The 72,089-nt window shown below is 38.9% G+C and overlaps 1 pseudogene; it reads left to right on the plus strand.

Moving 5' to 3' along the window:
- Window positions 1–15,537: 15,537 nt before the first annotated feature.
- Window positions 15,538–41,237, plus strand: LOC125164756 (keratin, type II cytoskeletal 8-like; annotated as a pseudogene).
- Window positions 41,238–72,089: the final 30,852 nt, after the last annotated feature.

Here is a 72,089-nt window from a genome sequence, read left to right on the forward strand (position 1 = left end):
GAAACATGGCAGCCAACAGCCCTAAGCTTTACATGACACAGTACAGGAATCTAAAGAGTTTGAATTCCAATAACAAAATTTCCAAGCATGAACCCTGTGATATAATAAAGAATATATCTGGGCTTTGTCCTTGGTTCCTTGCAGAGTTTCAAAAACCATTGGAATTTCCTGAATGATAAATGTCTTTGTTATGTTAATGGAGTGATTTTTGGTGAGCTCCCGAAGATCAAAGATGGCTTCTGGGACAACCTTCACTGTCTGGCTGTCATCAGAAAGACTTGGCATGTGACTAGACAATTGGAACTTCTCGGGAGGAAATGGATGCTGGAGACTGAGTCTGATCACATGGCCAAAGATTTCATCAATCGTGCCTCTTAATGAAACCCCAACAAAAACTCAACACCAAGGCTCTTTCTGGTTGGTGAAGATAGAGATGTGCCAGGGAGTGAGATGCCCTGACTCCATGGGGAAGAAGCATGGAAGGTCTATGCTTGAAACCCTCCCAGACCTTGCCCTGTGCAGCTTTTTCATCTGGCTATTTCTGAGTTGTGTCCTTTATAATAAAATTATAATTGTGAATATAGCACTTCCTTCAGTTCTGTGAGATCTATTAAATTATTGAAACTGAGGGGTGCCTGGGTGGCTCAGTCGGTTAAGCATCCAACTCCTGACTTAGGCTCAGGTCATGATCTCGCGGTTAGTGGGTTGGGGCCCCGTATCGGGATCTACGCTCACTGCACGGAGCCTGCTTCGGAACTTCTGTCTCCCCTTTCTGGCCTTCTCTCACTCGTGCACTCTCTATCTCTCTCTCTCTCTCAAAAATAAATAAACGTTAAAAAAAAAATACGGAAACTGAAAGAGCCATAGAAACCCCCAAATTCAGAGCAGGTCAATCAGAAGTGTGGCTGACCTGGGGACCCCACTTGCATCTGGTTTCTAAGGTGAGGGCAGTTTTGCAGAGAACTGAGCTCTTAACCTGTGGCGTCTGGTGCTAATTCCAGGAAGTTAATGCCAGAATTGAATTGTAGTTAACCCATTTGGGAAGGGAAAAACGGACTCTGACTAGCCAAGCCTAATTAATGAGGCCAAAATAGTGGGGTAATTTGATTAGCCCAGCTTGGATCTTCTTCCCACCGCAAACCAATGAATAGTCACATCTATAAACACGGCGACATCTATGGCAATCACATGAATTTAGAGGAGAGGGACACTTCCTAGAAAAGAGGTGTTTGGCAATTTCCTCGGGCCCTACTCCCACCGCACAGAGCTTCACCAACTGACCAAGTATGTCATGCATTTCATTCTCAAGCCTACTCAGATATACAGACGGCTCTCCGAGGCTAGAAATTCATGCAATCGTGCCACGTAGCTAGTACATGTAATCCTGAACTTCTAAAATGAAAAAAAAAAAACAGACACTTTTCAGCGGCTAAAACATCTTATATTAAAATTGAGAGTTTATAAATAGTAACCGGATCTTCTAAACAATCAGCTGTAAATTCCATGTGTCTAGGAAATTATTCGGTGTTTTTCTCAAGTATGTATTTTCTTTGGCAAAATAGATGAGTAGTCTCCTCCACGCAGCCCCGAAAATAAATGTAAGGCCTATTCTGGCATTACATATGCGAGAGAGTAGTTTCCCATGTGGTATTGTGGTAAGCTATAATATGACTGCAAAGAACTAAAGCCTTGTAGATCTAAAAGAATAAAGACGGGGGTGCGTGAGTGGCTCAGTCCGTTAAGCGCCCAGCTTCAGCTCAGGTCATGATCTCACGGTCCGTGAGTTCAAGCCCCACATTGGGCTCTGTGCTGACAGCTGGGAGCCTGGAGCCTGCTTCGGATTCTGTGTGTGTGTCTCTCTCTCTGCCCTTCCCCCACTTGTTCTCTCCCCCCCCCCAAAAAAAATAAATAAGCACTAAAATTTTTTTTTTTAAATAAAAGAATAAAAGTGAACATGATCTATGTTCGGTCACCAGGTACACACAAGAAAGAGGATGCTTTTACCCTGCTCTGCTACTGTCTGCCTACACAAGTCTGCCCTCACACCCTGAGAATGTGTTCTGTATCTCATAGCACCCCAACACAGTACTTCATACATTAGCTCTTAGCTCTCTCTGTTGTAGTTGTCTGGAAATTCATCTGTTCCCCCAGAACACTCTACAGGAATTGAGAACACAGGCTGCCTTCTATTCTGTTTAGTCCTCAAGACAAGCGTAGTGCCTAGGACACAGAAGGAGCACAATAAATATCAGTTATATTTGCATTGTTTGTCTCTGGCAATGACCTAAATTCTCTGAGTGTTGGTTTGCTTACGAGCAAAATGAAGGTAATTATAATCCTTACTTCACTGGGTTGTTATGAGGACTAAATGCTCCATAAATGCTGCTGTTGTTGCTGTTGATAACGGGGGCCCAGTCAGTAATCATTATTCACTGATTAGAAGCCAACAGGCCCAAAAGCAAGCTATTTATAGGTGGAGAAATCATAAGAGAATATTTCACAAGAGGTCCAAGTGACTGTTCTCAAAATAAGCAGCAAATGAAATCGCACTATTCAGACAGACGTCCCCTTTCCTGGCATCTCCATAGTCATTACACCCTGGGTATTATTAGAGCTTGTAAAATACATGTCAACCTATATTTACTACCTGTTATTCATTTGTTTGTAACAAATCACCAATGTAACTTATTAGAAGTCAGATAATATAATTTTAGTTTACTTTCTGCTGCATGTTTAAAAACTTTATTAGATTTTGTGGCATCGCAATACAGAAAACAAAAATTCTGGTGCTTTTTCTCTTTGTTTCATTAAACGACTTTGCTCCAGAGTACTTGACATTTGTCATTAACTTTTTTAGCAGTCCAGCTCCGTTCCTTACTAATTCATGTCCTCTACCCTGCAATGTTAGTCAATAAAATAAACATATTATGGAAGCAATTTATAATAGACACAAATTATGTCATTAAGAAATCATTCTTCTGCTTAGGCTCTACGAAAATCAAGAATCATAACATCCCCTTTGTGCCATAAATTTTTAAGAAATTTCAAGACACACACACACACACTTTGAAAAGAGCAAATACACACGAAGTTCCAGCAGGCAAAGAAAATCTCTTTTTAACCCAAAATAACAATAATTCTTCAGAAGGAACCTCTGAGATGTCATCTAGAAAACAATGCTACTAAAAATAATGACAGGTGCAAGCTGAGAATTAGAACTATAGTTACACATGATACCCAGGCAACCCCTGAAAAAAGAAAACGATCTGTTTTCAAAAGTCGTATTTACTGGGGCACCTGGGTAGCTAGTCAGTTAAGCGTCTGACTCTTGGTTTCAGCCTAGGTCATGATTTCCTGGTTTGTGGGTTCGAGGCCCGTGCTTGGCTCTGAGCTGACAGCTGTGGAGTCTGCTTGGGATTCTCTCTCCGTCCCTCTCTGCTCCTCCCCCACTGACTCTCTGTCTCTCTCTCAAAATAAATAAACATTTTTCTTTAAAAAGTCACACTTGTCAAAGATATATTTTTTAATTAGTAACGACAATGCCATTAAAAAAATTTTTTTGTGGGGCGCCTGGGTAGCTCGGTCGGTTAAGTGTCTGACTTCGGCTCAGGTCACAATCTCGCAGTCTATGAGTTCGAGCCCCGCGTCAGGCTCTGTGCTGACTGCTCAGAGCCTGGAGCCTGTTTCAGATTCTGTGTCTCCCTCTCTCTCTGCCCCTCCCCTGTTCATGCTCTGTCTCTCTCTGTCTCAAAAATAAATAAACGTTAAAAAAAAATTAAAAAAAATTTTTTTTGATGGAGAAAGAGAAGAAAGCTCACCAGCTAGAATTCAAATGTATTACCTTAAATAAAGGTACTTGACACTTGCCAACCACTGAATTAATCTGACAGAAAAACTGAAGTTATTTGAATATTAATTGCATGATGAGAATTTATGTTGGCTGGAAGCCATTTTTAAGAGCTTATTACTTTAAGGTGCTTTCTAAAACTCTTCCATTAAGAACACTATTCCAAAACTCCCGGGGTGTATTTAAACGTGGAGTAAGCTGTCTACTGCCCAGAAGACCCTACAAGCAGTTTCGTTGAAAACACGCTGATAATTCCTCTGTCCTTTCAAATATACAAAGGTGATTTTGTTACTGAAATCACACATTCTGTCCTTAATTGAGATTATAAGCGTCAGTCTTTGCCCCAAACAAGTTCTTAGGGAATTATACACCAGGTCGTCTACTTGATTTTGACCCACGGTAAAATGTCACAATTTGCCGTCCGTGATCACAACTTTGGCATCTCGACAGTGGCATGCGAGGCATGTCGCTTCCTGAATTGTTGCCAGCTAACGTTCATTTTGATATATGACTATCACCAGGGAAATTCAGACCCGTTCAGCCACTTATGTCTCACGTTAATACTCCCAAGAGGTTTTATGAAAGGCGCCAGCATTGCTACCCATTAGGAGTTGTCATGCAGTGTTTTATTTTGATATTTTACTTCACTGATTTTCATCATAGTTTCCTACCTAGGTTCCAGACACTATGACTGCATTCATAAACTTGCATATAATATGCGTGTGAAATCATATTTCCTTCTTGGACGTGTTAGCAAAATTCCATCTGTCTGTTCCTTTTTAAACTGCTGAGTTTTCCACATTGAAAAGAGAATTGGGTTACAATTACCTACTGTGGCTTTTCATCAAAATAACGTTTTAAGTTGTATGTAATATTGTTCCATGTTATCCCTTGCCTGGGGAGTTTCAAAGATTTCACACACCCAGATTTTTCTACAATGAACCCAAAGACAGATTAAAGCATTTTCAAGTCGACAGGAATTTTTAGAGATTTTTCTAGCCTAACCCCGTCATTTTTCAGATAAGAAAGTTCAGCTCAAAAAGATTAGAGAAGCAGGAGTGCATGTGGGTGAGAATGTGAATTCTGGGGCCAGACTGCCTGGGTTCAAGAATGTCTCCACCACAGCCTTGTGGTGGGACGTTGCCAACTCACTTCACTTTTCTGTGCCTTCATTTCTGTGTCTGCAAAATTTTGACACTAATATCTGTTATATAGGGTTTATGTAAGAATTTACATGAGCTAATAGATTCATTACCAGGAAAAACAGTTCTTCTCCATGCCCATAACTTCAGTGAAGAGGGAATTTCCTTAAGTAGCCCTTAGTATGACCTTGGAAGAAGGGGTAGAATGGGGGAGCCCAGATCCTTGCCCTCCCTTTATCCTGGGATTAGCTACCCACAGAAGACTCAACTTTTGTTCTCTTCAATACGGGATGCCCTTAGGATGCCCTTCCGTGGAAAACCTATCAGTCAACCAGCAAAGCCCAAGACTGAATGTAGAAATCTATCGTATCCCAGGGCTCAGCATTTGGGAGCCTGTCGTTTGTTGCCAGGCTGTCTGATAATAGCTTCCTTTAAAGGTGATATTTGGTTCTCCATCTGACCAGTTGTTCTCTCTCTCATTTGGTTCAGAACTCTGGCAAGAAAACACCAACATAAAGTGCGTAGTTCACAGAGTGCTTCACACAGAATGAGCACTCAAGTAGCATTAGCTGTTACCGTCATTATTGTATCTTGCTCTAAGTCACCCGTTGCTTCAACATCAAAATTAACATTACAAACCAGATCCCTTAATTACAGTGCTAAGAGCTGATCTATGAACAGAAAAAAAGGACCTTTGATTATTTAATACCATAGGGTCATATAATAATGTTTCGATTTCACAGTTCTTCAGATCCACTTAACAATCAATCCCTGTGCCCTTATTTGAAGCAAACATATGCTATAAATATTGACCAAATATTCTTTGGGACCTACAATTCAAATAACAGTTATTTATATTCTTGCATAAAATATTTAAGTCAGGGGTGCCTGAGTGGTGCGGTTGGTTTCACTCTTGATTTCACCTCAGGTCATGATCTCACAGTCCTGAGACTGATCCTTGCGTAGGGCTCTGTGTTGGGCATGGAGGCTGCTTGAGATTATCTCTCTCCCACACCCTCTGCCTTTTCCCCATTTGTGTGCATGTGCTGACTCTCTCTTTTAAACAAATGAAGTTGTATCTTGATATTTTGAGATACAAAAATATGGAAGTAAAAAAAAAAAAAAAACCAACCACACAGTGTTCGTTTCTCACATGAAGAACCCACATTTCTTGGATTTGAGTTTTCAGTTTAAAAATGCTTCATTCCTCATTTTTATAACTTGAGGTTATATTTTCCTCTTAAATTTGCTATTTGGCCCTCCCCACAATTACATATTCATAGACACACACACATACACACACTCCGTATAGACCATACACATAGGGGGAATATTTTACTTGTTAGTAAATTTATTTTTTTTAATTTTGTAGTCTAATAAGAATGTTTATGAATGTTTGTACAGTAGAACTTTGAATAAGAGATTTTAAGTTTCTTTAGAGAAGTTCCAAGATCTTTTTCAATTGTGTCATTCATCATAAATCAGACCATATCAATTCCCTAATTAAAACCTCCGACATCTTCTCACCCCATGTAGAATCAAATCCTCTAGAGCCCTTTATGATCTGGCCTGCCTCCTCTCTGACTTCACCTTCGGGGAACCCTCCCTGTCATTCAGGGCCTTCCAGCCAGTTTACCTCCTCGCTGTGCCAGGACATGCCAAGAGTATCTCCATCTTGGACATTTGAACTTGTTCTTCCCTTTGCAAAGAACTGTCTCCTGTCAGACATTTGCTTAGCTCACCCCCTCACTTCACTCAAATGCTGTCTCTCAGACCGTTCCTCGCCATCTTTGTTCAAATATCCCCACTCTCACACTCTATCACTCTGTATCACTTTATCTTGTCTCATTATCTTCATAGCCCTTATCACTACTTCATAACATATAGAGGTCACTTATTTCTTTATTTTTTTGTCCCCCCCTACTAAGATGGGAGTTACAAAAAATTAGAGATTAACTTACTTTACACCTGTATCTCAAGAACCTGGCAAATATTAGGCGCTCAAAAATGTGTTGAATTGATAAATAGCAAATGAATCCTTGGTGTGCCAGTACTTAGCAAAGTCCCCGGCTCATCGTGAGCACTGGATAAGTGATGGCTGAATCAATGAATAAAATGTTTTGTTCAATCAAAAAATATTGCACCCGGAACAAAAGGCGTGACCCACGTGTCTTCAGACGTCTTAGAAACTTACCGGAGACAGAATAATTTTTAAATGATACGTAATACTGCACTAAGCTGTATGCAATCAGTTCTACAGTAATTGTGTCTCAATCAATGATATAGCTAATAAGTTCATGACTGCTCACAAAGCAGAGTCTGATAAAGGCCGGAATTCTCAAGTCAGAATTCACTGGGTAACCATTTGAGATAAATCTTAAAGGACTTATCAAATTTGGATAGATAAAGAGGAGTTGTTGGGGGGGAGAATATCACAAGTAGGAAGAAAAAAAGCCAGTCGTGATGGAATTGTATTTTCTTTTTTTGTTTTGTTTTGGTTTTGGGTTTGGGTTTTGGGTTTTGGGAACTGTATTTTCTTAATATTTTTTCAAGTAAAAGTTTTCTGTTGGAAGTACAGTTGACTCTTGAACAATAAGGGTTTGAACTGCACAAGTGCAATTACACACAGATTTTATTTTTAATGTTTTTATTTATTTTTGAGACACAGAGAGACAGAGCATGAGCAGGGGAGAGGGCAGAGACAGAGGGAGACACAGAATCGGAAGCAGGCTCCAGGCTCTGAGCTGTCAGCACAGAGCCTGATGCGGGGCTTGAACTCACGGACTGTGAGATCATGACCTGAGCCGAAGTCGGACGCTTAACCGACTGAACCACCCAGGCGCCTCCTACACACAGATTTTTTTTAAATAACACAATACTGTAAATGTATTTTCTCTTCCTTTAATTTTATTAATAACATTTTCTTTAGCTTACTTTATTGTAAGAATACAGTATATAATTCATATACAAAATATGGGTTAGTCAACTGTGTTGACATTGGTAAGGCTTCCAACCAACCGCAGGCTATTAGGGGTTAAGTTCTGAGGGAGTCCAAAGTTATATGCACATTTTCACCTGGGGGGGGGGGGAGTAGGGAGGAGGTGCCCCTAACCCTTGTGCTGTTCAAGAGTCAACTGTACATAATATAACAGATTGTATCTCTTGGGCAATGTTGAGATTCTCATGATATGAAGTTTAGAATTAGGAAATAAAAATTAGAAGTTAATTATAATCACCCACATCTTTCTTCGTGTGCTAATATGCCCAATTATTTTTGCCTAAAGTAATTTAAGTAGAAGTAACTTAGTATCAGTATTAGTAAATTCTGCCTATTTAGAAAACTAAAATGCTTGTAGAAGAAAGGTTTTTAATATATTGAAGATATGGGAAGGGTACTGGGATATCTTCACATGGCCATATCCATAAACCTCATGCTTTTTATGATTGCGAAATAAGTTATTGAAGATATTTTTAGAAATACTCATTATCTCCGACGTGCTCACTGTCTTAGCCTGTAGTTGACTAATAAGTAGCTTAAAAGGTATTCTCAGTTGCTTGTAACTCAATGTGATAAAGCTGCTTATCAAAGTGTGATACCTCCATGTCCTGAAAAAATTAGCGTGGGCTCCAAAATTTCAATAGGTTACACTTAGTGAAGGATCAGGACAGCATATAATTTGTAATAATTCGTGCTTCATTGCTATATCCTCATATTGAACTTCTGATGCTATTTGACATTAGTCACCAAGTCAAAGCCAACATCCTGTTAGTAGAATGCACCACTGCGTCCCAGGGGAGTGAGTCAAATTCTGAGCAGAGATACCGCTGCGACCGAGGTATATGACTCTCCACTGGTTCAAAAAAAAAACAAACCAAAAAAAAAAAAAAACTCAAAAGAAATAGGTTTGAAGTGCACCATATTTCTTAAAAAACTGAAAAATTCGGGGCACCTGGGTGGCTCAGGCGGTTAAGCGTCCAGCTTCAGCTCAGGTCAAGATCTCACGGCTTGTGAGTTCGAGCCCCGCATCGGGCTCTGTGTGGACATCTCGGAGCCTGGAGCCTGCTTCTGATTCTGTCTCCCTATCTTCTGCTCCTCCCCTGTTCTCTCTCTCTCTCTCTCTCTCTCTCTCTCAAAAATTAATAAACATTGGGGCGCCTGGGTGGCGCAGTCGGTTAAGCGTCCGACTTCAGCCAGGTCACGATCTCGCGGTCCGTGAGTTCGAGCCCCGCGTAGGGCTCTGGGCTGATGGCTCAGAGCCTGGAGCCTGTTTCTGATTCTGTGTCTCCCTCTCTCTCTGCCCCTCCCCCGTTCATGCTCTGTCTCTCTCTGTCTCAAAAATAAATAAACGTTGAAAAAAAAAATTTTTTTTTTAAATTAATAAACATTAAAAAAATTTTTAAACAAAAAAACCTGAAAAATTAAAACAGCTGAAAAATTGGTGTCTTACTGAACTGCAAGAATAAGTTAGTAAAATAATGCCCTCATTCAAAAAATAGTAAAGAATACCTGTTTCCAATTTCCTTCTTCCTCTTTCCAGTGAATATGTTGAAGCTAGAAAAGTGAAATAAACTATATTAAATAGAAATCCAATGGGTCTGCCTTCATTTGACATTATAAATGAACACGTGGGGCATATGAAAGGTATTTGTGAGGAGACCTTTCTTAATGAAATGGTCATCTTAAGGTCCCTCTACCCTCATTTTCCTGGAGAGAAACTTTTAATTTATATCACCATGCATGTTAACTGTTTTCCAGTCAGTCTGTGATCAAGCATGTGGCATGGGAAAGAGTGTCTGCATTTTTGAGGCTACCTGTATTCCCTGATCTTAGTAGATAGTAAGAGAGTGGAACCAATAATGGCTAAGGATTGAGTCAGAACTAAAAACTATATTCTTTCACTACTCAACAGCTAAATTCCAATTACATCAATCAGTTCCTTTTCATTTTCAAACATATAAGCAGATATTATACAGACGAATGTTAAAAGAATTCACTGAATTTGCTTGAAAGATAAAGGCAGTGTACAAAATGATAGTAAGACACATCTAACAACATCCAAATACAGTGACTGAGTGTAGACTCAGGATTTCAACTCAACAATTTGGAAAACATTGCTACACATGAAGTTTAGGCTGACGCTCCAAATTCTAATAATACTACCCGTGAGCAATGTGACATTTATTTAATCTTCCTCGATATCTGTCCTTACTGGAAAATGAGGGTAAAAGTTCTACTTCCCAGAATCACTGTGAGAATCAAATAAGATATTTCAAATGTGTATTGAGACAAAGTATGGGTGTGAAAATATTTCATAAATTGTAAAGTGCTAAACACATGGTAATTATAAATACATTTGATTTTTTTTATTTGTGCAAAAGGACACAAAATGAGATTAATCATCATTTTTAATTACTATAGAAGGACATTCTATGCTCTTATCTAAAGCTGACCCATCCATTTATGTATTTGATTTTCAGTCTTCTGCCTATGCAAGGCCACACCGGCATTTCTCACCTCTCTATGCCACATTATTAATGTTTTTCCTTTCAAACTAACCATTTCCTTCAACATACAAACATGCTGTCGTTTACCCCATCTTTAACCACACTTTTATTCCTATCTTTGACTTCACTTTTCTTTGCACAAGCTACCATCATTTCACAACTCCCCTTAAGACAAGTCTCAAAGCATGGTCTAGAGTGACTATTTCAAATTCGTCTCCTCACATTCTGTCTTATGTCACTTTTGACGGACTTGCTGTCTCTCCTCTCTATAAAAAAAACATTCTCATCAAAGTCACTGAAGACCCCCATGTTGCTAAATCTAAAGATCAGTTCTTTTTGTTCATGTTACTTGATCGAGCAGCAGCATTTGATACAATTGATTCAATTGATATTGGTATGGGATATCCTTTTTTAAAACTCCTCTTCTGGAATACCACGTTCTTGGATTTCTTGCCACCTGGCTGATACCGCTTCTCAGTTTCCTTTTCGTAGTTTCTTCTCTTTTGCCAGATCTCTTAACATGAACATTGCCTGGAGCCCGGTCTTTGAGCCTCTTCTCTTCAATATCTAGAGTCACTTGTAGTGAGCTCAGCCTCCCAGCTTTAAGTACTATCTGTACCACAATGACTCCCAAATTTTCTCTCCTGAAATCTAAATGTGAGTATCCAAACTTCTATTCAACATTTTCTCTTGGATATTGCGATAGGCAGAGTTCTAAGGTGGTCCCTCAAGATTCCTGGCCCCTGGTATACATGCCCCTGAAAAATCCCTGGGACTGTAAACATGATGAATCTTCCTCCTGTGGTGATGTTATGTTACATGGCACAGTTAAATTTTAAAAGGCAGGGTGGGGGTGATAAAATTAAGAGAAATTTTAAAAGCAATCCCTTTTACGATTACATCAAAGGAATAAAATACCTAAGAATAAACTTAACCAATGAGGTGAAAAAACCTACATACTGAAAACAATAAGACACTGATGAAAGCAGTTGAAGACAACACAAATAAATGGTAAGGTATTCCATGCTCATGGATTGGAAGAATGAAGATTGTTAAAATGTACAAAGCAATCTACAGATTCAGTGAAATCCCTATCAAAATTCCAAAGGCATTCTTCACAGAAATAGAACAAATAATCCTAACATTTATATGGAACCACAAAATACCCCACATAGCCAAAGAAATCTTGAGAAAGAAGGACAAGCTAAGAGATCACCCTCCCTGGTTTCAAACTAATACTACAAACACAGGAATTAAAATAGTATAGTGTTGGCACAAAAACAGACACATAGATCAATGGAACAGAATAGAAAGCCAAGGAATAAATCTCCATATATATGGTCAATTAGTTTACAGCAAAGAAGGCAAGAATATACGAGGGCAAAGACAGCCTCTTTAATAAAGATGGGGAAACTAGTCAGCTACATGCAAAAGAATGAAACTGGATCACTCTCTCACACTATACACAAAAATTAACTCAAAGACTTGAGTTTAATTAACTTAAAGACTTGAATATGATACCTGAAACCACAAAACTCCTAGGAAAAAAAACCTACGCATCGACATTATTCTTGGAAATAATTTTTTGAACCTGACTCCAAAAGCAAAAATAAACATGGGACTACATCACCCTGAAAAGCTTTGCACAGTGAAGGAAACCACCTACAAAGTGAAAAGGCATCCTACTGAATGGGAGAAGATATTTGCAAACCATATATCTGATAGGGGATTAATATCCAAAATACATATAAATTACGGAACTCCTACAACTCTATAGCAAAAAAATATATTTTTTTCAATTAAAATATGGGGAGAGGATTTGAATAGACATTTTTCCAAAGAAGATGTACAGATGAGCAACAGGCACACGAAAAAATGCTCAACATTACTAATCATCACTAATCAAGAAAACGCAAATCAAAACCACAATGAGACATTATTACCTTACACCTGTTAGAATGGCTATGATCAAAACAACTAGAAATAGTAACTATTGGCCAAAATGTGGAGAAAAGAGAACCTTCATTTACTGTTGGTGGAAATGCAAATTGGTGCAACCACTATGGAAAACAGTACGGAGTTTCCTCAAAAAATTAAAAATAGAACAATCATATGATCCAGCATTTCCACTTCTGGGTATTTACCTGGAAAAAAAAACAAAACACCAATTTGAAAAGACAGGTGCACCACTACGTTTATTGCACCATTATTTACAATAACCAGGATATGGAAACAACCTAAGTGTTCACTGATGGGTGAATGGATAAACAGGATGTGGTATATAGGTACAATGGAATACTACTTGGCCATAAAAAAGAATGAAATCGTGTCATTTGCAATGACATGGATGGACATGGAGGGTATTATGCTGAGTGAAATTAGTAAGACAGGGAAAGACAAATACCATATGATTTCACTTATATGCAGAATCTAAAAAAACAAAACAAAACAAAACAAGCACTCATAGATAACAGACAGCCGACTGGTGGTTTGCCAGAGGGGAAGAGAATAAGGAGGTGGGCGAAATGGGTGAAGGGGAACAAGAGTTACAAACTCCCAGTTGTAAGATAAATAAATCACGGTGGGGGGGAGGGCGGAGGGGGGCGGGGGGGGGGGGTATAATGTACAACATGCTGACTACAGTCAGTAACATTGTATTGCATATTTGAAAGTTGCTAAGAGAGTAGATCTTGCAAATCCTTATCCTAAAGTTAAAAAAAAAAACTAACCAGATTTACTGCCTTAATCATTTTCGGTGTATACAAATATCAAATCATTATGTTGAATATCTTAAACTAATATGCTATTATATGTTATATTAAATAAAATAATATTTCCAGAAAAAGGCAGAAATAATATAGGATGGTTAAGCATTTGCTGTTACCTATACTTTAATCTAATCATCTACTCTTTTTGAAACAGTTACTTATGTTTTCTAGGAATAGTTTGTTATACGTAGCTCCTTTTCCGGTTGCTTGATACTTAAAGTTCAGGCAAATTGTGAATAATTTTTTTTTTTAAAGATGGGGGTGGGAGATATCCAGGTGGGCCTGACCTAATCACATGAGCCCTTTAAAAGCAGAGAGCTTAAAAATAAATAAATAAATAAATAAATAAAAGCAGAGAGCTTTACACAATACAGAAGTATATCAAAATGTCAAATCATTTACCTTAAATATTTAAAAATATTATGTTAGCTATACTTCAATAAAATTGCAAGAGGCGAATGTCAAGCCCAGTAAGAAAATGTGAAAAATAATAATAAATAAATAAAAGCAGAGAGCTTTAAAAAAAAAAAAAAAAACAAGCAGAGAGCTTTCTCCAGCTGGTCTCAGAAAAGGAAGTGAGAAAATTGAAGCATGAGAGGAATTCAACAGGAGGGAAATTTTCCTTTGCTGAGGGAGGAGAAGGCCATAGAGCAAAGACCTCAGGGTGGCCTCTAGTTGCTGAGAGCAGCTCCCACCTGACAGACAGCAGGAGAACGGGGACCTGAGTCCTAGCACCACAAGAAACCGAGTTCTGCCAACAACGTAAATGGGCCTAGAAGTGGATTTTTCCCCAGAGCTTTCAGACAAGAATTCAGCCTTCCCGACACCTTGATTGTAGCCTTATGAAACCCTGAACCGAGAATCCAGCCATGCACAGCCTGACTTCTGACCTACAGAGAACTCTAAGTGGGTGTTATTTGAATCCACTCCACTTCTGGTAATTTGTTACACAGGGAAAGGGCAGGGCAAAAGAAAGAAAAAGAGGGAGAGGAAGAGAGAGAGGAGGGGAGGGAGGGAGAGAGAGAGGGAGAGAAACAGAGAGGAAGGAAGGAAGGGAGGGAGGGAGAGAGGGAGGGAGGGAGGGAGGGAGGGAGGAGTAACTAAGAAGATACAAATGTGTAACAGGCACCCGGAGCTCATCATTTCCGAAACTGACCTGTTGATCTTCCTTCAGAGGCTTCACCTCATTCTTCCCCATCTTCATTGATGGCACCTCCTTCCTTCAGTGGCTTGGGCCAAACACTTGTATTGATCCTTGACTCCTCTCTTTCTTTCACCAGCCACATCTACATTGTCAGGAAATCCTGTAGGCTCTGCTGTCAAAATCTATCCGGGTCACAATACTTGTTAGTACCTCCTCTGCTGCTTTTGTCCAAAACCCCACCATCGCCTCTCCCGCAGTGACGGCACCGGCCTTTCAGCCGGACTCTCCTGCTTCCCCCTTACCCAATGTCTGCTCTCAGCACAGTGGCCAGGGGAGTCTTTGTAGTTCTGCGAACAGTAAAAGGGCTAGACAAGTCTCTGCTTTGAACGCTTCCATTGGAAACTGTTGTGATTTAAAATTTAAAAAAAAAAAAAATGGAAATTGGAATTCGTTTCCAGCACCTCTGTTATTTCCCAGCCACAGGACCCTGGCAGGCCCTATGGCCTGTGAGGCTCAATTTCTCATCTGAAATGGAAGTTTGCGAGGCCTGCCCTGCCCCATTCACGGGGCCACTGTAACAATTAACTGAGATTCTCATGTTTGGGGGAAATGCTCTAACGAAAGAGCTCTGTGCATATGTATATCCTTATTTATCACAAAACTGCTTAGCAGTTCCCTGGTGAATGAGTGGCTTCTCAGCACCTCATCACTCCTCCTGGAGCCAATGAACCTCCCTATAAAGTTACAAAGATTTCCAGACCTGCAGGTGACCCTTAGGCTTGGGTGCTGGTTGCTTAGCCTGTGACCAAGTAATGAAGAGCACGTTATGGCTCGTAAATTTTCAGAGCTGTCTTTTTTCCTGCAGAATTTGAAACGAAGGCGGAAAGGGGGATTGGCGCTATTTGGTAAATACATCCATTCCTTCCTCTTACACAGCGATCCCAGCGTTCAGATGTCAGCTAGTATTACAACAAATTTCAACTTCTGCCTTTCTTCATTTCCACATCCCCAGCCTTGCTGAGGAAAAAGAAAATGACAGAACAACCCCAGGAAAGAGCAGAGCAATGGTCCCAAGGAGAAGTGGCATTGTAGGAATGTGCTGTAGGTGCCTGCGTGAGTAATTCTGGTAGCATGGTGCTCAGCCGTGAGAGGTTTCTGGCCCGTTGCACTTCCCGTGGCATTGCCATCACATGTGGTGTGCCTTCCCAGTGTGATTCGGGTATTATGACAGAGGCTACAGAAAAAAATACAGCCACTAGAAGAGAAGCCTGAAAACCAAGTAGGAAAAACCTTGGAAGAAAGAGCGATTATCACAGTCTCTAGAAGCCATAGTTTGGATTCCGATGGACCACACCACACCCACCACAGATGAACTCAAACCAGAGCAGATCTTCGTAAGTCGTTTTACGAGGCCTGCGTTCTTTCACACCTCTGAGCTGTGTCTACGGTAAGAGCTTCATGTAGCCTTGCCGTACGAGGTATCTTCTGTCTCTCTCCAAAGTCCATGTTCTACCTTCTGGGCGTTGATCTCTAACTGGGAGGCCAGCCTGTGTGAAATTCATCATCTGATGATGTCTAGTTGGGTCCAGCCAAAGGGGATCATTACCAGGAGAGCAGAAGGAAAAGGAGAGCGAGATCTCAGGTTGTATCGTGCCCCCCAAACCTGCATTCTCACACCGGGGGCACCTCGGGCCGCTGTGTCCCTCAACCAAGGTCACTGTTCATCTCAAAGCATTACTGCCCCTCCTCCTGGTACTCAGGTCTCCATGCCCTCCAGCTTGTCCCTTTGGGTCTAGGGATTGTGACAGCTCTGTTATTAATGGCCCTGAAAATACTTTCCGTACACCGTCACCGCTGCTTTATAAATCTATTCAACCCTCCTCAAGTTCTCCATCTTGCAGGTAGCATCTGTTTCTTGGTGAGCCCCTGCCTGATACAGTTGCCAATTGAACGAGCATGTCCTAAATATTTCTTTACCTCATTTGTCAGACACATGGCATAAAAGAGCCCCTAGGTAGAAATTCTATCTAATTTTAACACATCCTATATAAGAAGCGTCTTTATATTTTAATAACTATATCCTTCGAGGGGTGCCTGGGTGGATCAGTCAGTTAAGCGTCTGACTTCGGCTCCAGTTCTGATCTCACGGTTCGTGGGTTTGAGCCCCGCGCGGGGCTCAGCCCCACATCAAGTTCTGTCTGGAGCCTGACAGCTCAGGATCTGATGCCTGCTTCGGATTCTGGGTCTCCCTCTCTGTCTGCCCATCTCCTGCTCGTGCTCTCTCTCTGTCTCTCAAAAATAAATAAACGTGAAAAAAAATTTAAGTAAAAAAAAAAAAAAGTATATCCTTCGAATCTCACCTTAGATGTCTCTTCTTCCAACCTGTATTCCCCAAACCACGATCTCTTTTGTAGCATCTTGCTTTTCTCTACTATTGCCTGGCACGGTTTCTTGTTATATACGTTTGTTTGTTTTTGTGTTCAATGCCTATTGCCCACCAGATCTTAAACTTCATGAAGGCAGTAGCTATGCTCCTTGTCTTCAGCACTGTGTTCCTCACCAAGGCACCCTGGACCATGATTGATGTGCAATAAGCATGTGCTGAGTAGGTGAGTGAGTTAAAATAGTTAAGGGGGAGAAGAGCCATCTAATTCCTCATGCCAGACACATTTCAACCTCAACACCTATGTAGCTTGCCCCACCCCCCAATACAGGTCAGGGTTATCATCCTCCTTGTTCCTTGCCTGCCCAAATACAAGCATTCCATAGCACCTTAAAGCCCTCATTGGTCTTCTTCCTCTCTCTACTCCTGTACGTGAGTGTTGCTTCCCTAAAATAGACTGTAAGCCTCTAGAATATAGAATCCATGACTTAGATTTATTTTGTATCCCCTATCAAGCACTTTAAATAGGAAAATCTATTGTATGGAAACCAATTTGACAATAAATTTCATATTAAAAAAAAAAAAAAAAGAAAAGAAAATCTAGGACTGAGTCCGCCCTAGGCCAAGGGTTCTCCACAATGGCACCAGAGCTATACGGCTGACAAAAGGGACTCAAAATAACCTATCGGAAATATTTTACGTAACTGCGGGATGGATAGACAGGTCTAAGACTCAGACCTCATTTCAATTACTAGGCCTCTGTAGCGCATAATCAAATATCTTTCAGGCCCTGACTCCCATTCTGCATCACTCAGCCACATAATTCTTTGCCGAAACAGAAACATCCCTCATCAAAAAATGTTTATATCCCAACACAGAAAAAAAAAAAAAACACATTAAAAACTCCTTAGCACTATTTTAAACCTACTCCAGCATGCCAGAATTTTTGCTGTACGTGCATCTGCCACCACTGGACTTCTACTGCCAAGGGGATCATTTCTTTGTCTATATTCTCCAGTGAGGAACTTATAGATGCAGTTTTCAGATCAATCCAGTTTCCGGTAAAACAGAGAGGAAAGACAGCACACAACCCTGACGGCATTACCTGCCAGGCAACAACTTTTGATTCAGCGTAATTTAAATCATGTGTCTAATTACCTAGTTATTTCAATATAACTGTGTTTTGTATTGAATTTTTTTTTTAATTTTTTTTTTCAACGTTTATTTATTTTTGGGACAGAGAGAGACAGAGCATGAACGGGGGAGGGGCAGAGAGAGAGGGAGACACAGAACCAGAAACAGGCTCCAGGCTCCGATTCATCAGCCCAGAGCCTGACGCGGGGCTCGAACTCCTGGACCGCGAGATCGTGACCTGGCTGAAGTCGGACGCCTAACCGACTGCGCCACCCAGGCACCCCTGTGTTGACTTTTGAGGAAGCCTCCTTCGGTTGTTATTTTCTCCTACCCTTACGGGAAAAAAAAAAATTTAAGAAACCAATAAATTTTTGCAATAGTCAAGCTGATTTCGGAGCTCATGACAATTGTATGAGCTAAAGTGCCTGCCTTTAATGAGGATACACCCTTTTAAAATAGAAACTTGAAACTTTCAGAAGGATGTATTGAGAAGTTTATTATATTCCTTTGTGTTTTATCTTCTTCCTGGTTCTTACAAATGGGCCCTTTTGGAAGAGAAATGGATTCTGCTTAATCTGCCTTAGATCTGATCTGGCTTCTTTGAGAAAACTGTAGATGAGACTGACCAGACTTAGCCACACTTTGGGTTCATGTGGCCCAATCTGCAACATCTACAAAAAGCATTTAACTTAACTTCTTGCATCCTATCAAAGTTAGACGCTGTTGAAATAGCCCTTGAATTATTTCTTACCCCAAATCATACAGTATAAGGCAAAGGCTCAAAACCCAGAAAGTACCGTTGCCCAGACTGAGAAAAGTGAATTGTAAAAGCCCCTTTTGTTTTCCAACAAGGTTAAAATCACAAGTTCAACATGCGATAATGCATAGAAGATTGATACACAGTGTGCATAAACATGGTGACAGAGAATACCAAGAGCCGTCCATCCCATCATGACGCAGTTCAAAATTTGACATGTTTGAACTCTCAACACACTTGGCGAACTTCCGGTAAGCTCTACCAATCATAATTAACCACTAATGAAATTTTACTAGGAAAAAAATTACAAGCCATATTCAAAACCTCTTTATGTCTGAGGGAGCAAATTCCGTGAGAATGATTGCCTTCCTATATAAGAGACTGCCACAGAAAGGCTCAGAAACAAATCCGTCCCCAACAGCTAATAATTCACCTATTATCAAACCCTCTAGAATCATAATACCTCAGTCCCAACTGAGGGGCTGCAAATATGTGACAAAACAATTGATGAATGGCAGTGACCAACTGAATTGGTAATGTGCCTTGGGATTTAGGAACTCCACCCACCCTATGTGTGAGAAGAATTTATGAAGATAACATGACATGCTAATATATTTTTACAGCTTAAACAAGATATTCCATGCCATTTTTGAGCCCCACACATAGTTTATCAATATAACTCTTAAGACCTTTATCCCCTTTTGTTTCTTGGCCGCTGCACATAATATAATTATCAAAAAGGTTAAGACTTACGAGTGGAAGCATTTGAACCCTAGACAGAAGCTCTTTTTTTCCCTTCTTTCTCCATTTCTGTTGTGTTCATTGGTTCATTTTGACTTTGGTTGTTTTTGTTGCAATTGTCTGACTACAATCTTCAGCCATGACAGAAACATAACAAAAAATTGTAAATGGCTGAGATGTGACCTTTGAAAAACTTTATTCTTCTTTCTCCTTTGAGATGGGTCAGGTGGTACATCAAATCCCAAAGCAGCATTGGCTAGAGTTCAGGTATCTTTCAGAAAGAAACCAAGGTCACCACCTCTGAAGGACAAAACTGTTCGTTCATAGGTAGAAAAGACATCAGCTCTGTCCTCTCCCGGCTGTTGGTGAATGTCAGATCTACTTCTGAAAGCTGTTTTCATTCTCTAACACAGTTGAGCAGTTAATTATAGAAAAGTACTTCAGGCTTCTCTGCTTAATCACATTTAAAGTATAAAAAATGTATGCTGCTATATTGAGTGGTCAAGAAAATTCTTGTAAATTGAAAGAGTTAATATATACCAGGCTTGTCACTGCTTGTGATAAAAAAGAACAAGCAGCTAATAGATGGGGAGTCATTAATATATGCCTCACACAATGTACTTTCCCTAAATTAGCTCACTCAGTCCTTACACAACCCTAAGAGATAGAAACTATTATGATGGCCATTTTCTAAATGAGGAAACAAGCTTCTGGAGTTTATTTTTTTTATTTTTTAAATTTTTTTTTTTTTCAACGTTTATTTATTTTTGGGACAGAGAGAGACAGAGCATGAACGGGGGAGGGGCAGAGAGAGAGGGAGTCACAGAATCGGAAACAGGCTCCAGGCTCTGAGCCATCAACCCAGAGCCCGACGCGGGGCTCGAACTCACGGACCGCGAGATCGTGACCTGGCTGAAGTCGGACGCTTAACCGACTGCGCCACCCAGGCGCCCCAAGCTTCTGGAGTTTAAATAAGGTAAACAAAAACAAAAAGCCTAGTAAGTGGAAGGGCTGGAACCTTGAACTTGAGCTTAATCTACTACAAAACCCATGGCCATTAAAAGCTAGATTTAACAGTTTCTGCAAAATTCATACACACTCCATGTTGCTTTGAAATTTTTCAAATACAGAGCATGCCCTGGAATAAGATTTAACCATACCACAAATCCTTTAAAATCAAACAAATATGAGTGAGAAACACCACCGATTGTGAACAGCACGGTCTTGGGAAATTTACTCAAATTCACTAAGGTTCAGTTTTCTCATGTGTATGAAGCTTACAAGATTATTAAAAGGTAAGTAAGATCACATGCGTCAGTACATAGTAAAAGACCAATAAATGGAAGAATTCTCCCCGTTAATCCATTTAGAGATTTTCAATATTTAAGATAACTCAATTCAAAAATAAATGACCTTACACATATTTTCCCTCTTTCGTGCCTACCTGGCATGTAGCAGGTCATTTCATGACTATCTATTGGGCAAAACTGAGTGTTTCCAGAAAGCCTGAGCAGGAAAATATTATCTGATTGGAACTCTAGCAATGACTTCCTCCTATCACACTTGGCCACTCAAGAATTTGTTATATAAAATGGCAGTAAACTCAGATAAAGTTTATGCTCTCATGTAAGAGCATATCACATTCTGACACTGAAACTTCAAGTCACCAACACACAACAGGTGACCTCAGACATCTACAGAAGCATCACTTTAAAAAGATGTGCAAATACATTGCTGATAGAAAAAGATTCAACCATAGGTCTAGAGCTGTCCCACCCACTGGCCACATTGACTACTGAGCATTTAAAATGTGATTGGTTCAAGGATGCCTGGGTGGCTCAGTCAGTTAAGCATTGCACTCTTGGTTTCAGCTCAGGTCATGATCTTACAGTTCATGAGTTTGAGCCCCACATCAGCTCTGCACTGACAGCACAAGACGTGTTTGGGATTCCCTCTCTCCCTCTTTCTCTGATTTTCCCCCACGCACTCTCTCTCAAAATAAATAATAAAACTTTTTTAAAAATATACATATACATATATGTGTATATATGTATATATGTGTGTGTATATATGTATATATATGTATATATATGTATGTATATGTATATGTATATGTATATGTATATGTATATGTATATATGTTTGGTCCAAAATGAAATCTACTCTAAGAGTAAAGTAAACATTAGATTTTGAAGACTTAGTATGGGGGAAAAAATGTAGTATTTCTCACTAATAATTTCATATTGACTACATGTTGAAATAATTCTGTTTTGGGGGGTGCCTGGCTAGCTCAGTCGGTGGAGTGTGCAACTGTTGATCTCAGAGTTACGAGTTCAAGCCCCACATTTGGTGTAGAGATTACTCAAAACCTTAAAAAAAAACAAAAAAGAAAGACATGATTCTATTTTGGATGTATCACATGTAATATTAACATATATGAGACATAACATACACTAATCTCTATTCATACATTATGGAAATTAATCTCACATGTTTCTTTTTATTTTTTAATGTGCCTATTATAAACTTTAATAATGTGAACTTTACTGGTTCACATTTTATTTTAATTGTTCAGTGCTGTCCTGGAGTGTTTACCAAATCTAATCAAGGCAATTTAAAAATAATATAATTTATTAGTGAAGAAAACAGAAAAGACAGGTAAGTGCAGAGTCTAGGAAACAGATTAAAAATCATTCAGTATATCTTCGGGACTGTTTAGAGAGAAATCATTCAGTATATCTTCGGGACTGTTTAGAGAGAGTAAACTCTGACTTTTAATGCACAATATTATTTAGTGAAATGGAAATAATTCTACAAAAAAATTAATTATTGCATTAGTTATTTATTTACAAAAAAATTAATTATTGCTGGGGCTGTCATAACAAAAACATACTGCAGACCGAGTGGCTTAAACAACAGAATTTTATTTTCCCACAGCCCTGGAAGTCCAACAACAAGGTGGGCACAGGTTTGCTTCCCTATGAGACCTCTTTCTTTGATTGACCCATGGCCACCTTCTCATTGTGTATTCACTTGGTCTTCCTCCGTGTGATCACAGGTATGTGTCCTAATCTTTTCTTAAAAGGACACCTGTCATATCGGATTAAGACTGAACCTTTATGACCTCATTTTACCTTATTTACCTCGTTAGAGGTTCAATCTCCAAATACACTCGTATTCTGAGGCATTGAGGGTTAGAACTTCAACATGTAAATCTGGCAAAGATACAATTCAGCCCACAATACTCAACTATAATAATTTAAAGGAAACCCATTAGGAATATTTGCGGGGAGGCGGGGGGGAGGGGGGGTTGTTCCTGATTATAGAAAGTTTCTAATATATTACGGATCTCCTAAGTGAATCTACCTAGCTAAAGGGAAAACTCACTCCAAGTGATCAATATTTGTAATCCCACAGACATGCATTTCTCTTTACAGAAATACTTTGGACCTCTACTTTCTAAATCAACCTCTTGTGGGTCTTTTTAATACGAATCGGTCTCCCAGAGTTTAACCCTCCCTGGAAGGTAATACTTTTCTCTCCAGACACAGCAGAGGCATTCTGAGCATCATTGTACAGTCCGGTGCAGGGCAAGACTATGGGCCCAACGTTCATATCAGCTGAGTTTTCAGTTACCCTAACAAAGCTCTTTATGATCTATTGCAAATGTTTCTGAATAGCTGGTTGAGTTGATGTGGTATGATAGTTAACAAAGTCCTCAAAATGACACAGACTTGAGATTAAATCCCTGCTCTGCTAGTTTCTAACTATATGATTCAAAGAAGGTTGTTCAGCCTCTTGCATCTCAGTTTCTTCATCCGTGGTAGAAGAAAAATAAGGATCCTCCTAACTGTACGATGAGGATGAGGATGAACTGCCGTGATTTAATGAACTTCCTGCTCCAACAAATTTGAACAACTAGTTTTCTCCATCATTCTCTAGTTCACCACCTAACACCCAGGTAGACAAGAGATGACAAGCTTTTTCACCAGCTTTCTTTAGGAACTCTGTATCTAGACACTGTGTTTGGTTTGTGGCTAAGGGGCCTATACCCATTAACACAAGCTGGAGTTGCAATTAAAGAAAAGTAACAAAAAAGATTATGTTTTCAAAAGAGGTCTTTGAAAACGGCACCAAAAATACATTATAAGAGAAGAAGAGAGCACAGAAAACCAGTTTCATGAACCCCATCAGTAGATGTCTTGGGTGTAAGAAAAAGAAAAGGGATTAGAGAAGTAGATTATTAGAAGCGTGTGGTTGGCAACATCAAAAGGGAATTCTGAGTTCAGTTTCCACCCAAAAAGGAATCCAGGAACAAACCCGGGGGAAACTGACCCAAAAATACTACACTCAGAGGTGAAACAAGAGCCATAAGGTGAGTCCAGCTTTCCTGACATATTGGGGAAATATGTTTGAACCAAATCTGAAAAAGTAAGAGCAAATTGTCTCACTTAATTGTAGGAAATAACAGGTGTCATGCCCCCCCATGCATGCCCATTTGGGTTCCTTAGAATCCAAGAAGAATTTGAAAAATCTTGTCAACAAGACAAGCAATCTGGAGTGAAAAAATTGTTCCTGACTAGTCTTTCAGAAGGATTACCATAACATCTGGTTGGGATTGCATACTTACTTGAATCTTTCTTGAAAAACCTCTAACTTTAAAAAGGAAGCACTCAGTTGCTTCAGAAGTTGAGAACATTAATTACACGTGGGTTTTTTTAATTTTCTGTCATTTTATGAAAATATATCCCACCAAGTAAATGTTGATCCTTATGTCAATGGTGAAAACAGCCCACTGAAGTGCTCTAGCTTTGTATTTCTTTTCCATGAGACTATTCTTTCTGTATACTGCTTGTAAGTTTAATCTAAACTACATTTGATAAAATTTTCATTTTTTAAATTTTTTTAACATTTATTCTTTCTAGACAGAGCATGAGCAGGGGAGGGGCAGAGAGAGAGAGAGGAAGACACAGAATCCGAAGCAGGCTCCAGGCTCTGAGCTGTCAGCCCAGAGCCTGACGCAGGGCTTGAACTCAGAAGCTGTGAGATCATGACCTGAGCCAAAATCAGACGCTTAACTGACTGAGCCACCCAGGTGCCCCTCAAATTTTGTCCCTCAGGAACAAAACCAGTAATTGTGTTGTGACCCAAACAATTTGTATTGGTTTGTCACACTTGTCATTGTCTCATCACTAAGCCTGAGCCAGAAATCTTGAAGTTGCTGTAGGATAATAATATATCTGGCCTCTGATCCCACTAGGGTTTTTTAATCTGTGGTCAAAATATAGATGAGGATGTGGCTATTTGTGACGGTCATTGAATATAGAAATACTTTCACTTGGGTTCACAACTTAATCAGTTAATGCTTACATCCTCATGTCCCCTTTATGTGTTAAGTGGAGTTGAATGACTATTTGTAAGAGACATCTAGAGACCAGAGAGCTCAAACTTCTCTGGGAGTTATAGGCAGAGAGATGATAGATGATAGATGATAGAGAGGGAGAGAGAGATGATGATAGATAGATGACAGAATAGAGATAGATAGATAATGAGCTCTCAGTAGATAATAAAAATAAGTAAGGCCACCCTTTGGTCAAAGACAAGAAGAGCAATGTTGCCTAAAATTGAGAGTGAAAATGGAACAGAAAATCTTGAAGACTGGGGCACAGGTTCCAGCCAAACATTCTAACAAGCTCTGACATTTGCTTGTGTGCCTGAGAAGAACTAGTCATTCCAGTTTCCCGTATATGAATAGCCCTGTAATTAAAATGACTTTTTCACTTTTTTTAAATGGCAATTTTTTTTCCATTCTATGTCAGTCAAATGATCCCTGTACTTGTTGATTTGCCCAAACCACACTTGAGCTGTTTGAGTAATCAGCCCATGATTTTGACTGATAGAGATCCAGTCAAGAAGAAAAAAAAAAGGTAAAAATTAGCGAAGAGTTCAGCCTTCCACTTTTGTTAGGAAGACACAGCCTTTGAATCAAGAAGTATGACATTTTCAGAAGAGTTCTCAGTAAACATCGTAGATCTCTAATGGCAGCTACACAATGTACAGAGATATTCCATCACTATTAAAATCATTTTATCATCATCAGAATCATTCATGTCATTCCATCACCTCAACCAGGTGCAGAGGCAATTGCAAAGGTGTATTTTCAGGGAATAAATTATTACTGAGGAAAGTAAATGAATCTGTATAAATATACCTCCACAGGGAAGAGTTACATAAATAACAACAAAGCAATGCCCAAAATTCTGCAATCCAGAAAGGATGCTGTTTTATAACCAACTGATTACAAATATTTATTCCACACCTACTGTACATCATATTGGTCCTTTTGGGGGGTAAGCCAAATATAGAAAACAGTGATAAAAAAGACAGTTGCTCCAAGCATGCTTAGTTGGTGAATTCTTCCTGATTATCTCTGTCTACGTGAGGAAATAAACATAGCTGAACCCCTTTGATGTGCCAGACACTGTTAAGTGCTGGGAATATAAAAAAAATAAGATGCAGTCCCTGCCACAGATGAAATCACAGTCTAATGGGGGAGAGACTACATTTCTTACCATCTAACGTGCTAAGCTCTGTAACAGCATGACAATGATGGACAAGATACTAACACAACCATTTCACATAATCGATTCGGTTTGAAAATAAAACTGAGCATATTTTAACAGCAGCTGCAGTAGATGTGGAGTGATAGCTCCATTTTGTCTCCATCACCCCACGTGGAACTCAATCTCTCTAACCGTTGGAGGACTGTTCTCTGTAGAATGGGTAGCTGGAAAGAAAGAGGTCATTCTTTCACCCTACAGACTTGTTCTGGGTGTGTGCCTTCCACAGCTAGTGTGTTTGCATTCTCAAGTCCACAACAATGGAATTCCCAGGTTCTGTGTTCCTTTCATGAGAAAATATGCAATTGCTTTGAGCTATTGGAAATTTCCCATTCCCACTGAAAACCTTCCACCTCTTAAATCTAAAACATCACATCCCAGTCACAACTTTTTCTCTTCACATATTCTGCACTCTCTTACTTTCATTGATACCTACTGTCAACCTCAGAGAACCTGCCTTATCTTCTTCCCTTTCTCTCCTCTTTCTGGTCTAGGCCTTTGGGGTCCATCCCTTCAGATATTCTGTTGTTAACATCCATTGGCTTTGACCTTGTCGATCTCCCTTCCAGTGCATAAGGACCGAAACCCCGTGGATCATTCTAACCACTGGTCTGTTCCACTAAATCTGGCGCCAGGAAGAAATGTAGTTTACAGCCCTGATGGAGCCTTTGGGGCCAATCAGCAGTCCTTTACATGCCCCTAGTTGGCCCATTTTCCCATGACCCACAAACAACTTCACTAATTACATTTATTATTTTTCAAACTCCTTTTTCAAACCTTGTCATTCTCATTTGCAGCAGATTATCGTGTCCTCTTCTCTTTTTTTTTTGAGTTTTATTTATTTATTTTGAGAGAGAGAGAGAGAGAACATGAGCAGGGGAGGGGCAGAGGAAGAGAGAGAGAGAGAGGGACAGAGAGAGAGAGAGAGAGGGAGAGAGAGACAGAGAGAGAGGGAGAGAGAGAGAATCCCAAGAAGGCTCTGCACTGTCAGTGTGGGGCTCAAACTCACCAACTATGAGATCATGACCTGAGAGGAAATCAGGAGTCAGACTGAGGCACCCAGGCACCCCTTATATTGTCTTTTTCTTAACATAGAAAACACAAATAATTTAAAAAGAACTTTCTTATAGCCCTGTTTTCCTATATATCTACATATATATATATACCCCTTCTATCACAGAGAATGAGATATCTCACTTCCTGCCCAAAGCTAGTCCTACAATCCACATCTTTCACCCATTCAGGTCCCTGCTCTGCCTATCAGCTCTGTTTTCCCCTGTACTTTGGGGGTTTTACCCTCTGCATATGATATAGTCAAGCTTCTCCTCGTGAGAAAGCAAGCCCTCTCTCAACCCTGTGTCTTTCTTAAGCAATCTCTCTAGCTTCCCTTGACCCTCACAACCAAGTTACTTAAGAGTGATCTTTGCCTCCTGCTTACTTCTTCACTCACTGTAATTTGGTTTCTTTCTCCTATCTACAAAAACTGTTCTGATGAGACCAAATTGCTGTTCATGCTGTTCCCAAATTGCTATAGCCAGTGGATATTTAGCCACTCTATCTTTCTTGATTGTTCTGTAACATTTGACACTATGGTCAACTTTTTCAAACTCTTTTCTCTCCTGGCTTTTATAACATCATATCTCTTTGTTTTTCTTCTACCTAAATAGATACTTTTGGAGACTCATCTCTTATTTCTCCACTCCTTAAATATTAGAGTACCCTCAAAGGCTTTATCCTCAGGCCTCATCAATTCTACATGCTAACTCAGTGTTACCTCTTAGGGTTTCAACGTTCACCTATACAATAACATCTCCTGACTCAACATGTCTAGACCTGATCTCACGGTGAATCCAAAACCACAAATGCATCTGAATAAAGAACAATTCTGTATGGATGTCTGTGAGGTATGTGAACACCTTAAATTCAGCACATTAAAAATTGAACTTGGGGGCTCCTGGGTGACTCAGTCCATTGAGCATCTGACTTCAGCTCAGGTCATGGTCTCGCAGTTCATGAGTTAGAGCCCTACATCAGGCTCTGTGCTGTCAGCACAGAGCTCTGCCCCTCCCCCACTCATTCCCCCCCTTTCTATCTCTCTCAAAAATAAATAAACTTTAAAAAACGTTTTGAACTTGAATCCACAGGACACTGTTTAGAGATGTAACATGTAATTATAAAACCAGAATCGCTCTTGACATATATGCAGTTGGCCCTCAAACAATACAGAGGTTAGGGGCACAACTCCCATGCAATAAAAAAATCCACATATAATTTTTGACTCCCCCAAAACTTAACTACTAATAGCCTACTGTTGACCAGGAGCCTTACCAATACACATATATTGTGTATGTATTATATACTGTGTTTTTACAATGAAGTAAACCAGAAAAAAAGAAAGTGTTATTTTAAAAACCATAAGGAAAAGAAAATACATTTACAGTGCCATATTGTATCCAAAAAAAGTCCATGTAAAAATAGACTCGCACAGTTCAGACCCATGTTGTTCAACTGTATTGTCATTTTTTTGTCTTAACTTTAGAGGGAGCTTTTAGGAATTAATATCCCTTACGGTAAAAAATCATGCGTCTAAAGTCGAGTGAATCTTGTAACTTATCTTTTTCTATATATTTTTTCCCATAGAAATATGTCCAGAAATAAATGTTCCAAAAGTTAATAATGAATATTTCTGAGTCCAAGGACTTGGGGTGACATTTAACTTTCACTTTATGTCTTCTTGTACCTCTTTAAGTTTTATAGTGAGTTTGTACAATTTTTCAATAGTTTTTTAAACTAATCTCATCTCCATCTCTCTCTCTATTTCCTATTCACAAGATAACACCAAACGGTACCATCTTCTAATTTGGGTGGAGTCCTTGATTTTTTTTCTTGCACCCACCTCCTCTTGAACATGTCTTAAATCCATTCGCTTCCTTTTCAGTCCCATTGCTCTGTTCTAAGTAAGGACTTCAGCTCTTGCAGTGGCTTTTGCCTCTAGTCTCAGACCCCTCCATTCCATACTCCATACTATTGTCGGAAGTGTGTCTCTAGAACCCAAATCCTGGCATGCCATATGCTGTTTAAAATCAGTAGCTTTCAGTAGCCTTCAGAATAAAATCTCAACTACTTGGAATGTCCTAAATGATCTACATGATCTGACCCATGTATTTTCAAAATGGTGACCTTAGACCTTAGGATCAGAGCAAGGTTCAAATCCAAATTCTCTATTTGCTCTCTGGTGACTCAGACAAGTTAATTAACCACTTTGGGGCTGTTTCTTTGCTTGCAAGCTGGAGCAAATGATACTTTGCAGAGTTGTTATGTTAGAGATAACTGCATTTAAGTAGTGGACATAACTTTAGGTGCCCAGTAAATGTAACTTATTATTTTTACTACTACTGCTTTTATTGTTTCCATATAGCCCTTGAGGAGGGACAGTGTCTTATTTACGTTTATATCTCCATCACCTGGGCCTAACATATTCAAGGAACTCAAGAAATATTTGCTCAAAAAATAATACAGGTAATATTTTGGACTCCTCTTGGTCGCAACTGGGCCTTTGTAGACTGGCTGTGAGCCCCTAAAATTCATCAGTTAAGTCATCTGATCTTTTCCATCTGAATCCAATCATAAAGTTAGTCTTGTGTCTGCATGCAGAGATTACAGAGAATTCTTCTACCGTGCTCCCTCAGTTGATTACTTAAAAATATCAATGCCACACTGCCCGTCTGAATTTGAAAAATTCACACAGTTCTGAGTCACACCAGATGAATCTAAAAATGTTTTTGTATATACTTGATTATATAATGTCATAGCCTCTTATTCTACAAACGTCAACATTTGTTTTCTTGGATTACTAAAATTGATCTTAAGAGTTCAGATTCTAAAGTCAGATTTATCAATCCATTTGTATTTTGACCCTCATACCCTAAGTTAAAAACCACCAACAAATTCCAAAGTGCTTCAAAGTGCAAACCAATTACGACTTTGAGCAGTCATTAAATTAAATGCAGTGCATTATTTTGACTAAAGAAAAAAAGCATTGTCTCTGTAAATTTTTATGGAGTACTCCAAAGGCAGGGTTTTCTCATCATCCTCTGAATAAACAAAACCGTAAATTCTACAGACCAAAGAGTAAAATAAAAACAAAATTAAAAATTGGCCACACATACCTGCCTGCTTAGCTGTAACAGATGTGATTAATGTCACAATTTAGTACCCACGCAATAATGAGGTGCCCAAAGAGGACTTGGTAAAGGTAATTAATGCTAAATTCGCAGCAGTTTGATTTTTAACCTAAAAAAAATGTTCTAAATAGTAAATATTTTCCTATATAATAATTGAAATGCCTTACATAGGCATGTTTTTTCCACTTCAATAGTATAAATCCAAGATTCTCCAGGGCTAACTGACAAGCTAGTAACATCAATGAAATAACCATACAGCTATAAATGCCACTTCTAGAATTATTAAGATGATGCCATCAGAAATCACGATCCATTCACATTATATCTTGAAATTGTTAGCTGGCCTCCCCTAGACTCTACTAACCCACATTAAAACTCAATGGCAAGCTAAAAGTTGCATCCCCTTGTGGGGATGGATGGTGAACTTCTGAATGTACAACCTTTGATTCCAGTGGATATGGTGCTATGGTCTGAATGTTTGTGTTTCCCCCAAATTCCTATGTTGAAATCCTAACCCCCAAAGATAACATTATTAGAAGGTAGGGCCTTTGGGAAATGACCAACTCATGATGGTGAAACCCTCATGAATGGGTCTAATGCCCCTCTAGAAGAGGCTCCAGAGAACTCCCTAGCCTTTCTACCATGTGAGGAACACAGGGATAAAACTGCCAGCTATGAACCAGGAATAGAGCCCTCCCCAGAATACAACCATGCTGGCAACTTGACCTTGAAGTTTCCAGCCTCCAGAACTTTGAGAGATGAATTTCTGTTGTTTGTAAGCTACACTGTCTACAGTATTTTGCTACAGCAGCCAGAACAGACTAAGACACATCCAGTGATGGAAAAATCTACTTGGATAATTTGAGATCATTATATTAGCAAAGAGCTGGAAATTACATATAGAATACATGAGAATCTAAATGGATAAAATGTAATAACTATGAATAAAAATATTACATTTCCTATGACCAATTCCATTATATAATGAAATATACTGTTGGCAACTTTGCATTAGAAAACTGGAAGAGGGAGCCTGGGTGGCTCAGTCAGTTGAGCGTCTGACTTCAGCTCAGGTCATGATCTCATGGTTTGTGAGTTCAAGCCCCATGTCAGGCTCTGTGCTGACAGCTCAGAGCCTGGAACCTACTTCGGATTCTGTGTATCCCTCTCTGTCTGCCCCTCCCAGTTTGTCCTCTCTCTTTCTCTTTTTCTCTCTCTCAAAGATAAATAAATAAACAACAATAAAAAAAAGAAGAAAACTTGAAGGAGTAATTCACTCAGGAAAGTCTACTTAAATCAATAGGAAACCGTATAACAACAGTACTTTTATTTTTTTATAACGATTTTCTTTCAGATGATCCACAGTAGCTACAAACACTCATCCTGGATTGGTCAATAAAATGAAGGAAATTACTTAATAGTTTAAGTTAAGAAAATGACCCCCAGAATGACACTCACTACTGCAAAATGTATTCAAAGTAAAAATCTGCTCAAGTGAACATCACCAAAAGCAACATGTCCGACGTATAATGCTAACACCTCAACACAGCAGTGGCAAATATCTTTATTACTTTCAGTTTAATGTAACAAAGCTGCCTACTGATAAGTTGCCTGCTCAAGTTTCTAGAGTCAATATAAAAGGAATATAATATACAGTATCATATAATACTTTCTTGACCCCAGTTTATCCTAGAAATTATTTCTTTTTTATAATGTGTAATAGTCTTAAAGAACTGATCTAGATACCAATAAAGTGTGACTAATTTATATTTGGTTTATAAATAATAAATTAGTGGACAATGGAGACAGATTCTGTAACAGAGCAAAGAACTCACAAAGAATGCAAGAAGTGACGAAGTGTGAGATGGGGTAGCCAGCGCAGGCTAAAAGGTGATGATGTATGAAGTGTAGCTGAAAATCCCAAGGAAGGATGAAGTGAGAGGGCAGTGATCTTGGGGTGGTGGACGTCCATCTGTAAAGTAAAAAATTTTATCTGAGAGATTATTAAAATGACCAGAAGGAAGTTGGACAACTGGTGGGGCTGAATTTTGATAAATGGATAATATAGAGAATATTAAGAGCAACACTCAACAACTAAATCTTTAAACACAATATAGATGTCCTGTCTTCAAATTATCTCCTGTCTTCATGTGACTGCAGTGATACATTTTCAGTAAGCAGTCCTCAAAGACTATAATCTGCCATAATTTAACCTCCATATGTGGATTGTTTTGAAACTCAATAATGTCATAATTTACTTTTAATAAATCCTGGATCCCAAGGATTACTAATGTATTTCTGAATCTCAGTGCTGATTTGTTTTAAAGACAAGATAGTAAGCTCCATGAAGACATCTGAAACACTTCTACAGTATCTGGCATATTGTATATGATCAAAAAGTATGGACTGAGTGAGTAGATGGATGGACAGACGGATGGATGGATGGATGGGTGGATGGATAGATGGGTGAGTGGATGGATGGATGGATGGATGGATGGAAGCATGAAGTCAAGATAAATCTGCAACCAAGCAAAGTTAAAACCACACCATAGGTTTTCCACATTACAGTGTGGTAGACCAAAATAGGTCAAAGAACATAAGGCACCTGATGGGTTTTCCTGTACCATTTTTGGTCCCACTCACCAAGTCATTATATTACAGGCTGCTTAAGCCAGAGATTGCGTCTGTGGTATCATCAGCACCCAGCTCTAGGGTTATATGCAGGATAAATTAAGAAAAGTTGTTGATCCACACAAATTCATATTTGTAACAATGTTAAATGAGAAGATTTCATCTAATAACATTGCTCTTCATAAACCGGGGACTATTTTTAACTGTCTTTTTCTTTCCTCAACTATTTTAATGAACTTCTGAACCAAACTGGGTATCTTAACTCAGCATAGCTTACTATATGAATGTATCTATTTCGTTTTGAAATGTGTAAATATGGCCTATAAAGGTGTAATTCCTGGTCTACCTCTGGTCTTCCTTATTCTCATCTTAGCCTTTAACACCATCCTTCATGCCAAACTACCTAAGATATATTTGGTCCAAGTAGACATTGGTTTCATAGTAATAGGGATTGGGAGTTAATCTGACAATAATTATTGAAACATGCATTTTTTAAAATCTGACATTGAAATAATAGTAAAGTCTTCTATTAAAATATAAACTTTTGGGTGGCCTGGGTGGTTCAGTCTGTTGAGCATCTGACTCTTGGTTTGGGCTCAGGTCATGATCTCATGGTTCGTAAGTTTGAGTCCCACATGGGGCTCTGTGCTGACGGAGCAGAGCTTGCTTGGGATTCTCTCTCTCCTCTCTCTGCCCCTTCTCTACTCGTGCTCACTCTCTCTCTCTCAAAATAAATAAACTGCATATATAGGTATAAACTTCTGATTAATGTGTAAATTTGCTTCTATTTCAGCCTGTCTGAAATAGCCTTCCCATATTATCAACTCTGTATTTAACATTCAGGTGCTTTTACCACCACCACCCTTTGCTCCTAGTATCTCTCCTTTGCATGTATCCTCTTTCCTTATGAAAATTTTACCCTGAAAAGTCTTGTGGTCATTCCTACTCCTTCTTCACTTACACTGCAAGTAGTGAAATGGTTGTACCTCTCAAAAACAGGAGGTACTAGGAGGAAAGTTAGTAAAGCATATCCATGCTTACTGCTAATGAAAGAAAGATATAGAGACAGAGTGTTATCAAGAGGGAAATTACTACTTTTAAGAATCTGAATAAAAGTTAAAATTTGTTTTTTGGAATAACCAGGAATAATAGTAGGACTACCTGGGAATAACAGTCCTAGCACCATAACACATAGGCACTTTGGGGGGGAAATGCGCAGAATAGGTCAGAGTGCAGGGGGCAGTAAGGAAATCTATGGTCAGTTAGATGCAGAGTGAAATTTATCCAAGATTTGGATTTCGAAGAGACCATATTGTTCCAATTCATCCCAGTTCTGCTCTTCACAATGAAGAAGAGAAAGTGAGCTGTCAATAGAGATCGCCTTTGTTTGATATATTGACAGGATGGGTATGAAGAGGAAGTGGAGGATGCACAATGTCCCCTCTGACCTATTTTCTTGTGTCGTGTGTCATACTGTACAGGGCATGACAATCAGTATGACCAGGGTGGAGATAGCATACCTCTTCTTGGGATGCAGCAGTCATGCAGATGGCCAACAGTCGTGGTATCTTCCCTTTGGCTGAAGACAAAAGAGGAGAAGGGAAAATCCTTGCCATACACAAAGATGACAGGCTCTGCCTAAATACAAAAGACGAAAGCAAGGACTTAAAATGTACAACCTAGGCCAGTGGCCTTCATTACAAAAGGTTGGTTTCGAATTTAAGTATGTGCAATCTCTTCAGAATCTAGCAATCAAGAATCTAACAATCAAGAAAGCAATTACTTTCTTTGGGAAGTAATCCTGAAAAGTACCAGGAAAGAAGTGGGGAATTGAAAATAGAGAAAGGAAGGAGGCCAATCAAGGGTACGTTTTCAAGCAGGCTACAGTTATTAGTGACTAGAGTTTCAGTTCCACTGAAGAATCCAAGGAGACAATGAGCAATATGCCTCAGAGATAGCCCAAGCTAGGGATATTTGCCCTCCAGTTCTATCACACATTGCCCAAGAGCTACCCCCAAGGGGTCTGAATGCCTCAGCACTCCCTGCACGTCCTACCCACAGGCCAAATACACTCCAGTAGCCAGAGAGGATCTTACACAGAATCGCACATACTTGCTGCACAAAGCAGAATAGCTGGGCAGGTAAATGATGGGTACTGAGCGGATAGAACGAGGCATCAACAGCATTTGCTACCCTTAATTCCCATTAGATTGGACTCCAAAATACCAATATATTTATCATCTGATCAAAAAGATGAGGGAAGAGAAGTAAACTATCTTTGTATGAAACAAAATGCTGCAGGTAAAAGAAGACTGGAGCATTAATTTAAAAGAAAACTTCCTTACTCTAAATTTCTTGGGCCTTTTAGAAACTAATATTAGGTTAGAACAAGGGTTGGCATTCTAAGACCCTCATGCCAAATACAACCTGCCAACTGTTTTCATACAGCTCCAAAGCAAGGGTTGTTTATATTCTTAAATGGTTGGGAAAAGGTAAGAAGAAGACACTTTCATGACCCGCAAGATATTTTATATGATATGCAAATAGCAATGTCCATAAACATGTATTGGAACACAGCCACAGTCATTCAGTTATGCGATATCAATGGCTATGCTGTCCATGGCAGGGTTGAGTAGTTGCGACAGAGACCGTACGGGCTTAAAAGCACAAGTTTTCTTCTCTGGCCCTTCACAGAAAGTTTGCCAACTGTAATTTAGAACCTGACTCAGTCTCAGGTAATCTTCATGATAATAGTGATTCCCTGGGGTGGAGGGAAGGAACAGTCTCTTCCTTTTTTTTTAAGGAGAATTAAAACCCCTGATTAGGCTCCATCCGTCAGTCTCTGGCTTCTTGGACAAGGATGACTGTTATCTTTTCCACCCCTAAATTGATCAGAGCAGAACAAACAGTCTCCCATTACTGCCAACATAAAACTTAAGGTTTCTCGGGGGTAAAGCATGTTCCTTAGAATGAGATTCTTACAAGTTGTAATAGAAATGGAATAAACTTGAAGATTTAGAATCGCTTTTTTCCTCCAATATGAAACATAACACTTTGCAAACACCTGCTCCATTTTGAGTTTCTCCAGACATAAATTCACACTGGAAACCAATGTTTGAACCCTTGAAAAGAAGTTAATTTTGAAACAGGAGATGAAAAGATACCACCCCACAGGGTAACTAGAGAGAGAGAGAGAGAGGACACAACAGCAGGTGAGAGAGAGTTTAATTACTATCATTTAATCATCAGGCACCAAGCTAATACATTATCAAAGGAATAAAGATTTAGATAAACGATTGGACAGAGAGCAAAAGAATTAAAACTGGTAACTTTCATCAGATCCCAAGGGAATCCAATATGCCAAGTTTAATTTGGCCTAACCACATGGTTCCTCGTTCCGTCATGGAAACAGGGACTAGATATGTAAACCAGGTCTTTTCCAGGGAGTGTTACAGTGATCTATGGGTATGCTATAAATCAGCATTGCGTCCCTCAGGATGCCAAAGTCCATTCTCAAGGCCTTGTTTACAGGAGAACATCAGTATTCTCTGGGCACACACGTCAATGCAAAGAGAACTTTAAATAGCACAAGAGAAAAGTGTTCCTGGTAGTCATACAGCCTATGAGAAACTTTGAAGTACAAATGAGAAGTGGAAGTGAATGTTAAACGTATGCCTTGTCCTAAAACTTCATGAAAAATGAAATGTACAAGAAAAGTTGGATCCCTGCCATGACACCCATTACAGTGTAGACTAAGGCTCTGACCTTTTGGGTTATACTTACTGTGTTTTTGACACATTTGGTCAATTAAAACGGGTGAAGTGTAATTTGTTTTTCTTAAGTTTAATACAGCACGTCAATAGAAGTTAACCAAAATTTATAGTTGGAACACTAAAGCTGCCACATGCACTTAAACAAATGAACACAATTTATCATGGTTGAAATAAAGAGAACATCACGGGCATTTGACTTTATACTTCACATAAGCGTGTTGCCAAATATAGGAAAGTAAGCTCCTTCTCACACTTCCAATGGAAAAGACATTTTAGTTCACATTAAATATTGGTGTGAAAAGTCTGGCAGGTATCCAGTCCTAAGGAGTGTTAACGTTGGCACTTCCACTGTGTACTTTTACTATAAATTGTTGTAGCGTTTATTTGACATGGAATACCCAAAGGATTGATGAGCAAAGAAAGGAAGATTTTTTTTTATTGTGCCATATTACCTTTTTCAGACATCTATACTAAGCCTTTACATCTTCCAACTCTAAACAAGTAGCCACCTGTATTCAATCGGTGCAAGATATTTTTCATGAAACTATAGCTTGCCTTTTTATAAACCTATAAAAGCACACATTTTCCATTTTATTAGTCAGCAAAGCAGTGGTGTATTTAATAATAAAACTTATAAATGCAGTTTCTTTATAGACCGTTGAACTTTTTTTTTTTTTGCTTGTTTAAAATACCACGAGCACAACCAAATTTATTTCACAGTTTCTGTCTCTGTCGCAGAGAAACAAGGAGCTACAATTTTGTATATCTTTACATTAAAAAAATTCACCTAGCACTCGGACCATTGATATAGCAGCCTACACACTCCCAAAGATTGAAGAGAAACACAATACCGCTAGGGGAAAATTATCTGCTACCATCAAATACATGTATTTGATTTTGACAGTCATAATACGTATGTCACTACATACAGCTACAGCAATCATGCACTTTGAATTTCTTTTTTTTTTTATTTTTTCAATATTTATTGATTTTGAGAGACAGAGAGAGACAGAGCATGAGAGGGAGGGGCAGAGAGAGAGGGAGACACAGAATCGGAAACAGGCTCCAGGCTCTGAGCTCTCAGTACAGAGCCTGATGCGGGGCTCGAACTCACCGACCGCGAGATCATGACCTGAGCCAAAGTCAGGCACTCAACTGACTGAGCCATCCAGACACCCCTTGCACTTTGTGTTTCTAAATAAATTTGTGTCCCTTTTTTAATTAAATATACGTATACAATATACACAATAATTAAATATATATATGCACAGAATCTCGCTATTATAAAATGAAATTTTAAGGTAGCAATACGTAACCCATATGATATTGGTAAGATTGAAAACAGCGGTACACCTATCGATGAGGGAGATATAGGAGAGTATGCTGGAGGAAGTATGGATTGTTGCAGCCTTTTGGAAAAATAGTCTGGCAATATCTGCTAAAATATAAATCACATACACTTTTCTTTTTTTTTTAATTTTTTTAAAAGTTTATTGATTATTGGGAGAGAGTGCGAGCCAGGGAGGTACAGAGAGAGAGAGGGAGGCACCGAATCAGAAACAGGCTCCAGGCTCTGAGCTGTCAGCACAGAGCCCGATGCGGAGCTCAAACTCACGGACCGTGAGATCGTGACCGGAGCCGAAGTCAGACGCTTAACTGAATGAGCCACACAGGCGCCCCAAATCACATACACATTTCAAATCAACATCTCTGTTACTGGTAATCTGTACCATAGAAATAAAATACTAGTATATACGGATAGTTAATGCAGTTTTTTTAGGGCAGGGACAAAAAATGGGGGTGGGGGAAGTGAATGTCTATTAATGGGTAAAAGTTTAGTAAGTTGTGGTTAAAAACATTCCATGAAATAACATACAGCAATTACAAGGAATTTTATGAATCTATAGTCAATGATTAAAAAGATTCCCACAACACACTTTGGGACTGCCTGACCTTGGCCCCTGCAGTATTAATAAAAGACATTTTTATTTTGTAGCTATTGAAACATTTCATAATTAGTTCCTAAAATAAATGTTAGCTTCTGGGGTGCCTGGGTGGCTCAGTCAATTAAGTGTCTGACTCTTGATTTCAGCTCGGGTCATGATCCCACAGTCATGCGACAGAACCCCACATCGGGCATTGTGCTGACAGTACAGAGCCTGCTTGGGATTCTCTTTCTCCCTCTCTCTCTGCCCCTCTGTCTCTCTCTCGCTCTCTCCCTCTTTCAAAAATAAAAATAAATAGACTTAAGAAAAGGAAATGTTAGATTCACCATAAAGTAGAGGAAGTAAATACATTCTTAAGTTCTGGAAAAAATAAAATAAAATAAAATAAAATAAAATAAAATAAAATACACACAAACAAAAAACGATTTCTACAACATGCTGTTAAATGAGAAAGGCAAGAGACAGAGAAAAATATATATTATCCTACTTTTCCAAACCAAACAATACCAAAATATTTAAATACATATATAACTCTAAATGTGTGTGAATATATGTAAACATGTATGTGAATATAATCATATGACCACAAATTGAAGCAAGCCAAGATACATACGAGGTTGGTAACGTTGATACCTAGGGCTATTCAGGTGGTGGGAGAAGAGATAATGAACAAAAAGAAAATGGCGTTTTTTTTTTAAGTTTATAAAATAAAAACAAAATTATTATATGATCGTCTTTTGCTAAAATCTTTGGGGAAAGGAGTGTATGTGTATGTTTCTAAAAAAGGTACATGAAACAATAATCATCAAAACATTGATGGTATTTTTCCTCAATGTGCAGAGATTTTGGATATTTCCTTTCTCTTTTGTTGGCTGATTTTTTTTTTTAACGTTTATTTATTTTTGAGACAGAGAGAGAGCATGAACGGGGGGAGGGTCAGAGAGAGAGGGAGACACAGAATCTGAAACAGGCTCCAGGCTCTGAGCTGTCAGCACAGAGCCCAACACAGGGCTCGAACTCACGGAGCGTGAGATCATGACCTGAGCCGAAGTCGGACGCTCAACCAACTGAGCCACCTAGGCGCCCCTGTTGGCTAATTTTTTTAAACAAGGATTATTATTATATACGATGAAAGGGCTATTTGCATTGGAGAGAAAAAAACTAAGAACTATAGAAAGAATATACTAGCTTAAATTTCTCTAAATAAAAATACTCACTATGGGAGAAATTTTTAAGGTTTGAAATGCAAAAAAAAAAAAAACCTCTTACTTTTCAAAGGAAAAAAAACGGGAAAAAGTCATGAAGAAAAGGATGTGGTATATGCCACCAATAGGCCTCACTATCCATTCTCCCCTTTTGTTTGCCATTATGAGATTGTCTTTGTGTTTCATCCCGACAAACTGGCACTGAGACTAAACACTGTATTTTGCATTCTCCTTACAGGTAGGAATGCAGGAAGGTGCCTAAGTTCTGCCAGCTGGTTATAAGCAGAAGTGAAGTATGCAATCCTCAGGCCTGGAACACGGAAGCGGCAGCATGAGCCACATGCAACCACGCAGACCAGAGCAAGTCCAAGGGACTACATAGAGCAAGAAAAGGCAAGGTTATCATATCATAACCCCGGATTGCGTATGCTTGAATTGGCACAAATACACTTTTATTGTTTCAAAGTCGCCGTCACTTTATTCTTTACGTTGTGAACAGTTAATACACTCTACAACAACAGAGGTTGGTACCTAGGCATGAGCTACCTTAACAAAACTTAAAATAGCAAATATTAATTCAGTGGTCAGTTGGCGATCAGCAAGAAAACAGATACAGTGGGCTGAAAAGTTGGTGATCCTTCTTGTCATGGTAGATGACGTGATAAACTGGACTCTCGGATTAGCTGTGGACTGTAATATCTTACGAATACAGGTCACATGCAGATAGAGCTTATGAGTGAGACCACCTGGGAAAAAACTATCAAAATACGGGTAAGAATTGGCTCTGTCTTGCCAAGTTTGGCAGTCCTGCAAGAGAGATCAGTTCAAGAGAATTAGAAGATATTTCTGTAGAGGCAGATTTTGCAGGAGATAAGACTTGCCCAGCCCTCTTCAAAACATCACTGAGAATGGGGACGGTCTAGAGGCAAAGATAGGGCCTTCTGCCTTCTCATCCAAGACTCCCCTTTCAGATGACCAGCCTTGTCCCGGGTGGGCAGAGGCAGCAGCTTCCAGGGTGGCCTGGGCGCCAGCATGAGTGTGGTCAGTGGCTACAGTGGGGCCAGGGAAGTGGGCAGGATCACGGTTGCATCAGTGAACCAGAGCCTGCAGAGTCCCCTTAAGCTGGAGGCAGACCCCAGTATCAAGGCCGTGTGCACCCAGGAGAAGGAGCAGATCAAGACGCTCAGCAACAAGTTTGCCTCCATCGACAGGGCTGGCACCTGGGGCAGAAGAACAACATTCCGGAGACCGAACGGAGCCTCCGGCAGCAGAACACAACTCGGAGCCACAGGGACATGTTCTAGAGATACATCAGCAACCTTCAGCAGCAGCTGGACATATTGGACCAGGAGAAGCGAAAGCTGGGGTTAAAGCTTGGCAGCAGGCAGGGGCTGGTGGAGGATTTCAAAAAGAGCACGCTGTCACTGATGCAGAGCAGCACAGGGAGCTGTCCGTGAAGTTCACCAATGCCAGGCTGGCACGGCTGGAGGCACCCTGCAGTGAGCCGAGTAGGACATAGCATGGTAGCTATGCGAGTACAATTAGCTCATGAACATCAAGCTGGCCCTGGACATTGGAGATTTCCACCTACTGCAAGCCCCTGGAGGGCGAGGAAAGCTAGCTGGAGTCTGGGATGAGAACATGAGTATCCATACTAAGACCACCAGTGGCTACTCAGGGGGGCTGAGCTCTGCCTACAGGGTCCTCGTGAGCCCTGATCTCAACTATGGCCTGAGCATCTTCTAGTCTGGCAGGGGCTCCAATTTCTTCAGCTGTGTCAGCTCCTCCAAGGCCATGGTTGTGAGGAAGATAGAGATCCGCCACGTGACGCTGGCATCCAAGTTGTCTGGTATCCTGTCCACCTGAACAGCCAGTGAGGTCTCTCCCAGCCACCCATCTCATGGTGGCCATAGAGCCTTTGGGGGAAGGAGCTGTGCTGGGGACTGTCAGAAACAGGAGGACCCACCTGAGGCTCCGCTTCAGTCCTCAGCCTGCCAGCGGGAGGAGTCTAGTGCCCTGGATACCCCATCTTGCTCATGTCCCCACCTAAAAGCCAAGTCAAGGAGCCTGGGTGACTCAATCATTAAGCATCCAATTCTTGATTTGAGCCCAGGCATGATCTCAGGGCAGTGAGATCGAACTCCACATGGGGCTCAGGGCTGGGCATGAAGCCCACTTAAGATTTTCTCTCTCTCTCTCTCTCTCTCTCTCTCTCTCTGCCCATCCCCTGTGTGTGCTCTCTCTCTGTCTCTCAAAATACACATTTAAAAACTAAAAATATAAAAAAAATTAATAAAAGCCAAAAGCCAATTCAAGTGCCTTTTCCCAAATAAAGCCTCAGATGGCTCTTCCAAACTTCACACAAAAAAAGTATAAAGGCACAAGATAATAAATAACAAAGGAGAAATAAATTGACAAAATTTCAAAAACCATGAGTCCATGCTGTGTAATTCTATGAAAATAAATGTGAAAACCCAGGTAAAATAGTCAGTTTCATACAAAATACATTTATCAGATTTGACCTTCTCTGTCCAGGTATTAGTTTTCCATTGCTGCCATGAAAAGTCACCACAAACTTGTGGCAGAAAACACCACGTATTTATTATTTTATAGTTCTTAAGACAGAAATCCACTATGAGTCTCATTGAACTAAAATCAACATGTCAGCAGGGTGGTTCCTTTTCTGGAGGTTCTAGAAAAGAATTTGTTGCTGGCTCATTCACGTGTTGGTAGAAATTATTTTCTTCTGGGTGTATGAACAAGGTCCTTGTTTTCTTACTGGCTGTCAGTTAAAGGCTATTCCTGCTTCTAGAAGCCACCCATATTCTTTGGCTCATGGTCCTTTACTCCATCTTCAAAGTCAGCGATAGTAAAACACTGTATCTCTCTGACCCAGCAAGAAAAAGTTATTTACTTTTAAATTCTCAAAAAAATTAGGCAGTTCAGGATAATCTCCTCATCTGGAGGTCCCTACCCTTAATCACATCTGCAAAAATAACCTAGTCATAGGTTCTGAGGGTTAGGGCATGGATATTTTGGGGGCCATTGTTCTCCTACCACAGATTCAAATATGCATTTCTTATACATATATAAAAATTTCGGATTAAATTTCAAAAGAGAAATGGAGAACTGGCCCTCAAAAATGACCATGTGCAGATAGTTTCACAGGGGAGCTCAGTCAAACCTTCAAAGTGGAGATAATCCAATGCTATACAAATTGTTCTAAACATAGACGTTTCCAAAAATGCTTTTACAAAAAAAGAAGTATCAATACATAAACCTAATAAAATAGCATGGTAAAGAAAAACAGAAACCAATCTTACCTTGGAATATTGAGGCAAAAAATCTTAAGCAGAATATTAGGAAATAGAATCCAACCGCTCATTTAAAAATTAATATATCATGGGGGTGCCCAGGTGGCTCAGTTGGTTAAGCATCCAACTTCGGCTCAGGTCATGATCTCACAGATTGTGAGTGCAAGCCCCGCGTCGGGCTCTGTGCTGACAGCTCAGAGCCTGGAGCCTCCTTCATGTTCTGTGTCTCCCTCTCTCTCTGCCCCTCCCCCGCTCATGCTGTCTCTCTCTGTCTCTCAAAAATAAATAAACGTTAAAAAAATTAATATATCATGACCAGTTTATTACATGAATGCAAGAGTGATTTGATATTAAGACAGTGGCTCAGACAGTTAAGTGCCTGACTCTTGATTTCAGCTCAGGTCATGATCTCACAATTTGTGAGATTGATCTTTGCATTGGGCTCTGCACTGTCAGCGTGGAGCCTGCTTGGGATCCTCTCTCTCCCTCTCTCTGAGCCCCTCCCCCACTCTCTCTTAAAACAAATAAATGAAACTTAAAAAAACAAAAGAAAGCCATTACTATGATCACCATCTGAAAAGATTTTTTTAAATTACTTGACTACGACATAGACACTGAAAAAAATGCAACTAAATTCAAAAGTCGTTTCTGATAAAATACTTCATAAAATAGAAAGCCATAGATGTTTCTTTAAATTAATAAAATAAATTTCCCTCAATCTTAAAGCCAGCATATTATTTATTATATAGACACTAGAAGCATTTGCACTAAGATCCAGAATAAGGGAAAATGGCTGCTGTTCTTTTTAACTATTTAACACAGAATCAGACTTACTAGCTAGTGCAATGAAACAAGAGAAAAGAATTTGAGATAAAAGAATCGGAAAAGAAATAAAATCATCTCTACTTTCACCTGGTATAATACTTTACTTGGAATATCTGAATCAATGATAAAATTATTATAAATAAAATAATTCAGTAACTTAGTAAGATACAAGATTATACAAAATTTTGCAGCCATAATATATATAAGTAATAACCAATCAGAAGATATAATGACAGAATAAAGACATCAACAAAAATAAAAATAAACATTTTGTAAATTAACAGTTATGTACAAACCCTCTATGGGTGACATGGCAAACACCCTATAAGAAAAAAAGGAAATTGAATGAATGGACTCTTCATTAGAATCACTGAACTGAAAACAGGTATCAGGTCTCCTCCTAGTTAATATGAATGTAATGTGATTTTCTAAAAAAATATATAAATGAGATTTTTTTTTCTAGAATTAGATAAGTTGGCTCTAAAATCCATGTATGTATTTAAATGCATTTAAAATTATATGATAAGCCACTTATGAAAAAAAAAGCCAAGAGGAGACTAATTAGCTCTCCTATGTATCAAAACATGGCATATGAACAAACAGCCAACCAAATACAACAGAAAGGAAAGTTTAAAAATAAACACAACTACATATGGAAATTTAGAATATAATTGAGACAGCATTTCACACCTGTGAGGACAAGATGAACTCTTTAATAAACAGTGTTGTGACAAATGGATAGTCATTCGGAAAAAGAAAATAAGAGAAAAAAGATAAACGCCAATCTAGGAGAAAACACACAAAATGTATATCAAAGATAAAGAACTAATCTGGGGTGCCTGGCTGGCTCAGTTCTTGGGGTCATGTCTGAGCCCCATATTGGGTGTAGAGGTTACTTAAATAAATAAATAAATACACTAACTAACTAATTTAAAAAAAAAAAAAGAAGAAGAAGAAAAAGCTAATCTTCCAAATATACAAAAAACTCTGGGGGCGCCTGGGTGGCTCAGTCGGTTGGGCGTCCGACCTTGGCTCAGGTCATGATCTCGCGGTCCGTGAGTTGGAGCCCCACGTTGGGCTCTGTGCTGACAGCTCAGAGCCTGGAGCCTGTTTCAGATTCTGTGTCTCCCCCTCTCTCTGTCCCTCCCATGCTCTTACTCTGTCTCTCTATAATAAATAAATGTTAAAAAAATTTTAAAAAAGAAAAAAAAAACTCTGGGCAAGGACGAGTCATTTTTTTTTTTTTATTCTCTTCCAGCTTTACTGGGGTGTAATGGACAAAATTTTAAATTATTTAAATTGAAATAATTACATTTAAAATGTTTGTTCATATTTTATTAAAATATGTGTATTCATTCTGAAAATGTTTATTGAGAACCTACTTCATGTAAAGTTTACCGCCTGAATTTGGGACGCGGGATAACAATGTGCGTGGACATCTCTGTTCAAAGTAGGAAAATCCCCTCGAAGTCCTTTCCACCTCAGTAGCATCTCCTTTGGCAGTCAGGAGCAACTGCTCTACTAATTTCTCACACATGTTTTTCATTTCACGATTTGCCTTCTTGAGGATCGTGGAATGCAGAATAAGCCACGAAAAAGACTATAAGTATCCTTTGATATTTTAAGATAAGAAAAATATCCCTATTCATCATGATATTTATTTGAAAACTTGTAAAATGCAGCTCCTCAGGATATTTTTATTAGAATATAAGGTCCTAATTTTAAAAGTAAATTTCAGTACCATCTTTTGTTTGCAACCAGTAAAGTAGTCAATTATGTGTTACTTTAACCCTGATTTTAACTTGAAATATCTAATAGGACAGTAATAGCATTCTTCTCAATTCAATATCGGCCTCTATATTTTACGTCACTCACAGCTCTAAGAATTCTGAGCTTGGAGTCCTCCATTATTTCTTACTCAAACATACAGAGTTCAAGTTGCCTAATATCTTATTTAATAATTTGAGTTAAACAATGGTAACAAAACTGTTACAGTTTTCCCTCCTAATGGGTTCTTCTTTTTACCATAAAGGGAGTCCAGGAGACAAGGGCAACGTAGGCTTCCCATCTGACAAGAGAACTATACCCACTTTTGTATTATTTACACAACAATGATCAAGGCCCAGGGCATTTCCTGGGGATTAATGGCTGACTGGGAGATTGGCTGAAGGCCATTAACTTGAGGCAGTCATTAATTTTCTTTAGAAAACCTGGTTTAAAGTCATTATTTTGATTATAAGATCAATAACACACACCCCTCATCACCACCACCACAAGGAACTCACTGGAAATAACTTTTTTTCTGGAATTTGTCGTTCAATCTGTAGGTTTGAAGAAAATATTTTTAAAGAAATGCCACTGAAACCAACTTAGTAACATTGACAAGCCTCATCACCTAACCATCAACGTCATGTACATCTGTAATGGTTTCCTGTCTGCCCTGATTTAGGAGTCAAGCTAAAAATAAAGTCTCTCTCTCCCTCTCATTCTCTCTCTCTCTCTCTCTCTCTCTCTCTCTCTCTCTCTCCCCACCCTTGCTCTCTTCCTCCTTCCCATCCTCCTTTGCTCCCTCCATTCCTCCTCCCCTCTCTCTTTCCCCCTTTCCTTCCTAGCGGCTTTTTTCGGCAAGTTTCCACTGAAGGTGTAAATCTGCAAAAGCAGCAGGTGGTGGGGCACACAATGTACAAATTATTGGAGAGCGAGTGGAATTATGACTCTACAGTGTTCCTCAGAAATAAATGTGTGTGTGAAAGGACTGTTCCTTCTTAGCAACTTAACTGAAATGGATCTAAGAAAACTGGAATTCACGCCATTAAATAGGCCTAATTTGCCTTGTCACTGCTTGATTGGTCTGAACACTGAGACCAGCAGGAGGAGGACCCTGACCCAAACCCCAGTCCAGGAAGACAAGAGCACCAAAAGGCATTGGAGCCCTGAAAGAAGCAAGAAAACGTATTGTAAAATAAATGCTAAAGAACCTTAGGAACTGCATTTCAGCACAGGAAAGTGTATGATTAGGGCAGCACCACATCAAGCAGCGGGGGGAGTTCTCGCCATGGATGCTCTAGTTCAGACCTATTTAGAGATTTAGTTCAGATCATCCCTCTTCTGCCTCTCAAAAGTCCCTACATTCTTTTAGGCTAGGAGAAGAGTACAACTAACTTCCTATACAGTAAATATGATAGTTAAAGAAATTGCATCAATCCATTTTCCTCATCTTTAAGATAGGGATAATGTGAATTACATTCTCATGTGCTATTCAAGGGCAAGGTATTATTATTTAATGTAGTAAGAATGACTAGTCACCTAGGATGCACTAGAAACAGCACGTGAGGCATGATATGAAATTGGACCCCCCACCCACCTTATTTCTCTTGATCTAATTTCCATTCCAGTCACTCCTTACCCTGGAAATAAGGGATACTGTCATATTCTCACCTGTCAATGAGCTTACATCACTTCCTTGTAGATCCATCTCTTGGAGGCTATGACATAGCTCTATGTATCGGGTATTTCCTTCCCTCCTTCCCTTATCTCTACTCCTCCCACCCCCACTAACCCTCCACCACCACCACTGTGTATATTGAATGCACAGACAGGGAGAAGTGGTGAGTCAGGAAAAGCAAAAGAAAAAAGGCTTTGAGAGTGAAAGGCAGAAATAATTGGTTGGTGCTGAACTCCTGAGGTTAATGGACATCCATCCTTCCCACAAGTAAGGAAAAACCACAGTAAGTGACTGAGCTGATGAGAAATACAAAAATAAATTTAAAATAATCCCCATTCCTTAGGAGCTTACAATCCATTAACGGAAATAAAAAAAAAAAAAGAATACAAATTGTTGTAGCATGAATTAGTAGGCAATAAGAACCATGTGATAGACCCTAGTCTATGAGTGATTTGTTAGTTTGGTGTTTACTTCTGGTTGGGAGAATCGAGGAGAACTTCATGAAAAAGATGACTAAATAATCAGAGACTGCCTTACAAGCAAAGAGAACAGCTTAAGGTGTCAAGGATAAAAATATGGGGGGATTGTCTGAGAATCATGAACACTCTGACTCATCTAAAGCACGCAGAGTACAAAAACACTGTGAGACATAACTAGTATAGATTGAGGTCAAATAAATCTTAGAGGTCCCGAAAGGCCAGCTAAGAAATCCTGGGGAAAGAATGAAAAATTTGAATAAGATAATGATGTAAAAAGAGTTGTATGTTAAGATCAATCAAATATCAAGAGATGTTTAGAATGGATTGAGGGGGAAAATTGGACATGAGTCAATTACGACGCAATTTAAATAGTTCAAAGCTGAGCTATCTAGACTTGTAAGTCATGTAGCATCAGTAGGAATTGAAAGGAGATTAATAAAAGAGCCAGTGAGTAGATGTAGGCTATTGGCAAGGTCCTATCTTTCATGTTGGGTGGTAGTTCACTTCATTATTGTCATTATTATTATTTGAAAACAGAAGAACAAACAAATAAATAAATAAAGTGTGGGGGGCCCCTGGGTGGCTCAGTCAGTTAAGCTCTTGATCTCAGCTCCACTCCGACTCTTGATCTCAGCTCAGGTCTTGATCTAAGGGTTGTGAGCTTAAGCCCCATATTTGGTTCCACCCTGGGCATGGAGCCTACTTTAAAAATATTTTTAAAAAATAAAATAAAATGTGGCCATGAATGGACCGATGATGAAAGTGTTGTGAACCAAGGATTATAACTAATCTGTGTCCCTAAAACTTAAAAAATAATAACAAAATTTCTTCAGGAGGGAAACGCCCTGAAGAGTAATACTGTCCCTTGAGAGAAATGGCTTACTCCACCAGAAATAAAAGGGGGGAGGGGGGAGGGCCTCAGGATACAAATAAACCTGGCCCCGAGTTCTGGCTCTTCTCTTTACAAACTCAATGACAGAGTCACCAGCTTAACTTCTTTAAGTTTCTTTGTTCTCACTGGGAAAATAGAAACATTTATACCTACTTTAGAAGATATTGTGAGACTTAGATGATAACAGTGTTTTTTTGGCAAATACTAGATGCTCAGTAAAGGGTGATTGATTGATTACATAGGTGTAACAACTATATGTTATTGATTACAGTATACAGGGAAATGAATAAACATAGGTGATTGATTACAGTATAGAGGGAAATGAATAAAACATTATTCCAAGGCTTTGAGCCTAGATAGATGGCGAAAAATAATCATGTTATTCATGGAAATATAAAAGTCAAGAAGTATGAAACAAATTTTAGAAAGATTTTTCCATTTTATCAGTTTTCATCCTATACAACTTATATAAATCCCATACCATCACTAGAACATTCAAATATTTGAAGACATAAAAGCCAAAATATATTAAAATATAATATAATTCATATTTAATGAAATACATAAACCCACAGATCCAAGACATGTCATGATCAAATAACTTAAAATCTTTGTGATAGGAAGGTCTTGAAAGTAGCCAGAGAAAAAAATATATTACACAAAAAGAAACTAAGATAAACATGCCATCAGATTTCTCATCAGAAAAAGACAACCCAGAAGATAGTGGAAAAACATCTTTAAAGTTCTGAAAGGGGGGGCGCCTGGGTGGCGCAGTCGGTTAAGTGGCCGACTTCGGCTCAGGTCACGATCTCGCGGTCCGTGAGTTCGAGCCCCGCGTCGGGCTCTGGGCTGACAGCTCAGAGCCTGGAGCCTGCTTCGGATTCTGTGTCTCCCTCTCTCTGACCCTCCCCCATTCATGCTCTGTCTCACTCTGTCTCAAAAATAAATAAACGTTAAAAAAAATTTTTTTGTTAATAAAATAAAAATAAAGTTCTGAAAGGGAAAAAAAACTGTCAACCTCAAATCCTTTATTCAGCAAAACAACAGTAAACTAAACACACTTTTCAAATATACAAAAGCTGAAAGCATTCATCACTAACACAGCTGAAGTTCAAGAATTGATACAGAAAGTCTGCCAGCCACAAGAAAAATGATATCAGATGGAAATCATAAGCTACACAAAGTAACAAAGAGCACCAAAAATGGCAATGACATGTTTTTTTAATTACTTTTTTCTTATTAGTTAAGTATCTTTATATTTTAAAGTTTATTTATTTTGAGAGAGAGAGAGCAAGCACAAGTGGGGGGTGGGCAGAGAGAGAGGGAGAGAGAGAATACCATGTGGACTCCACACTTGAACTTGAAGCCATGAGCCATGAGATCATGATCCAAGCTGTAATCAAAAATATATGACAATAATGACAGAAAGGCTGGGAGAAGAAAATGTGATTAAAGATTTTATGTAGTATGTAAAGCAGTATAATATCATCACTAGAAGTTAGAATATGATAAATTTAAAGATGTTTACTAAAAACACCAAAGCAACCACTAAAATCACACAACAAAGAGTTCTACCTAATAAATCAACAACCAGAATTAAAGGGAGCAATAAAATATTCAATAAATCCAGAAGAAAACATTTAAAAAAAGATGACAAAGGACAATAATGAACAGATAGAACAAATAGAAAGCAAATACCAGGATTTAAACTCCACTATATTAATAGTCTCATTAAAATGTTAGCGTTCTAGGGGTGCCTGGGTGGCTCAGTCGGTTGGGCGTCCGACTTCGTCAGGTCACGATCTCGCGGTATGTGAGTTTGAGCCCCGCATCGGGCTCTGTGCTGACTGCTCAGAGCCTGGAGCCTGTTTCGGATTCTGTGTCTCCCTCTCTCTCTGACCCTCCCCCGTTCATGCTCTGTCTCTCTCTGTCTCAAAAATAAATAAACATTAAAAAAAAAATTTTAAATGTTAGCGTTCTACACACACAAGTCAGAGACAGTGATTGATTAGATTAAAAAAAAAGAAACAAAATACTCAGATTAGATCAGATTAAAAAAACAAAATACTCAATTCTGTATATTGCCTATCAAAAAAATTAAATATAAATAAAAATTGATTAAGATTAAAAGAATGAGGGGCGCCTGGGTGGCGCAGTCGGTTAAGCGTCCGACTTCAGCCAGGTCACGATCTCGCAGTCCGGGAGTTCGAGCCCCGCGTCGGGCTCTGGGCTGATGGCTCAGAGCCTGGAGCCGGTTTCCGATTCTGTGTCTCCCTCTCTCTCTGCCCCTCCCCCGTTCATGCTCTGTCTCTCTCTGTCCCAAAAATAAATAAACGTTGAAAAAAAAGTTTAAAAAAAAAAAAAAAAAAAGATTAAAAGAATGAAAAAAGATGTACTATGTGAACAGAAATCAAAAGATGGGGGTGCCTGGGTAGCTCAGTCAGTTAAATGATTGGTTCTTGATTTTGACTCAGGTCATGATCCCACGATTCATGAGATCGAGTCCCACCGTCGGGGTCTGCACTGACAGTACAGAGCTTGTTTGGGATTCTCTGTCTCCTTCTCTCTCTGCCCTTCCCCTGCTCATGATCTCTCACTCTCTCTCAAAAATAAATAAACATTTAAAAAAGAAATCAAAAGATGGGACACCTATATTATATAGGATAAAGTAGATTTCAAAGCATGGAACAAAGATATACATTATTTAGATAGAAAGGTCAATTCATAATGAGGACAGAATAACAAAACATCAAAACACATGAAACAAAAACTGATACATCTGCAATAAAAAAAGGACAAATTCACAATTATATTCAGAGATTTCAACAATCTCAATAATCGATACAATCATTAAACAGAAAATGAGTAAGGATATAGAAGAGTTAAAGAACACTATCAAACAATTTGACCTCAATTGGTACTTTTAGAACACCCATTCAATACTACAGTAGGATACACATTTCCTTCAAGTGCGCATGAAACATTTTCCAAGGTATATATTTTAGATCACAAAACATGTCTCCATGATCCAAACCATACAAAGTATTTACTCTGGGAGCAATACAAATAGATAAGAAATCAATTATCTGGAAAATTCTCAACTATATTGAAACTAAGCAATATGCTTTTAAACAAACCATGGGTCAAAAAAAAAGGAAATTAATTAATAATTATGCTGGATCAAAAACACAACATTTTAAAATTTGTGAGATGCAGCTAAAGCAATATTTAGAAGTAAATTTATAACACCAAACACCTATCTTAGAACAGAGAAGACCTCAGATTGATGACTCAAATTCTATGTTAAGAAACTAGAGGGCCACCAGATTGGCTCCGTTGGTAGAGCATGAGATTCTTGATCTCGGGGTTGTGAATTTGATTCCCATGTTGGTTATAGAAATTACTTAAAATAAAATCTTAAAAAAAAAAAATTGAAACAAAAAGACAAATACATACCAAAGTAGAGGAGAGGAAATAAGGAAATAATTTTAAAAATCAAACTAGAAATCAATGGAATAAAATATAGAAAATCAAAGAAAAGATTAATAAAAATAAAAGCTGCTTCTTTAAAAAGATAAATAAAATTGATAAATTGCTAGCTGGACTAATGAGAAGAAGGAAAGGGAGAATACACAAGTTACCAATATCAGGAATGATAGAGATGACATCACTATATATCCTACAGATATTTTTTTTTTAATTTTTTTTCAACGTTTATTTATTTTTGGGACAGAGAGAGACAGAGCATGAACGGGGGAGGGGCAGAGAGAGAGGGAGACACAGAATCGGAAACAGGCTCCAGGCTCTGAGCCATCAGCCCAGAGCCTGACGCGGGGCTCGAACTCACGGACCGCGAGATCGTGACCTGGCTGAAGTCGGACGCTTAACCGACTGCGCCACCCAGGCGCCCCATATATCCTACAGATATTAAAGGAAAATAAGGAAATATTAAGAACACTATGCCAACATTTGACAACTCAGATAAAGCAGACATATTTCTTTAAAGATACAAACTACCAAATTTACTCAAGAATAAATAGATAGCCTAAATAGCCTATTAAATAAGTTGAATTTATAATTAAAAACTTCTCACAAACAAATAAACAAAAGCTTCAGGCTCAGATGGTTTCACTGAAGAATTCAATCAAGCACTTAAGAAAAAAAAAATGTATCCAGTCTACACAAACTCTTCCACAGAATTGAACAGGAGGCAATGCTTTCCAACTCATTGCATGAGGTCAGAAGTTCTCTGGTATGAAACCCAGAAAGACATTATAACAGAGGAGACCTATAAACCAATATCCTACATGCACATAGATGCAAAAATTCTAAATAAAATTTTAGCAAATCAAATCCAATAATACATAAAATAGCATAAAATTCTTCAAGGAAAGCAAGGTTTGGTTTAACATTCAAAAATCCATAAATGTAATTCACCGCATTAACAGACTAAAAAATAAAAATCATATTGCCATCTCAACAAATTCATAAACAGCAGTTGAGAAATATTAAATAAGCATATGTGCTGAAAACTTTTAGCAAAGAAGAACTCAAAGGGAATTTCCTCAACTTGAAAACTTACAGCTTTCCAGAAAACTTACAGCTAATATCATACTTAATGGAGAAAGACTGAAAGCTTTCTCCCTATCACATGGAAAAAGGCAGTGATGCCCCCCTTACCATATCTATTCAGCACTGTACTGGATGTTTAAGTCAGTTCAATAACGCAAATAAAAGAAATAAAAGGTCTCCAAACTGGAAAAGAAAAAGTTGCCTCTATTTGCAGAAAAATGATTATCTACATAGAAAATCCTTCAGGAATTTCAAAAACAAAACAACAACTAGAGCCAATAAGTGAATTTAACAAGGTTTCAGAATATAATATTTTATTTGTACACACTAACTATGAATAATTAAAAATTGAAATTTTAAAAACAATACAGTTTACAAAATACAAAAAGGAACTTTGGTCAATGCCTCATTAAAATCTGTGGAATGCGGGGCGCCTGGGTGGCGCAGTCGGTTAAGCGTCCGACTTCAGCCAGGTCACGATCTCGCGGTCCGTGAGTTCGAGCCCCGCGTCAGGCTCTGGGCTGATGGCTCAGAGCCTGGAACCTGTTTCTGATTCTGTGTCTCCCTCTCTCTCTGACCCTCCCCCGTTCATGCTCTGTCTCTCTCTGTCCCAAAAATAAATAAACGTTGAAAAAAAAAAATTAAAAAAAAAAAATCTGTGGAATGCATCAAAAGCAGTTATAAGAAGGAAACTCATAGCAATGCAGGTCTATCTCAACAGACAAGAAAAGAATAATTAAATCTGGCAATAAATATATGCCTACAAATTTATAATTATTTTAAATATACATGGACTAAATTCTCCAATCAAAGACATGGAGTGGTTATATGGGGGAAAAAGAACAAAAGACTCACCTCCTTTGTAAAGACACACACAGACTGAAAGTGAAGGGATGGGAAAAGATATTTCAGGCAAACCAAAAGAAAGTGGGGTAGCTATACTTATATTAAATCAACTAGACTTTAAAACAAAGATGGGAATAAAGGACAAAGATGAGCATTACATAAGGATAAAGGGGCCAATACAACCAGAACATGTAACATTTATAAATATTTATGCACCCAACATAGAGGCAAATAAATATATAAAGCAAATATTCACATACCTAAAGAGAGAAATCCACACCAATACAATAATAGTAGAAGACCTTAATACCCTACTTACATAAGTGGATAGACTATACAGACAATAAATCAATAAGGAAACATCAGCCTTAAATGATACATTAGACCAGATGAACTTAATATATACAGAACATTTCACCCAAAAGCAGAATACACATTCTTCTCAAGTGCACATGGATCATACTCCAGGATAGATCATATGTAAGCCACAAAACAAATCCCAACAAATTTAAGATTAAAATCTATCAAGCACTGGGATGCCTGGGTGGCTCAGTCGGTTAAGTGTCCGACTTCGGCTCAGGTCATGATCTCACAGTCCGTGAGTTCGAGCCCCACATCAGGGTCTGTGCTGACAGCTCAGAGCCTGAACCCTGCTTCAGATTCTGTGTCACCCTCTTTCTCTGCCCCTCTCCTGCTTATGCTCTGTCTCTCCCTCTCTCTCTCTCATTAAAAAAAAAATGTTTACTTAAAAAAAATTTTTTTTTAAATAAAATCTGTCAGCACCTTTTCAGACCATAACAACATGAAACTGGAAACACAAAAAGAAAACTGGAAAAATCACAAATATGTGGAGATCAAATAATATGCCACTGAACAACAAATGGGTCAATTAAGAAATCAAAGGAGAACCAATAAGTACCTTAAGACAAATGAAAATACAACATACCAAAATCTATGGGATACAGCAAAAAACAGGTCTAAGAGAGAAGTTCTTAATGATACAGGCCCACTTCAACAAACAAGAAAAATCTCAAATAATCTAACTTTGCAGCTAAAGAAACTGGAAAAAAAAGAACAAATGAAGCCCATAGGTAACAGAAAAAGGAAACAATAAAGATCAGAGTGGAAATAAATGAAATGCATACTAAAAAGACAATAGAAAAGATTAATGAAACTAACATGATATTTGAAAAGATAAACAAAATGGATAAGTCTTCACCTAGTCCCACTAAGAAAAAAGGAAAGAGGGCTCAAATTAAATAAAATTAAAAATGAAAGAGGGGAAGATACAACAAATACCAAAGAAATACAAAAAATCATAAGTGACTACCATGGACAATTATGTGCCAACAAATTGGAAAACCTGAAAGAAATGGATAAATTCCTAGAAACAGAAAATATTCTAAGACTGAATCATAAAGAAATAGAAAATCAGAATATACTGATTTCTAGCAAGGGAATTGAATCAATAATCAAAAACCTCCCAAAAAACAAAAGTCCAGGATCAGTCAGCTTCACTGATTCATTCTACAGAACAATTAAAGAAGATTTAATCCCTACTCTTTTCAAATTCTTCTAAAGTATTAAAGAGGAGTGCAAATAATCCAATTAAAAAATGGACAGAGCATCTGAATAGACATTTTCCATGAAGACATACAAATGGCCAACTCCTAATAAGATGCTCAATATCACTATTCATCAGGAAAATGCAAATCAAAACCACAATGAGATATCACTTCACACCTGTTACAATGACTATTATCAAAAAGACAAGAAACAACTGTTGGCAAGGATGAAGAGAAACAGGAACTCTCATGCACCGTTGGTGGGAATGCAAATTGGTGCAGTCACTATGGAAAACAGCCTGAACTTTCTTCAAAAAAAAAACTAAAAATATAACTACCATATGACCCACCAATTCTGCTTCTGGGTATTTATCCAAAGAAAATAAAACATTAATTCAAAAACATATATATGCATTCTTGTGTTCATTGCAGCATTATGTACAAGAGTCAAGAAATAGAAACAACAAAAGGGATGAATGGATAAAGAATATCTGGGATGTATATATACCATGGAGTACTACTCAGCCATAAAAGGAATGAATGGATAAATATGTGGGATATACACATACTACTCAGCCATAAAAAGAAAATAATATCTTGCCATTTGCAACAACATGGATGGACCTTGAGAGTAATACGCCAAGTGAAATCAGTCAGACACAGAAAGACAAATGCCATATGACTTCAGTTATATGTGGAATCTAAAAAAAAATAAAACAAAATTCATAAATGTAGAAAATAAACTGGTGGTTATCAGAGAGGAGAGGGGTCATGAGGTGGGCAAATAGGAGAAGCTCAAGAGGTACAAACTTCAGGTCATAAAATAAGTCATGGGTATTGTACATATAGTATGTTTGACTATATTTGACAATATTGTATTGCATATAATGTACTTTATATGATGATGTGGAAATCAGACCCACTGTGGTGGTCATTTCACAGTGTATACAAATACTGAATCATTATACTGAATATCTGAAACTAATACAATATTATATGTCAGTTATACCTCAATTCAAAAAATGAAAAGGGGCACCTGGGTGGCTCATTTGGTTAAGCATCTGACTCTTGGTTTCAGCTCAGGTCATGATCTTGCAGTTCATGGGTTCAAGCCCTGCATCAGGATCTGCACTGACAGTGCCCAGCCTGCTTGGGATCTCCATCTCCCTCTCTCTGCCCCTCCCCTGCTTGTTCTCTATCTCTCTCTCTCTCTCTCTCTCTCTCTCTCTCTCTCTCTCTCAAGATAAATAAGCATTAAAAAAACTTCTTAAGAAGAAAAATCTCAAATAAGCAATCTATGATAAACCTAAGATTATACATCAAGAGAGTAAGGGAAAAAAAGAACAAAGAAAGCTGAATAATATCAGAAGGAAGAAAATAATAAAGATTAGAGCAAAAATAAATGAAATAGAGGCTAGAAAACAATAGAAAATAACAACAAAGCTAGGAGTTGGCTTTGTGAAAAGATAAAATTGACAAAACTTTAGCTATACTAAGAAAAAAAGATGAATCATATAAGTAAAATTATAAATGAAAGAGGGACATTACAACTGATACCACAAAAATACAATGGATCATAAGAGACTACTATGAACAATTATATACCAATAATTTGGACAACCTAGAAGAAATGGATAAATTACTACAGACATACAACTTACCAACATTGAATCATGAAGAAATAGAAAATCTGAACAGACCTAAAACAAGTAAGGAGATTGAATTGGTAATAGAGAATTTCCCAACAAATAAAAGACCAGGACAAGATGGTGTCACTGGAGAATTCTACCAAATATTAAAGAAGAATTAATAACAATCTTTTTCAAACTCTTCCAAAAAACTGAAGAGGAAGAAATGCTTCCAAACGCATTTTATGAGGCCAACATTATCCTGATACCAAAACCAGGCGAGGACACTATAAGAAAAGAGAATTATGGACCAAAAGCCCTGATGAACATAGATGCAAAATATTAGCAAACAGAATTCAGCATATTAAGAGGATCATACACCATAAGCAAGTGGGATTTATCCTTGAGATGCAGGAATATTTCAAATACGTAAATCAGTGAATGTGATACATCACATTAACAAAATGAAGGATAAAAATCATAGGATCATCTCAATAGATGCAGAAAAAGCACTTGACAAAATTCAACCCCCTTTCATGATAAAAAAGTGTCAACAAATTAGGTATAGATGGGATGTACATCAAAATAGTAAAGGCTATTCATAATAGCATTATAGTGAAAAGTTAAAAGCCCATTTTCTAAGATCAGAAAAAATACAAGGATGCCCACTCCCATAACTTCCATTCAACATAGTACTAGAAGTCCTAAATACAGCAATTAGACAAGAAAAAGAAATGAACGGCATCCAAAATGAACAAGAAGAAGTAAAATGATCTCTTCAGGTGATGTGATCTTCTATATAGGAAACCCAAAAGACCACCAAAAAACTGTTAGAGCTAATAAACAAATCTAGTAAAGTTTCAGGATACAAAATCAACATGCAGAAATCAGTTATGTTTCTGTACACTAAAAATGAATTATCTGAAAGAGAAATTAAGAAGCAATTCCATTTATAGAAGCATAGAAACAGTACATACTTAAGAATACATTTGACCAAGGTGGCGAAAAGCCTGTTCACTGAAAATGTTTGTAAGACATTGATAAAAAGAAATAGAAGAACACAAACAAATGGAAAATATCCCATGCTTGTGAATTGGATGAATTAATTTTATTAAAATTGTTCATACTATCCAAAGCCATCTATAGAGTCACTGCAATCGTTATCAAAATTCTAATGTCACATTTCTCAGAAATTTAAAAAAAAAAAGACTATTCTAAAATGTGTATGGAACCACAAAAGACCACAAATAGCCAAAACTGCTAATTGTAAAATGAATAAGTTTGGAGAATATAATGTACAGCATGGTGATTATAGTTAATAATATGGTACAGTATACTTAAAATTTGCTGAGAGTAGATCTTATGGGATTTTACCACAAAAGAAAGAAAGAAAGAAAGAAAGAAAGAAAGAAAGAAAGAAAGAAGAGAAAGAAAAGAAAGAAAGAAAGAAAGAAAGAAAGAGAAAGAAAGAAAAGGGAGAGTTAATCACGTGAGACAATGTATATGTTAATTATCTTGATGTTGGTAATCATTTCACAATGTATATGTATATCATATCATCACAGTATAAACTTTAAATACATATGACTTCATTTGTGAATAATTTCTGAGTTAAGCTGGACAAAAAACAAATAAAAGCACCTTGTAAAATAAGATACATATATTTGTGTGTGTGTGTGTGTGTGTGTGTGTGTGTGTGTGTAAACTATTTCTAAGGAATGCTCAAGAAAACAGGTAACAATTTCATCCAGCAAAGAAAAAATGGCTGGCTCTGTGACAAACAGAAAAGAGACTTCCTTTATTACCTGGATTTAAAATCATTCAAGAAATTAAAAAACAGACTTGGCACTCAATTACTAGACTGGAGTACAGGGCCAAGTTAACAAGATAAAATTAACTTTTTATAAGGTTTTCCTCTTGACACCAGAAAAAGTAAGCAACTAAAAAATAGGAAATATGTGACAAGCACCCCAATAAAAAAAGACATGAAGCTTTGGGCTGTCCGTTTAATATTTATAAACAGAATCATGCAGGTGCCAAGAAAAAGACTCATGTTCAGTTGAACTCAATATTTATTAATAATCTACTGGGTTGGGGCGCCTGGGTGGCTCATCAGTTAAGCGTCCAACCTTAGCTCAGGTCATGATCTCACGGTTCACGAGTTCGAACCCAGCATCTGTCTCCCTCTCTCTCTCTGTCCCTACCTCGCATGTGTGCATGTCCTCCCTCTCTCACAAAAATAAGTAAATAAACATTTAAAAAAAGATTTTACTGTATAATAAGAGCACAAAAATGAAAAAGAGATCTATCCTGTTCTGAAGAAGATACATACTGGAAAATATAGGTATATTAACGTATAATTATATAGAACATACTAAAAGCAAAGGCAGAAACATGCAGAGTCTGAGGGAAGCGGAGAAGACAACACAGAAAACATCCAGAAGTTCAGGGACGATCTCCCAGAGGCAATCTCTTTCAAGACCTTAAGCTGCATTGCTAGCAGTGCGATGTGTTAAATAGGGAATGTGAAACCTTACCTCTCTTCATGCTCACTACAGCATACCTCCAATACCAATACCGTGGTCTGTCTTTAGTTGCCCTGAGAGATGGGAGAAGCAGGACAGGACAAGGAGACTCGGAATTTTTCCGTACAAGAAATGATTAAAGGAATTAGGGCCTGGAAAGAAAATAAAATCTCAGGAATTAAATCATTCTACTTTTCTTTTTTTTTTTTAATTTTTTTTTTCAATGTTTATTTATTTTTGGGACAGAGAGAGACAGAGCATGAACGGGGGAGGGGCAGAGAGAGAGGGAGACACAGAATCGGAAACAGGCTCCAGGCTCTGAGCCATCAGCCCAGAGCCTGACGTGGGGCTCGAACTCACGGACCGTGAGATCGTGACCTGGCTGAAGTCGGACGCTTAACCGACTGCGCCACCCAGGCGCCCCCTCCTTCTACTTTTCTTGAGCGCCATCACCGAGGAGAAAGAATAGCATGTCTTTCTTCGAGGAACCGGTACCAATAGGCGGATGCTACAGGAAAATATCTAAACCAGTTCCATTTAAAAACCATATACTTTGGGATGCCTGGATGGCTCGGTGGGTTAATCGTCCGACTTCGGCTCAGGTCATGATCTCACGGTCCGTGAGTTCGAGCCCCGCGTCGGGCTCTGTGCTGACAGCTCGGAGCCTGGAGCCTGTTTCGGATTCTGTGTCTCCCTCTCTCTCTGCTCCTCCCCTGTTCATGCTCTGTCTCTCTCTGTCTCAAAAATAAATAAACGTTAAAAAAAAATTTTTTTTAATAAAATAAAAATAAATAAATAAAAACCATATACTTTACCCATCGGAAGACCATGGATGGCTTGTGTTGCCACTGAAAATGGAGGTCAAATGCTCCTCAGAAAGGCTGTGAGGTGATCCCTCAGGTAATAACTAAGGTTAAGCCCAGTCTTAGGAGATTCTAGAATTCTCATAATAGTCTTGCATAGATTTACATTAAAACCACCTCATTTTCATTGTGCTTTATGGTTCAAAAACACTTTTGCACACATTATTCCACATGAATTTCACAGTTACCTCATGACAAAGCCCAGGCCAGGGTTATCATCCCCTTTTCACAGAGGGGAAGTTCAGAGAGAATCCAATAGCTAACATGGAGTGGTGTCTGATCCCTAACCCAGGTCTCCTGATTCCAAGCCAGTCATTTTTTTCATTTTAATTTATTCATTTACTTAAGTAACCTCTACACCTAGTGTGGGGCTTGAACTCACAACCCCAGATCAACAGTGGCATGCTCTTCTGACTGATCCAGCCAGGAGCCCCAAAGCCATTTTTAAATGTGTCAATAATTCTCTATATTCTCCTGCTACATGTCAATCCAGCAAAGTTGTCATCCAAATGAGAAAAATGACATAAATGAAATGACTTCTGCATAAGTTAAATTGACTCAGTTTAAAGCACTGTTCTTCATTCATACATTAGACCTTTCTTAATTTTTGGTGTTAAAAGGTACTCTCAATTATTAAATGATAAAACTATTTGTTTCATATCCATAACTGACTAAATCAAATTTTGACCATCAATATACGTTCCCAAAAAAACTTTATGGAGATTTTGCTGGTCCATGCAATCCCAAATCTGGAAAGCATCAAAGAAGAGATATGAATAAGATAGAATTTATGGGACTGGCTACAGCAATTGGGGGAAGTATAAGCGAAAAAAATACAGTAGATGGCTGTTTTAGCCCTGGAGAAGTACAGACTATTCCAGAAGCTATCAAAGAAAATTCGGAATACAATTCCACATACACATCCCCACCCCACCCAGCTGCTCTTGGAATCAATTACCTGAAGCCATAATGTATATGAAATCTGCACCAACAGAAACTTCCTGGGTGAATTTCCAAAGTGGCCTGAAATAACCCTGAACTAGGATCTAGAAGTTTAAAATGCAAAGAAACTGCGTGAGAATAAAGTACAGGGCAGATACAACATTCAAAACGAGTTGCTATTTATGCACAAAATGTTGTGTCTGACTGGATATCCATGCACCCTAAGGACGTTTAAGGCACGTAAAAACTAACCAAGCTTGGGGCTCCTGGGTGGCTCAGTCGGATTGAGCGTCCGACTTCGGCTCAGGTCATGATCTCGCGCTCTGTGAATTGGAGCCCCGCGTCTGTGAGTTCGAGCCCTGTGCTGACAACTGGGAGCCTGGAGCCTGCCTCAGATTCCGTGTCTCCCTCTCTCTCTGCCCCTCCCCCGCTCGTGCTCTGTCTCTCTGTGTCAAAATAAACAAACATTAAAAACAAAAATGTAATTAAGCCAAAGTGAGCCATCACGTGCTATCATACCCACGTGTGGATGTCATAAAGCTGAAATCACTTGCAATTCAACTTTTACCCAGTTTTAATTTGCTTGAGGTATAATCTGGCAGTGTGTGAAACCAATTGATTGCTCTATTTTCTTTCTAATTTTAAGCCACAAATCCCTGGAGAAACGCCGCATTTATTTCCCCCACTTTACCTACAAAACAAACAGCCAGAGCACAACTTATTTTAACAATGTGGATTATGGAATGATTAAGTCAATCACCGCAATGAGAGGGGATCACCAGGACTGATGAAATAAGTAGCTTTGGAGTGCCCCTCCCCACATACGGGCGCTGGGAGACTGAACTGCAGGCGTCGTTAAGCCTCAAGGCGCTGGCTGCAGGGAATCCAGAGCCTTACCTCTGCACTCCGTTCACAAAGCTGAACGGATGGTAATTAATTCGTGATTAGTTCATTTCAGCTAATATATGAGCCTAAGCTTTTGCTGAGTGATGTAATATTTCAGAAGTAGAACTGTGCGACGGAATTTATTGGACTTCCTGAAATCACCAATGTAATTGTTTTTGCTGTTCACATATTAGGCGCAGTCTCAAGGGGGAAAGCTGATTCTTCTCATATAATACTCTTTTCCCCCCGAAGTTTGAAAGTCTGTCATCTTTCTCAATATATTCACTTCGTTAAATAGTTTACAGCTTGCAAGAGGGTCACAAAGTCTGAGTAACAAAATGACTGTCCTGACAGATTTAAACAATAAAACCACCAGATTGTTACATAAATGTTTTTCTCAGAGGCTGTTTCTGAAACACATACTAAATGCAAATATTGAAACACCTGCATGCCAAGCCCAATTCTTTTAACAGATGTTAATCCCTGTGCATTTAACCAATGGATTTAGATCACACAAATGTAACTTGCCCCCTTCAGACTATCTTGGAAAGCTACCAATTACTTTATTTCAAATTGACAAAGAAGCTATTACTCCCTACGTTATAATTTCTATTTTATACTTTATAATGGGAATATCTGAAGGCAAGCAAAAAAATATGGTAAGCCAAGTTGAAACTCAGACAAAGCCTCTAAAGTACATCACAGGCAATTATGTAAGTTGTCTATTTTAGCATGGAAGTTTTTACAAAGATCCATAAGGTTACAAAATTTAAAATTTTTTCTGCATGGCTCTGGAGATTGAAATTCTCAATTTAACGCCTCACTAATCAGGACAACCCACCCACCGAAGAGCAGTCATCTTTTTTCCTTCCATTCCCGAGATCTGGTGGGTACCTTAGCTGATAGCTAAAGCCTTCCTTAGGGTATTTCCTGCTTGGGGATGTCTCTAAGAGATCTTATTTTTAGGACAGTTTTAGGTTCACAGCAAAACTGAACAGAAGGTGCAGAGATCTCCCATCTACCCTCTGCCCCCACACACGCATAGCCTCCCCCATTATGAACATCCCCCACCACAGTGCTGCATTTGTTACAACTGATGAACCCACACTGACACATCATAATCACCCAGAGTTTACATTAGGATTCACACCCAAAGGATCCATAGTTTACATTAGGATTCATTCGTAGTGTTTTACATTCTGTAGGTTTGAAAAGATGTGTGACTACATGTATCCACTAAAATTTACCATACAAGGGCCTCGGGTGGCTCAGTCAGTTAAGCATCCAGCTTCAGCTCAGGTCATAATCTCACGGTTTGTGAGTTCAAGCCACGCATCGGGCTCTCTGCTGTCGTGACAGAGCCCACTTTGGATCCTCTGTCCCCCTCTCGTCTTTTCCCCTCTCCAACTCACGCAGGTGTGCACAGGAGCATTTGCACTTTCTCTCTCTCCCTCTCTCTCTCAAAAGTAAACATTAAAAATTTTTTCCATACGGAATATTTCATTGCCCTAAAGATCCTCTGTGTTCTACCTACTCATCCCCCCCCTAATCCTAGCTTTTTAAATTCTTCTTTAATCACCTCCCCAGTTTTCCAGCCTTGAATCATTGTTATGAGTCAGTCGTTCAGTAATAATGAAAATTATCGCTCCAGGGCCCAAATGTATATGGCAGACCCCCCACTGGGCGCTTGACATACATGATCTCATTTAATTCTCAAAGATGCCAATAAGTAGGTTTTATTTTCCACATTTACTGTTAAAATAACTCATCAGACACGTGTAATTTAACCTGACTCCCTTAGTGAATAAGTGGTAGAGTCCAAATTTTAACCGAGCCTCAAAGTCTATGCTTTTCACTGAACTGTGATGCTTCTCACTCATCTATAAAGTCACGTTCTGTAAAGGAGCCTTTTATCTTCATTTTAAAACGCATGCTGTTCTTGGAGAGAGAGAGAGAGAGAGAGAGAGAGAGAGAGAGAGAGAGAGAGAGAGAGAGATGCAGAAAAAAGGGAAGCTACTTGTGGCGCCTGGGTGGCTCAGTCAGTTAAGCGTCCGACTTTGGCTCAGGTCTGATCTCACCATTTGTGAGTTCGAGCCCCTTGCCGGGCTCTGCACTGACAGCTCGGAGCCTGCTTCCGATTCTGTGTCTCCCTCTCTCTCTCTGCCCCTCCCCCACACTCGCACTCTGTCTCCCTCTCTCTCTCTGTCTCTTTCTTTCCAAAATAAATAAACATTAAAAAGAATTTTTTTAAAGAAAAGAAAAGAAATTTGGACTGCCAAATTATTCCAAATATATGTGCTGGCCTTATTCTCTGCTTCTGGACCAGAAGCCAGGCTGCCACACTAGAGCAGATACCTAGTTAGCTTTCAATAACTATGGACTTGTTCCTTATGAGTTAGTATCTATGTGGATTATGCTATCTCAGAATATTCCCTGCTACCTCCTGCCACCTATCTTGTGCACATTGTATGGCCCTATTTATCCAAGGACCTTTTGGATGAAAGCAGCCAGATTTGTGTATGAAAGTTACTTCCATCCCTTATGTTTAATCAGAGATAAATCAACACAATTCACTAACACACCAAGATTAAACTCCAGTAAAATCAAGCCAAGAGTTGGCTGTAGAATCCTGGCCTGCTACAACTATGAAATCATAAAAACTTCCAGATTCTTAGTTAGGAATTCTGTTTCTTTGGTCACTAAAGCAGACAAATGGGACATTACAGACAATTATTTATCATTTTGTTACCATGGACAACCTTTCTAACTGTGGCCTTTTCTCATCCTCCTATATATTCTCTAATACCATCTATAATATTCATTACTGTAGTGGATACCAAATAAGCTCCAGAAGTAGTTTCTGTGTTCTAAGACCTTAGAACTTCCTTGAGAAAAAAACTATTAACGCGTATGGAACCATTAGAAACAAGAAAGTATATATTAGAAGGTTCGTTTAAAAATCCTGGTGGGGATGGGGCGCCTGGGTGGCGCAGTCGGTCAAGCGTCCGACTTCAGCCAGGTCACGATCTCGTGGTCCCTGAGTTCGAGCCCCGCGTTGGGCTCTGGGCTGATGGCTCAGAGTCTGGAGCCTGTTTCAGATTCTGTGTCTCCCTCTCTCTCTGCCCCTCCCCCGTTCATGCTCTGTCTCTCTCTGTCCCAAAAATAAATAAACGTTGAAAAAAAAAAATTTTTTTTTAAATCCTGGTTGGGGGGTGCATGTGGATGGCTCAGTCATTTACCAGGTTAACCGTCCAACCCTTGGTTTTGGCTCAGGTCATGATCTCAGTTTGTAGCTTTAAGCCCCATGTCAGGCTCTGTGCTGATGGCCTAGAGCCTGCTTTGGATTCTCTCTCCCCACCTCTCTGCCCCTATCCACCCCCTCTCTCAAAATAAACTTAAAAAAGAAAGTTAAGAACTTAGGTAAATTACGAAAGAGGTGTGCTTGGGTGGCTCAATAGGTTACACATCTAACTTTGGCTCAGGTCATGATCTCACCGCTCTTGAACTCGAGCCCCACATCAGGCTCTCTGCTGTCAGCACAGGACCCACTTCAGAGCCTCTGTCCCCTTCTTTCTCTGCCTCTTCCCCACTTTCGTGTGGACTTGCTCTCTCTCAAAAATAAAGTAACATTTTTTTTTAATCCTGGTAGGGTTTATAATTACAATGGAAGTTCCAAGAGAGTTTCAAGAGAGATAGCATTTCACTAAAATGCAGGAACCAAATAGGCTGAAATAAGGTAGCTCTTATACTGTTGATTTTCAGGGATGGGTAGTATTAAAAAGGATATAATAGAGTGAGGGTAGTGTTGAGAAACAATTCTTCATGGGTCTGTCACATTTCTGCATTTCTTACAAGTAGAGGCACTGTCATTGTTCCAAACTACCTTTTCAGGGATGTTTGTGTAGCTAACCACCTTGGAAGATAGAGATAATGTCTTTCTCTAGGGCCAAGAAGCAGGCATTGTTAACCCCCACCAAAATGACTAAAAGATTCAGGTCCTTCAGACTAAGGGTTCCCCTCTTGTAATGCAACCCACCATGCTTGTATGCATCACCTACTCTTTATGTGGTCCTGCAGGAGTGGTGCTCGGGACACCAATATAAATGCTAAGCCCTGGCTACTGCTATTTGCTGTGAGTCGTGAAACTATGGCAGCTAACTTATTAGCTTGCAAGCAGGGTAAAATAACATACCCTTTGCAATTTCTAACAGGCATATTTGAGGCAGAAGCCATATACTGAATAAAGGCCTACTAACAGGAATATGCAGGGGGAAACACAGATAGGAGTTTCTCTATGTAGTTCTAAACAGCAAACGGAGGGTGCCCGGGTGGCTCAGTCAGTTAAGCATCCAACTCTTGGTTTCGGCTCAGGTCATAATCTCATGGTCTGTGGGATCGAGCCCCATGTTGGGCTCTGTGCTGACATCATAGAGCCTGCTTTGGAGGCCACCTCTCTGCGCCTACCCCACTCATTCTCTCTCAGAATAAATAAACATTTAAAACATTAAAATAATAAATAAACAGCAAGTGTAGTGGGTCTTTATAGCTGAGCTAAGAATGAACAAGCCATGGGGCACCTGGATGGCTCAGTCTGTCAAGCATCCGACTCTTGATTTCAGCTTGGGTCATGATCCCAGAGTCATGGGATTCAGCCCCACATCGGGCAAAGTGTGGAACCTGCTTAAGATTCTCTCCTGCTGCTCTCCCATGTGCACTCTCTCTCTCTCTCTTTCTCTAAAATAAAGAAAAATAAAAACTAAGGGTGCCTGGGTGGCTCAGTCAGTTAAGCGTCTGACTTCAGCTCAAGTCATGATCTCATAGTTCATGAGTTTGAGCCATGCATCAGGCTCTGTGCTGACAGCTCAGAGCCTGGAGCCTGCTTCAGATTCTGTATCTCCCTCTCTCTCTGTCCCTCCCCCACTCATGTTCTGTCTCCCTCTCTCTCAAAAACTGAATAAACATTAAAAAAAGAAGAAGAAAAATTAAAGCTAAAAAGAATGATATAGCCAGATTCTGCCAAGTGAGTTAATTATAGCCCAGGCTTAAATTGACTACATTTGGAGAGACATTTTTTTCTTCTAGGTGACATTTGAGGTAATGTAATAATACATTGAGTTGTGATCTGTAGCAGGAAAGAATCAATACACTTCCCTAAAATTGACCAACACATCACAATGGGACTTAGAAAAGCCCTGTCCCACGTGATTTTTATGCTCAAAATAATAGGGGGAAAAAAATCACAATATTGGCATAGTTTCTTTTCAGTGAATTAAATTTAGACTTTATCAATTATGTTTCCCTTTCCATGTTAGTCACTGGAAGTTCAGAGCCAAATTGAACTTGGCTTTACTCGCGTGGGTGTGAATTGTTCTATTCCAATTCTCCCCAGCTCTGACCTTCACATTATATTTCCTCATGCATACTTTTAAAAAATTTCTTAATGTGGGGCACCTGGGTGGCACAGTGGGTTAAGCGGCCGACTTCAGCCTAGGTCACGATCTCACGGTTCAAGGGTTTGAGCCGCGCATCCGGCTCTGTGCTGACAGCTCAGAGCCTGGAGCCTTCTCAGATTCTGTGTCTCCCTCTCTCTCTCTGCCCCTCCCCACTCTCTAGCTTTCTCTCTCTCTCTTTCTCTCACTCAAATATAAACATTAAAAAAAAATTTTTTTTAGGGGTGCCTGGTGGCTCAGTCGGAAGTGCCTTCCGACTTCAGCTCAGGCGGTTTGTGAGTTCGAGCCCTGCATCGGGCTCTGTCCTGACAGCTCCGAGCCTGGAGCCTGCTTCTGATTCTGTGTCTCCTTCTCTCTGCCCCTCCCCCGCTTGTGCTCTGTCTCTCTCTGTCCCTCAAAAATAAATAAATAAATATAAAAAGAAATTTTTTAAAGTTTTTTTAAAATTTCTTAATGTTTATTTATATTCGAGAGAGAGAGAGACAGAACACAAGCGGGGGAGGGGCAGAGAGAGGGATACAGAATCTGAAGCAGGCTTCAGTCTCAAAGCTGTCAACACAGAGCCCAAGCCCGACATGGGCTCCAACTCAGGAGCCATGAGATCATAACCTGAGCAGAAGTCAGATGCTTAACCAACTGAGCTGCCCAAAATGCCCCTCCTCATGCATACTTTTAATCTTGTTTTACATACTCATGTATATCCCCTCAACTCTTCTCTGGAATGAGGTAAGCCTTTAATTAGTCAACAATACTTCACTGATTATTGAAATAATTAAGCAAGCTTTGCTGAACCTATTAACTGTTCGCCCAAAATTGCGCCTTCTTTTCTCCTTCTCCTTCTGAAGGCAAAAGGGGAAATTTTATGTTGAAATGTATGTCGAGCAGGCAATGTGACTACACTCTTCAGCTTGTGGATACTGCATAATTTTCGGCTCATTCAGCAGACAAACCCAAAAGCCAAGAGAGGGACAAAGGGAATAAGCACAAAACAACTTAGGTTCTTCCCCAAAAGTCCTAAAACGCCCCACGATCATGAAGAGAGGAAGGTGCAATCCAGATCGTGTCGAGATACCACAATGATCGGCTCTACATAAAAGTGTACAAAGAATGTGCTTCTAGACTACTTGACGTATCTGGGCTGATGGCATCATATCAGTAACGTGTCCTGCTAAATTGTACTTTTCACCTTCACGTCTGTTTACAAGCATTATTTATTGACACAAAACACCACATGGTTTAATTAGGTTGAAATAATTCGGAGCAGGGAATGGTGCCTAGACAATCAGAAGATGCTTTCCAAATGTTCTTCCAATGGAAGTATGTGGAATCCCTAAAATAACAATAATTATTTCAGCACCATAAATCAAGCTAAAATATTTGTTTCCAGAAATGTCCAGTAGAATGAACACCTTCCAGACCTATGTCATCTCAACATAATACAGCTGTCTGGAACAACACTGGAATTTCTCTGTTTTTCTTTTTTAACGAGAAAGCACCTTTTGAGGCATGGATGATGATAGGTGAGATTTACAATATCATATTTAGGAGCCTAGGGAAAGAGTAAATAAGAGAAAGATAACTCTAATGGTTTGAAGAAATGATTTGTAACTTCACTTATAAGGATCTTCTCTAAAAGGCAATTAAGTATGCAAATTTAAGGGAAGCAGGGTTCAAGGCTTCAGGAAATCATGAAGGATTGGAAAGAATGATGTTTTTAACCAGTGGCAGGCCATAAAAACAGATGAGAGGATCTATTTAAGTCTTCCTCTAGATTATACCTCTCTAGAGCAGTGCTCCACTGCAGAGGTTAAGAGCCAGACTGTGGGATCAGACAGATTACCTGGATTAGTCAAGCCCCATCACGTCCTCTCTATGTTCTTGAGAAATTGCTGCAACCCCAGTTTCTTCATCAGCAAAATAGACATAGGAAGGTTGTTGTGAAAAACAAATTACATAATGCCTGGAAAGCACATCGAATAATGCCTGGCTCACATAAACTCCATACACAGTAGTTTTTTTTTATTATTACTTTTTTATTTAATGATCGAATTTACTGCAACAATGCAGTGCCAGATGTATTTTCTATTTCTGATTTTATGGCTCTATATTTAAGCCTATATTGTAGGCAGAAGTCTACTGTTTTCTACAGGGCCTTAATTAATTGGATTATAACGTTTCCAAAGACACCTAACTTTTTCAGACCACTAGAGTTGTATTTAATGCTAAGTATGTCACGTGTCCTTTTAATTCCCAACCATTATTGGAAAGCTTGATTTGACACTTTGTCTCGACTACACAAACCTTATTAATTTAAGCAGATGATAAACCTTCCAAGTAGAGCCTTCCTGGAGATTCCCAAATGCAAATCGCACATTCTGAAATCTTCTCAAATGTTAGACACATCTTAATTCTGTTATTTATCACACATCTTAATGGGCATTTCCATACAATCTCTCTGGATGTATCAGAAATAAGACACAATATTAAATGCAGAGATGCTGTCAGTGTTTTAAGAAAATCAAGTCTTTTCTTTATAAAACCTGACTGGGTGACCAAATTGACTACAGCATTAATGATGTGCCCAACATTTAATTGTGAAGTAGTTAATGTCAAAAGAGATATAACTTCATTAAAACTAATCACTGCAATAACTTGCAACAAATTTCAATCATATGTTAAAAGACACGTATAAAACAGGCAAATCAGGGTGCAATTTGTGTTACAAAGAGCTGTGTTGCTTACAGAAGAACATTTGATCTAAAAAAACTGTGAAAGAACTGTGAATTAGGGGCGAGTGTCACTATTACTTGAGAAAAACAATCCAAAATTAAACAGTTCTGGATTTTAATATATCAAGAAGATACATGGTTTTACCTAGAAAATTTATATTTATAACTAATGTAATAGGACTGAACCGTTGTACTAATTGAGGAAATGTATGATTACTTATTAAGAACTGAGTAGCTGTTCTGTGATTGTCCTAACACCTTTGTTTCATCCTCCTCTGTAAGATTACCTGCCTTTTGGCTGGCCTCCTCAACCTGGATAGGTTATAATATAATAAGGGATCCACAGATCTTTTTTTTTTAAGTATATTTATGTATTTTGAGACAGAGTGTGAGCAGGGGAGGGGCAGAGAGGGAGAGAGAGAATCCCATGCAGGCTGTGCATGCAGTCAGCACGCAGAGCCTGATGTGGGGCTCGAACCCACAAAAGCCGTGACATCATGACGTGAGCCAAAAACAAGAGTAGGTCGCTTAACTGACTGAGCCACTTAGGAGCCCCCAGGATCCACAGACCTTTTTTGTACACAGCCACATAGCATAGATGATGCCTATAGACAGCACATAACCAAATGGGTGTGGCTGTGTCCCAATACAACTTTATAAAAACAAGTGGCAGGATAGATTTGTTGACACCCCCTGCATCTTGTTTCTGCAAAGAAAACTCTCTTCTTACCTCCTGACATAAGTTAAAGAAGAAAAAAGGGAATATATGCACACATCGACCACCTGACCCAAATGTTTTCTCAAATATCTGAAAAGTTCAAGATGAAAAATCGGGTTAAAAATGTAATTGCCCACCTCAACTGTAAAAGTTGCCCTAACCTAACAGTCAGTCTTGCTGCTCAAAGATTTCTTTTCACTGTATGTGTAGATCACACAAAGATCTATTTAAAAGCTATTTATTGGGAATGCAAGCTGGTGTAGCCAGTCTGGAAACCAGTATGGAGGTTTCTCAAAAAACTAAAAATAGAACTGCTCTATGACCCAGCAATTGCACTACTAGGCATTTATCCACGGGATACAGGGGTGCTGTTTTGAAGGGACACATACACTTCTGTGTTTATAGCAGCACTATCAACAATAGCCAAAGTATGGAAAGAGCCCAAACGTCCATCGATGGATGAATGGATAAAGAAGATGTGGTATATATATACAATGGAGTATTACTCGGCAATCAAAAAGAAAAGATATTTGCAAATGACATATCGGACAAAGGGCTAGTATCCAAAATCTATAAAGAGCTCACCAAACTCCACACCCGAAAAACAAATAACCCAGTGAAGAAATGGGCA

Source organism: Prionailurus viverrinus, chromosome B1, assembly GCF_022837055.1.
Source record: "Prionailurus viverrinus isolate Anna chromosome B1, UM_Priviv_1.0, whole genome shotgun sequence".
Taxonomy (NCBI): Eukaryota; Metazoa; Chordata; class Mammalia; order Carnivora; family Felidae; genus Prionailurus; species Prionailurus viverrinus.